The 72,089-nt window shown below is 41.9% G+C and overlaps 1 protein-coding gene across 1 annotated transcript; it reads left to right on the top strand.

Moving 5' to 3' along the window:
• The first annotated feature begins 23,914 nt into the window (after nt 1-23,914).
• Nucleotides 23,915-52,926, top strand: IRS2 (insulin receptor substrate 2). The gene is given in 3 exon segments (XM_042038470.1): nt 23,915-25,871; nt 25,873-27,841; nt 50,514-52,926. Coding segments are annotated over 3 exon segments (3,510 nt in total). The 5' UTR covers nt 23,915-24,335; the 3' UTR covers nt 50,519-52,926.
• Nucleotides 52,927-72,089: the final 19,163 nt, after the last annotated feature.

Raw genomic sequence — 72,089 nt, 5'->3', positions numbered from 1 at the left:
CTTTTGCTGTGTAGTCCAAAAATTAGGACCATGGGCCCATCTGACTTAAATCACACTTCCTTCACAGAAGGTACAGTATTTATTTTCATGGGAAAATATCATAAATACTCCACAACTTAGAATATTTAGAATTCTAGCAACTTTTGGAAAATAGTATAAGCTCTGTAACTGTTGTATTATAAAGCATAGAAGTTATAAAAAGCAACTTGACTACACCAAGTCTTTTCTTAAAAAGTGTTCAGAAGAACTTTTAGCCACAGGCAGATCAGATTTCTTTGAAGACAAAGTCACTAATCAGTCATTGTGTAGGGGAGGTGATCTAAGACTGCACTGCTCAAAAAAGTGGTGATTTTGTCCTGACAATGCTTTCACATCTCCTCCTCTGATCCAGGTGAAACACAAACTTTATGTTTGGTAAGATCAGCATTTAGTGATATCAGAAAACTGATCCATGTCACCTTGTGTGCCAACATGACAGGGACAGCAGCACATGTGGCCACAGACGAGGCAGAAGAACTAGCTCCATCAGTGGCCAGACTTTTCAAACTGGCTTAAACTGTTTCTGTTACCTTATGCTTTTGATGTGGTAACAGAACTTTCTCTAATCATGTGAGGAATCGAATTTTGATGCATCAGTGAGCCTTTCTCCTGCAGGTAGTAGGACGTCTGCAAGAAGAGTCTTTTATTTACTTCCTAGGGTGCCAATCCATTGAACCGAATTGAAAAGAATTAGTTGATTGAAACCGAACTGATAGTTTTGGAGAAGGTTTCTGATTTCTCTGGAGCAACACCTGGCTAAAAATTCTCCCCTTTCCTAAATGTGAATAGAAAAAAATATGTGATGTTCCTATCCAGTGAACTGGGAGAGAGCACTCAATCTTCAAATTGAAGAGGGAGAAAACACCTGAAACACGTTAAATACACCAGCTCAGAGGTGGCCACTATCTAGGCAACACAGTAATTACAGATGGCCTACAGAAACCTGGTGTTTTCCCAGTGTTTCTCAGTCAAAACATACTGTGTAATTGACACAGGGCTTGCACTTCACCTTATATCAACTGACTCCTAGGGAAAAAGATATTAACATACCTTCTGCTGTGTCTCAGATGCACAGCTTCTCATTGCTATGGTTACACTGGGAGCGGAGCACCAGACCCACGTTCTGGCTTGGGTATGGCTGCACCAACTGCAATAGCAGTCATTATGTTTACACAGTATCACTTGGGAAAAGTTAGTGATATCAGCTGAAAATGCAAAATAGCAGCAAATAAAAGAAAAGCTGTTCTTTAAAAAGAGCACAGTTGGGGCAACCTAGAATAGTTTATAGCTCCTGTTGGCTGCTCTGCTCTTCTGGAAGAAATTTTTAGCCCTTTGTAAACTCGAGAGAACAGGCACTGCATCTGATCTTCAGCTGCCATTGCCTCAAACTTGGAAGACTGGCTTAAATGGCCATCAGTCCTAGTTAAACCTAATGTGCTGGATCATGGGCTGATGTGGCTGGGAAGCAAATACACTGGTTTCACTTTGGGCATGATGATGTCCACAGAGAGGTGCAGCACAGCCTGGGGGCACTACATGCTCAATTATTCCAGCATGAACCAACACAGGTTTTCTGGTGTCACCCTACTTTAAGGCACCCTTATGCAGTTGGCTTCCTCTTGTTCATGAAGAAAAGAACCTTTTGCTTAACTCTTTTCTAAGGATTAAGTCAGCATTAAAGAGCCTGAGGCTTGGTCTCCAGCATTTCATGTAGCACATGGTGTGTGTGGTGACCTGGACAAAGAGCTCACCTTCAGACAGTGATCACATTTATTTTCTTACCCCCTCTGTCTTTCTCCTTCAGGGCCAGCAGCTCTAAAGCCTCTTCCTGAGAAGGTTGCTATCTTCTCATAAGAAGAACAGTCCTGTAAAAAGTCTATTTCTTAGTAAATTGATGAAAAATAAGACACAGAAAAAAATTATAACTAATATTTTCTAGAGGCTATCATCTGGTTCATCTTCCCTGGCAGTTTAATCCATCCTGTTCACATATTACCTTTTCCAATAAGAAGTGCTACCTGACTTGCCAGTTTACTCTTAAATCTAGACTGTTCAAATCCATTCTGACTTGTCTAAGGTTACACTTAGAACCAAAATGTATACTTATTAAATTTGGCAAAAAAAATCTCATTTTTTCAGTGGGTCTCAGCTCTTAGGCCACGATAATTCAAAAAAATTATTTTCATCAGTATAACTATGTCCTACATACATGTTCCACTCTCCATTCAAAGCAGAGGGTGGATCTTGCACACTGACTGTGCTGTTAGGACCTCTACACAGTCATGTGATGTCCATTTGATCCTGTTCTTGCTATTGAAAATTTAGAAAGATGACAAGTGAATCCTAGCATCTAAAGGGATTGTCACCTGCAGCTATTTGGTTCTCTACCCCGCTTTTCTCCCTGGCCAAGGTTACAACTGCCTCAGGCAAATGGCAATACACAACAGCGAGTGATCCTCAGCCAGTTTACAGCAGAGGCAGTGAGCTCAGCATAAACTTTTCATACAGGTGAACATAAACGGTCAGATTTTGGACCAAAATGGTTACACCTGGACTTGTGTTTGATCCGCCTGATTTCTGGCTGGGAGGTGATTTTCTGGCTGAACACGTGCTGCACAAGTCCTGACACTGTTTATAAGGGACTGTTTGGAAACAGCAGCACACTCTGATAATGTTTTAATATCCTAGATTCCCAGTATCCTCTCAGGACAGACACCTCCCTCTTTTCCCCCACTGCCCCTTTTAATCTTTCTTGGGTAAAACTGGCTCAGTTAACACAACCTGCCACCGACTGTTGTGTTAGCCATCTATGGATGGCAGTAATTTCAGACACCATGGAAACCCTTGAAGAGGATGCATGTCCACAAGCTAATGTCTTAAAATGGTCACCAATACTGGGCAAGAGAGAGCATTTCCCAGGTGCAGTTCTCCATCCCACCTTTACTGCAGAGTGACTAAGTCATGCACGAAGCTGCTAATGGCCGTGAATTAAAGAACCACATATCAGTGCTGGTTTATTTTGACAAGCCTAAAATCTTTGGGGTTATGGCTGCTGCCCAAAGAGCCTAGCCCATCTTGCAGAGGAGTGAGTAAACTCAAAAAGAAGGGAGAAAGGTAGACCAAAATAGATGACTGTGAGCAGGAAATATTACAGCCACACCAGCATAAGCCATTCTAGCTCCTGAGTCAGAGTCCTGTGTGAGCATGAGTCAAGTCCCTTAATTGTGTCAGCACAACCACAAGAGGTTTCTAGCCGTGGCACCTTATTGGGGCTCCTAAGCCAAGCCTATCATAGGAAAAAGCCCTATGTTTTAAAATTAAATGGCTAACAGAACTAAACCTTTTTAAACAGGATTAAACCCAGGTTAACATCTAGAAAAACTGTTACCTGACAAGTATGCTTTAGTGAGGAAAGGTATCAAAAAACGTTTGTTTAAAAACAGTCACACTCCTGTATGCAAATTTTTTTTACTTTGCCATACTTTGTGCTGCTGGAAAGTTCCTAAAGTTCCTGGCTTGTCCGTCAGCAATAGCAGTCATTTCAGACATACGCACATGCAGTGAATTGCATATGTAAAATCTACTCAATACTCAAGCTAGTATGACGCGCAGAAAGCAAAAAAAAGAATGGTGCGGAAAAAAAGGGATGGAAGAAACACAGTAATTTTACTAGGCGTGCACTGACTGTATTTTCTGTAAAATATGAGGGATAAGCACCCAGGGGTGGTTTTTTGTGGCTGTGGGTCACCTAAACTTAAGTGAGTTTTTCATATTCTTGTGATTGTCTTTTCCATATGCAAACCTGACAGTTCTTAAAACGTATGTAAATAAGTGTTATTTACAAAGGCAGTCCAGTCATAGATGCAATGAATCCAAATAGAGTTAGCCTTAGCTCAGTTCACTGCTATTTTCCAAGCTCCTCTCTTTACATGCAAGAGTCTTACATTTAGAACAGGCTGCCTGAGGTCACAGACAGGATTTAACGAGTGCAAGCCTGCTTAAGGAGGCCGATTTGAACTGAGTGGATACAGAGCCTTATTTATGACACAAACATAATCTGAATGAAATGAGTTTATGTCTTGTTCACATTTAAGAGTACTGTGCTACCCTTATGCAATATTTGCATTGGAAAATAAGAGATTTGCATGGGAGTGAATCACTAACATTATTCACAAGGCATTACAGGATTTTACAGCAGATTTTTCAGAAGGAAATCAGGATGGATACTGTGGCACTGATTTCAAAATAAAATTTGGATGCAACGTGTGAAATTCTGCTGATTTCTTTTAGTACAAAAGACTGTCTCACTTCCAATTTAAAATGCAAAACCTTTTAAATAATACCTTTTGCTCCAGAACACCTGCAACCTATCTATCTGCATCATGGTGTTAGTGCAGGCATGTTGAACATGGAGAAGTGACTTAGTCAGAATGAGAAAGCAGTGTTCGGAGCACATAAGGTCATCTCTTGAATAGGAGGATTTTCTGCTAGCAGCTGCCACTGCTGAATCTGACCAGTGACTGCAAGGCATCATGCCAGAAGCTAGGACATGAAAAGATCTTTAGGCTGGGGAGAACAAAAATGAAATGGAGAGGATCTGATCAGCTCTTTTTTCTAGTTTTAAAGATAGGTCAGGAAGGTGAGTGAGGCAATGACTGATGGGGTTGGCACTTGTGGGTTTGTCTATGGGGGAAGATACACTAAGATAAATTTAATTAGCTTTGAAGCCAGCATAGTTACTGTAGTGCCTGTACCTGATATGCACCTTCTTGGTATAGGAGAGCATTTTTCATTTTCAACCTGTCATTAATGGATTCAAAATAAATGAGAAAAATCATGCTTATTCTGTCATAAAAATGTACACATGAAAGTTTGCTCTGATACAAAAGTAGAGCCAAATCCATCTCTGGAAAATTTGTCAGAATAGTCTTCCCAGAAAGCTCTCTTAAGACAGGGGGATCCTGTAGGAGCAACAAAAGCTCTTTACCTGTGTAACACACACCAGTGCCAAAAGTGCCAAAAGAGCTGCACACTTCTGTGGAATGATAAGTGGGTTTCCCCTTGGGACTTTACCAGTATAAAAAGGATGCAAGACAAAGCACCTCACTGGCCATTTGTATGGCTACCAAGGTTACTTGCTATAGCAACCTCTTTGCCTGTTTAAACTCACATCTACCTTATTTTATCCCACATTTTACATCATTCTCGAGACTAGTTCTGCATAAAGACACCACCAGACAGACTATTGTTGTATCCATACCATGGTTGCCAACCAAGTTTTAATGCAATAGTGAGTACATTGAAGAACATATCTAACACCTGATAACATGTAACACATAGGTAACACAGAGGTTTTGCAGTGATACACATTGAAGATGACTCTATTGATTTGGACTTTACTGCTGAAAAGATTAGCTAATTTTTTTTTTTAACCTTCGAGAAACCAACATGTGTCAGCTCTCCTGTGCCAAAAGCATAGTCAAGATAAGGTGCTTTAATTTTGGACTGAGGGGAATTTTCCAAGGTCAGTTGCAGCCTAAGAAGACTGGGCAGACCTTGCAAATATAACCTTGCAGTAAAGTATCCAGCACTTGGCTGTGTTTCCAGTTTGGCATATCTGATATATCCAAGTGATTTTTGTGGAAAAATATTGTACTTTTTTTTAGCAGCAAAGAACCAGTCTTTGTAATCTGCTGTTGTGTTACTTCAGAAGCATTTCAGCAGTTAACTCTCCACATAGCACAAAGCTTATAAAAGACACCTAAATTCTACATGCAACTGAAATTTGCTGTGGACATCTGTATCTATGACAAGTCTCTGAAACAGGCAGCAGTATGTCCAGGGTGTTTCATTATCCCTGGTGATGCAATTTGTATTTGGAATAATCATGTCTACACAGAGTGCTCTGGAATCACTATGCCTACACAGCTGTTACAACACTGCTGCTTTGCATTCTTGGGAGATTCCATGGTTTATTGCCTTACCCCTCCGTTTTTTTCCATGCTGCTTGCTCACTGTGAATACTCCAGTACAGAAAGTAGTGAAGTACTTTCTATGATTTCTCTCATTTCATCACAACATTCAAAGTGAGCTCTGTTTCTAAAGGACTTTTGATCATCAGGCAAGATGCATTGAAGACCACTGGGGCTATTTGCATATCTTTAGGGACAGGGACTCATGCACAGCTGAAACTGAGCAGGGAACTGACTAAGGACTCATTCATGAAATGGTGAGGCTCAGTAGTGATGCAGAACAGACAGCCAGCAATTTCAAAAGGTTTGGGAATATTAACTTTCAAGAGCCTTAAATGGAGAAATTGCCCTGCAACTGTAAGAATGGAACATGTCATAAGAGTTTATCTTGGCTTGGTGAAATATACTCACTGTTCTCATTTACTAACATTTCTACAGAGAGAAATCCACAATAAAAATGGTCAGGTTTATTGTGAATGGGTTATGTGCAACAACTGAAAAACTAGTTCGCATGTGTGAGTTGGCAACACACAGGAATTTATTGATGAGATTAAGTATTTGAAATTAGTTAATTTTGTTTAGGTCATTAGGTAATGATATGATTCCACAATTAATGTGACAGATAAGGTTATTCTCGCTTCAGGTTGTACCTAACGGAAGGAGGCCTTGTCCTATGATATAGCAGATGATCACTATGGGAAACTTACGAATACTAGAGTGACATGATGAGTCATCTGGGTCCAAGAAACCTACATTTTTAGAAATGCTGGACTATTTAATGCTATTTTTTTTCATTAAGGGCAAACATAGAAAACAATAATGCTATGATTAGTCTTGTCTGTTCAAAAGACTCAGCATACCCACATACCCATGCTTCCCCTGTTTTTGGAGACTTTCACTGGATGCTTAAGTGAAGAAAAGCTCATTTATACTCAGCAAAGTAGGGTGATTTTAGATTATGCATTAATAATACTCAAAAGCTGGATGCTTGACTGGAGATATCAGCCTCATGGAAATTATTTTCTCTGTAGAAAGAATCTCTGTAGATTTTTTTTCACAGCAAAGTAAACAGAAACACTGAGGAATTTTGAGAAGTAAATAAAGCAGTGATGGTGCACTCCTTCATCTGATCACAAAGACTACTGTCAGGGATGCCCTACAATTAAGTTGTGAAATGAGTGCAGATTTGTGAACAAAATGCCTGCCCTCTTGGGGCAGGAGTAGGGAAATTTGTATACATGAAAGTTTTTAATATATCACAAAACAGGGATTTTATTGAATTCTGCAAAATTTTTAATATACTCAAGCAAGGTTAGGAAAATCACTTCAGAAAGTGTAAGTCAGTTAGGGCAAGAGAGCAGCAGAAAATATTCTTTGGAAACTGCAGAAACACACTCCCCCTTCAGGCAGATGAATAAGTTTATGGGGTCCCAAACTATGCACATTTTATTTGCTGCTTTGCAATGTGGAATGTGGAAGAACAAACCCGTACCTGCAAACTGCTGTGAAAAGGTTCTACCTCAGTCGACACACCATTAGCGAACGGGTTTCATCTTTGAAAAAAGAGTATATTTAGATTTACCTGCTGTCTGTCTCCTGTAAAAGCTTGGTTCTAAAGGATCATGACCATTCTCCTCTACTCTCTCTCCACTTCATCATGCTAAATTTAACTTTTTTTCCATTTTTCCATCATTTTATCACTTTGCTGTGTACAGAGAAGCAGTAAATATGCTTCCCCTCGATTTCCTGTAGACTGGACAGGTGTTCATCCAGTGTAGGCACCTGTGGCCATGGTTGCAGCAATGTAGCATGGATGAGAAAGATAAAAAGGAACAGGCAGTCATTACCAAAGAAATGGCCTCTGTGCCAAAAATAATAAAATATAGCTCTTCCCTTAATTGCACAAGATCCTTGCCAAAATAGAGAACTATCTCTGCCTGAAGATTTCTTTTTTAATACCTGTGGGTCAGTATAAAGTCATCTGTTAAATAAATAGGATAAAGATATAAAATACTGAGAATCTCTGTTATTAAAATTTTTGTGTAGTCAGAGTTGGGTGATTTGTAACAACTCAATCCAAAGCTGAAGGTATAACAAAAACAAGCCACAATATTTATTCTATCCTCTTTTTTCCTATCCTGTATCTACTGTTACAATTAACTTACCTTCTACTCGTTAGGTCACACAATGTTGTTCCGTTAGACATGCACGTCTCTGATGGAAATGGTAAAATGGGAGGGGAAGGTAACAATGATGAAGGGCTGTTCAGCAGACTTCATCTGAAAGTTGTTTTACACAAGTGGGACTGAGGTCTTGTACATTGAGGCACTTCAGTATTCAACTCCAAAGTTTGTATAGAAAATTAATAGTTTAAAATAATTTATGCATCTTGAAGATTCTGAGGCTCAGCTGCCTCTTTTCCTCATGATTATACAACAAACTTTCTTTTTTTCCCTCAGTGAGAAAAGAAAAATGCTGCATGGATGTCCAGATGTAGAAGTCTGCTGTGCAAAAGAACTGGATCAGGACTAATCACCACGGGCTCCTTTTATTGTCTGTGGGGGGAAAAACTGAGAAAGAAAAAGCATTTTAAGGCATGATTCATACCATCCTAATGCAGGCATCTAAAATAGGTCAGGTTCATTGAGCTCTAAAATGTCTGTTTTTCTCTATGGACAGAGGCATGGTCACCCTGGGGAATCACTAGCTTAGATGTGGATATCTATGTTATCAAGCAAGGTGAGATGATTTCCACCCCATGTAACTTTTGTCACCAAGAATAAATATCTATAAAGAAAGAAACATTGCCTCTATTAAAAAGGGCTTCTAATAGAATGATATGTGCTAAAGCTCTTGTTCCACATTCCCTACAATGACCTAGATCCTATAAAACTTAGACCGAAATCTCTATCCCAGACAAAAGCCTGTTATAACATTGCATTATCCTTCACTCTGACTTGTGAAAGTGATTGCTTACTAAACGTAAAACACATGCCAAGAAGTACACAGCAATGATCTAATTAAAGATGTGCACACAGAATTCAGTGCTGATTAGTATGTGTATTATAATTACTGCATACAGCAGTACATCAGTATATTAGCATATATACACATATACATGTGTATATACATGCTAACAGAACACTTAAAAGACAATTATAGATAATGGTTGCAATTTCATACATTAATAAATGCAGTATATTGGTATGCAAACTAAATATATCTATGAAAATGTAAGGATAAAGGCAGCAAGAACATGTCCTTACATTATTCTGAATTTCTGAAAGACTATTTAGCACAATAGAAATCTTAGTGCTGACATAGTTCCATCACTAATCAGGGAAAAGAAAAAGCGTTCATTGAATATTTCTGCTTTGCATTTAGAAAGAAAAACAGTGTCTGCACTGCCAAACTATCATCTATTCTGACATTCTCCAAAGCAGATGGTAAAGAACATCTATTAATTTTTTTTAATTGGCAGGACCAGACAACTTGATTAAAAGGTTTTAAAAAGAATTTGTACTGCTGTGCATTGGCAAAAAGCTTTGGCATACTGGAGAAGTCCAAGAGAGGCCTGGAAAAATCTAATGCCATGTTGATATTTCAAGAACGTAAACAGGATGACCATGGTAACTGTAGATGAGTTAACTTGACCTTGGTTCCGTGTGAAAGAATGGAACAGCTGATACGGGACTCTGTCCATAAGGAAATAGAAAATGGTAACGTAATTACTGCCAGTCAACATGACTTTATGCAAAACAGGTTAAGTTAAACAAACGGCATCGTACTTCTATGAGATAAGAATTTTGATTATTTGATTGGTTTAATAAAGGTAACTATGTTGACAAAACAATGCCTTTCAGACTTCTGTTAAGCATTGATACCACATGACACTGACTAAATGTTACACCAGAAAAAACCAACACAACATATAATAAATGAGACTAAACTGTGGAACTCAGAAATTTAATGTGTGATTGTTAACTAAAATTTACCAAGTATCACCAGCATGCTGCTACAAAGATTCTTTCATGCCTTAAGAACACCTATGGCATGACAAAAAAAAAAGCCATAAACTTTAATAATATCTCTATATTCTGAAAATGGCAAAAGGAGAGAATTTATGAGGACGGATTACAAACAGGAAGTGATTTAGACAACTGTAGATAAGTAGAAATTATATGGGTATAAATAGTGCCAATTGAAAGCTGTTTTGGGAGGAAAACATAGAGATTACACTTGCAGGACTGAGTGTAGTGGGTCTAAAAAAATGGGTAGGCAATGGTTGATGGCTATGTTTTTAGCGTAAAATAGCACTACGTTGGTTAATGCGATCCATAGTTTTACTCTGGAAGGGGTGAGAACTGGTCTTCTTATGGCTGTTGTAGTCAGACCAAATTAAGCTCTCCACAGAGAAAGGCAGAAGCAATGAAAGCTACCACGCTACAAACATATATTACTCTGTTTTGGACTATACAAACCAAGCAGTTTCCCTGGGATATATTACAAACACAGCAGATGAAGAAATAGTTAGCAGGGGTTATGTACATCTGCATAAATAAGGCACAAGAAAAACAGCAGGGAGTTTTTCCTTGTTGTGTTTGGGGAAACCAGACTTTGGCTACATTATTTGTAAATAAGATTGCACAACTTTGCTAGCCCTTGTGGTGTTTTTGTTTTGGGTTTTTTGATTTCAGTAAGTACAAAACAAGTCTCAGAGTGAATCAAGAAGCTTGAGGCCATGATGAAATTTTCAAGATTTTTTAATGGGAAACCTATTCTGACAGTGTCCTGCTTATTTTCCTGTATTCTGGTCCCCAGTGACTTGCTGTGTAAGAGCTGGAATTCTTTCCTGGTCTCTCCCTGGGCAGTCATCACTGGCACGGAAGGACAGAGCTGTCTGTGGCACACACATTCACACACCGTCCACAGTTACCCCTCTTCCTCCAGTCTCTTTTCCAGGAACACCAGAGAAAGACACTAATTTTCCACTCCTTGTTTTCCTTCTCGGCATGGTTTTAAAGGGAAAGATGATAAAGACAGACTCGCTGCAGGTCTCACCTCATGTTGTACTTCGGAGAGGAGAAAGCGTATATAGAAGTTTGATTCAGATTTGAGAAGCTGTATGAGATTGCATGCAGCCAGCCAAGGGATCCTGATCTCTTAGTCCTCAATCTCCAGAGCCAGGATTTCAGATGGAAACCATGGAGTAGGAAAAGGGGAAACTCAGTGTTTAGGTCTCTGGATGGAGTCAAACGTGAAGTTTGAAGAAACTGCTTGGGATTTGGTAACCTGGTAGAGCTCAGTAGGCTGCTGAAGGGAAGCAGAGGTGAAGCTGAAGAGAAAAAAAATGGGGAGATGCATATCTCTTGGTATTAGTCAGTGTCTGTGGATAAGACAAATAATGGCTGATAATGTGATGGGGAATCAGACTGGGGCATCAGGTCATGTTGTGAGGGAGCAGCCCTCACGCTGCCCTGCAACACAGGCATATACCTCACACACCTAAGGGTGCAGAGTACCTTTGGTGACTCACTACCTTACAGTCCTGCAGCCTTTTCTCTCTGATCTGACACATAACCCTTTAATGTATCAGTTCGTGGAGCAGAAGAGCCTGCAGCAAAAGTAAGTACAATGTGGCCAAATGGAGAGAAGTCAGGCAGGGGCAAGTGTAAAAATCTCATTGTTAATGCATGAGATTTGACAGACTGGGAACCGAGAGGCAAATGTGGGGCAGGACAGATATTGGTGCTGGGAGAACACAGGATTCAAAAAATCACCTTATCTAATATAATTGTTGCTGATATTCATATGGAATGTGAAGATCAATAAAGATGAAAAGGGATAAAATGGATAGGTTATAAATGAAGTAGTGATGAACAACATACCTGCCCCTCAGCATCTTCACCATCAAGGATATTTTAGGCTTTCCATCCCTCTTCTAAATAGCCTGTAATTCTACCCTTTCTAAAACAATGACCCAACAGCTGGTGTCTTCCTTCTTTCTCTACCATCATCAACAAACCATCTGTGAGAAGGGAGAAAGAAAAAAATGCAATGTCTGTATTTTGCTCTCCCTGGCTTTCCTCGCTGGCTAAGCATCTGTCCCACAGCTGTCACACAGCACTTGAAGAGCAATGAGTAACCTTAAAGTCCAAATGTCTTCCAGTTTCCTGATTTTCAGGAAAATCATCTGTGTTTTGCTCCATAATGCCTAAAATGTTTCCTGAAAATTTCCAATAAATTCCAAAGTGGTCCCATTGTATCCAGGCAGGCAAGCAATCAAATATATTCATCCTGGCATTGTAAAAGAGAGGGGGCAAGGGTTAGCTAGTTCTCTAGAGTCCCTTTACAGCAAATGGAGGAAAGTTATTTTCTAATGGAAATACGTCACACTTTTTTTAATGCATTGTTTTGTGATTGTTGACACCAAAACTGTATACAAATAAATATAAGAGTCTTTCAAATTAAGCTGAATGCTTTTGTTAAGTGAGCAGAGCACACAACGTTGAGTTAGATTTCATGCTACAGAAGCTCCAAAAATGCCCTAAGTGGCAAGAAGATGAAGTGTGGCATACTGAGAGGGGATGACATCTGTCCGGACATAAACTTCCTGGTACAAAGTTAATGCCTTAATTCTTTGTAAAAAAAAAATTTAGTAGTAGCAATTGTAGAAATCAACACCTCTGTAATATGGCAACACCTTATCTCCTCCATTATTAAAAGACACACTAACCAGATACACTACGCTTAATGTCAAACTTCAGAACTTCCTGAAGAAAGGATTAATAACCCTCCCTTCATTACTTTGGAGGAACGCAAATGCATCAGTCATAGAAATTTTAGATAGCTGTGGCTAGTTGAGATGAACACCACCTCACCAAACATGCAGGGACAGTCAATCTAGGCAAGTTTACAGCATCTCTTCATTTATCCCATCACTTATGGATATAACCTAACGGGCCCCCAAGGCCGGTACAGGAACACTTAAATATCATAACTGAGTTTGATCACAAGTTGTTTGTGCTGCAGAAGACATCAGATCTGGAACCTCCGTAGCTGGCTTTAAAATTCAGGCTACTATAACAAACACAAATTGTGAATATTTATTCTTAAGTGACTTGTTAAGCCTGCAAAAAAGTATAAAATTTATCCAAGAAAAACAATAAAGTAGAATGAGGTTGTTGAGAGAAAATACGTCTTGTGGATTGTGATGGTTTTCTTCAGCTAAAACATCTCTTCCGGAAATGAAGAGTACAGCTGCTGCATTTCTGCGCTATACCCCGGTCTACCGTGGTGGTTTAAAACCAGGCAGGAATCGAACTCCAAATAAGCTGCTCCCTTTCCCCCTGCCTCCTCTCCAGTGAGAGAGGAACAGACTATGGGCTGAGATAACAATTTACCGAAAACAAACAGCCACAGGATAAGAAATGCACAATAACAACAACAGCATCAATAACAGAAGTATACAAAGGACAAGGTGCTTCACACACAGAGGTGTTCACCACCTCGACTCAGCTCTGCACGGCGGCGGAGACAAAGACAAGATGGCAGGCACTCTCCATGGCTGGCATTCCCTGTCCCGGAGCACGGGACAACGAAAACCAGTGATGGACAAACACCAGAAGAGCCGGATCGTCTGCACTGTGCCGCCCACTTCTTGGGCTGCTGGGCTCGGTTGTGGTCGGCAGTCTTCAGCTCGGCCCCTCTCCACTCGGCTTGGGACCCGCTGGGCTTGGCTCGCCTCCGCTGCTCTGTTCCCTGCGGCTGCTCCCTGCACCGGGGCTGCAGCGTGTGCGCTCCGCTGTGCTTGCTGCCTGGAGCTGCACTCTTCCCGACGGATGGGAAGGGATGGGAGGCGACGACAGAGGGACAAAGTCCTCAGGAATGGTCCTGGCAACTTCCCCGAGGAAGAAATGGAACAAAATGGTCCCGCTTCCAGCGTGTGTTCCCTTTTTCTTCCCCCGCAAGCCACTCTCCCCAGACATGATGTGCATGGTTTAGAATAGCAACCTAGCTCCACCCCCTCCTCAGCACCTGCGAGAAAAACTAGGACATCTATTCAGCACTTAAAGTTTCTAATGAGGGACGGAATTTAATTTACTGAAACTAATGAACTTGAGACAAAATATTGTCAGTTTTGTGAGGTCAAGGGAGCCTTGTCAATTGATGTACGCTCTTCAGTCTTGCTGAAACAATTCAGAGGGACCTGAAACACAGGAATCCTGAAACGCAGGAAGTTCCACCTGAAGATAGGCAAGAACTTCTTTACTGTGTGGGTGACAAAGTACTGGAACAGGTTGCCCAGAGAGTCTCCTTTCGAGCAGATATTCACGAGACATCTGGACACAATCTTGAGCAACATTCTCTAAGGGACCCTGTTTGAACAGGGAGGTTGGTCTAGATGACCTCAAGTGATCCCTTCCAACCTTACATTGTGATTCTGTGAGTTAGTGACTGATTTGTAAGATTTTCAGGTTTTTCAGAATATTAAAATCCAAGTGGAGGCAATGTTTAAAGTAATATATTAATTTGATGCGTGTGTGCAGTGTGGTTACAAAATTGAACCTGCACTTGGAAAAAGAAAATAAAAATTAATTAATTACAGAGAGTCTTCAAAAGTGAGAAACAGGAAAACCCACTATTTTTTTCCCCATCTGAAATTAAAAATGCGACTAAATCCACAAGTCGTTAAATTGTGTTGTAAAATTATTTCAGTATTACCTGCCCAAAGGATTGGTAATGTAAGGATGTCTCCAACTGTGAATGCTTTGGGGACTGTGATTTTTAACTTGTAGGTATTTCTTTAAATATAGCCAACAACTGTTGTTTTTAAACTTGATTATCCTGCAAGAATAACAAGATCACTTCCCCAATGGGCATTTTTCAGCAAATGTTCATTAACAGCTTTACAGCCAACCACTGACTTTAAAGCTATATGATCTTTCCACAATCTATAAATTGTATCTGTGTAACTTATACTGGTGTGATAGTTATATATTTAGAACATTGGCTGTGTTTATCCATTCCTAAACAAAGCGAAAAGGTCATTTTATTACAAAGAAGGACACCTTCTCAGGAAATAGTTGCAGAGGAAACTTCTGTAAATAAATGCTGGCAAGGGTAACCCAAAGGCCAAATTGCAGTGCAGTCCAGGGATCTCTCACCAGGTCCAATTTAGTTGGGAGAGAGGTTTTTGTCAGCAATCAAGCTCAGAACACTTTGTACCAGAAATAAAAGGTCCTTTCAGCTCACTGGAGGGTGTAAGAAGAAGATAACCCAAGGAGGCTTCATTTCTGAGGCATCTTTCAGGTCCTTATACAACACCAGCATAAGAAAGGGTTTGCTTTGATTTGGTCACTGCAAGGTAGTGAACTGAGTCTTAGCTCACTGATCCACTTCCATACCAGCTGCATTCAAGAGGCGACAGCAGCTCCTGCAATGTCTAATTTGGAGTTATTAATCTTTAAAAAATCTACTTCTGTAACCTTGAAAGTTTTTACAAGTCAGCAAAGAGTCTCTCAAAAAAGAAGTGTGTAGGAATGAAGTGAGGCACCCAGAAACACTCCCTTATTGTATGATTAAATGCAACAGATGAAATTAAAAACATGTTCATGTGCCATGATTACCTCATTCTCTTCTGTTACATATGCTGTTCCTTTGCTTAATCAGCAGCTTAGCTGGAAGCACACTCTTCACTTGTATTTCATTTTGTGGTCTCACACTTTAGTACTGAACATGTCATGTTCACATGAATATTTAAAAAGCATTAAGTGACCATTTCATTTTGCGTCCATGAGCACTCAGCACAACAGGCATGAATCTTTCCTTTTTCCTTTTTGTGGAATCTACTTGACAGCAATTTTTTAATCAAGTTGTTAGTATTATTAGATATGCAGATTGCCTCCAACCATGGTAGTGCTTGATACAACAAGTATCTTGGAGATGCCCACTCCTCCTTCTTATGCCCCAGAATCCATGAGAAAGTCTCTACCATGGGTGGGGTGTTTGAGCCATAATGCCCAAAACCTGGGAGGAGGTTTTATTCAACCTCTTTCATAGGCACATGAAATTGCATATATTTCTGGTGCCAAGAGTTTTGTACTCATCTTATTGTGATGCTTAACTTTCCTGAAATTAATAGTTGCACTTATTCTGCATATCTGAAAAAACATGCTTCCAAAAATATATTTAAAGAAAAGATCCTCCACCTCTTCCCTCAGGACATGTGTTGCCTTTGTGCTTCCCCCATGCATCCCCCATCAAAATATGGAAAGCTGACACTTTTTAGTTCTTTAGTTCTTGCTGAGCATGCCTGCAGTGTCCATTAGCTAGGAAATGGGCGAGCCAAAGCCGCTGATCGTCAGCCACACCGTTCACGGGACTGCAGAATTGCATTTGACTCCCCACATTGACAATCTCCCTCGAGTCATTGCATATGTACAATATGTACATTAAACAAAACAGGAGGCCCACCATTAATTACCTATCTACACAATGTCTAGCACTATGGAAGCCTGAGGCTCCAGTGAGTTTCCCAGACGTTGTCTAAATAATGCAGATAGATGATAATTTTCCTTGAAAGCAGTCGACCTACTCCGAGGGCAAGCTTTCCCAACCTTATTCACATAAAACTTCCACTGAAGGGGTACATTGAGAAAAGGAGGAAAGATTTTCCTCTGTAGTGTCTCTATTTCCCTAAATGTCTCTTCATATTCCTGGTGGTCTTGTGCACCCACAAATGAGATCAGCAAATGTTCTGCACGAGCAAGAATTGCACCAAAAGCATATCCCAAACAGTAAGAGTAAGCGATGATTCATAATCACAGTTTTACACTCTTTATTTTGCACAGTTAAATAAGCAGACAGAAAAAGAAAAGGAAAAAAAAATAGAGACAGAGAAAGAGAAGATTGGTTTTTTTCACTTTCAACAGTAATAATCCTGGAGCTATTTATAGGTGTATATATCACAGAAATCCAACAAAATAGGACTGGAGGTAAACATGAGATCATCTAGACTATCACACTGCCCTGAGTCAGGACAACTGTACTTGTGTCATTCCCGAGAAACATTTGCACAGCTTAAAATGCTCCAGTAGGGACTCTATAAAAATCCCTTGATAGCCTACTCCAGAACTGAATTACCCTTGCTGCTAGGAAAATGATCCTGATGTCAAGATAAATGATGGAGGAAGTTAGGCTACCTTCTGAAGTTTTGGGGTTTTTTTTTAAGGCTAGAGGAAAAAGAGCTACTACCTAAAGTAGATGCAAAGGCCATGTGAAACAAAGGCAAATAGCCAAATGAATTGTAAGGTGGGGGGAAAGCTGAATGCCTGGAATGATTTTGCTGGGGAGCAGCCTTCAAAAAGCATTTAGAAAAGAACAGAAAGAGTGGCTGGAGTAACCTGCCCAGGGGAAAAAAAAGTAAACAAATAGATTTTCAAGCAGAATGCTCCCTAGTAAGAAACAGAGTTGAAAAAAAGCAGGAAACGGACAAACAAACAAACCCTCTTCTGTTCAAGTCCTGTGTTTTTTGAGCACGAGGCTTTGCAAATTTTCTGTAAATATTGCATCAAAGAAATATTGAATTCTATCATCCATTCTGTTCTTGGAGACAAAAATACCCTAAAGGACCCTAGATCTTGGCTATACATACAGATGAGAAAAGTACATTACAAAATCTCTTAAAAAAAAAAAAAAAGCAAAGAGGGCTTTGTTTTCGATTATTTTAGATATTTATATGTTCTTAAGAGGCAAGAGAGGTATTGACTTCAACTATTGCTTGAAAATATTTGGCTCTGTTGCTTCACGAACACTTTTTTTTTCCCTAGGACAGAATTGGTTATATTCTAAAAGGCTTTTTTCTTTAAATAACAATATTTGTTCAATCAGCGATCACTCCAGAAGGAATGAAAGACAGCATTTGCCCCGGGGGGAAAATTAAAAAAAAAAAAAATCCGAACGAAACAGAAACCAACAAACCAACAACAGCAGCAAACCCCCGTATTTTGGAAGCTGCGCGCTGCTGCTGCTGCAGAAGCGCGCCCGCGGTGCCCCCGCGGTGCCGCCAGGGGGGGCAGCAGCAGCGCGGTGCCCTCCGCGGCGGGGGCGGCGCGGGCGCGTCCCGAGGCTGCTCCCGCGGCCCCGCCATCGCTGCCGGCGCGGGGGGGAGGCGGGAATGGGGGCAGAGGCAGCGGGGAACAACAACAAAACCCAACGGTACAAAAACCGCGCGCACACACACACACACACACAAACCCGAACCAAAATAAAACCCGCAACCAACAAAAATAGATGTTCCAGGAAGAAAATCCTGGTGATGGCGAAGCGCTGACGCATATCGGCTCCCAGTGCGTAATTTTCGCACCGGCAGCGGAGGGGCGGGAGCGGGGCAGGAGCTGATCCACACCCCCCGCACGCCCCCAGCCCCTCCCCCAGGCTCGCCCCGGGAGATTTACCAAAAGCGGCGATTTCCGCGGGAGGCGCCGAGCGCGCGGAGCCCCCGCACGGAGCGGCGCTGCCGGCGGCGGGAGGGGCCGGGGCCGGCCCGAGGAGCCCCCGCCGGGCCCGGGGACACGCTGCTGCAGCCAGACCTGGTCCCAAACCGGCCTTTTGCGGGTTCACCTGCCACAGAAGAACTGTCTCCTTTTTCAGACCCCGGGAACTTGCTCAGGGCTTTCCCCAAACAGCACCGGCGTATCCGCCTGCCCGGGGACTCCGCGGTTCTGAACTTGCCACTTGAGATAAAAATTTTGAGGAAGGAATGATCCAAATGCAGAAAAATATTGAAGTCTTAGTAAAAACAAAAAAACCCCTGTAAATAAGGCATGTTCCAGGTTTTCCTCAGCTTATTACCCCCTCCCATATAAGAACATACAAGGTAGTGACATCAACATTATATCTGTATCTATTTCAAGTAATTAATAAAAGTATTATTTGGCTCAAGAATTACTGAATATGCACGAAGTTCCATAACTGTAACCCCTATTTATTTAACCTGGAATTCTCTGGAAAACTGTGGGTGCGATATTCACCGAAGCAAGTAACCTTTACTTAAGAAAGAAGTATTTTTAGAGTCTGTGATTTCTGAATATCTTTCTGTCTTGTACGAAGCCACCCATAGATGTTTACACAGGACCAGGGGGAAAAAAAATTGGCAGCCCCGGTTTAAGGGTAAGGTCAACTGTATCACTTAGCCTCACTCTTGCTATAAAGGAATAAAACCTGCTGTTAGGAGTTACTAAATTAGTATCAACAAAGTCTTTTGTAAACCTATCTGGAAAGATGGCCTGTCCTTCCTCCCAAGTAACACGGATTTCTCAACTAGATAGTAGCACAGTCATGGTACATTAGCACTCAAAGGAGCTGAGAAAGGTAAGACAGAAACAAGTTGATGGGAGTTCATGTCCTCTTACGTTAAGGTTATGAAATGTATAACCAGAATTACACTGTATCAGGAATATGCAAATAAATGTACCAGGGAATAAACTGACTTTACCTGTTTATGTAGAAGTTCAAGGACATCAAAATATAAATCACTGTTGTGTTGGAACAGATAACTGTACTCTTGACAGTATAAGAAAATGTTGCTGACGCACATAATCTTTCTCTGCACCTTTTTCCCATGGCTTCACTACCATCAGCTATGTGAACCTGGCAACAGGTAGAAGGCAACAGCCAAGCTAAACATCAAATACATCCCTTTCAACTGTTACTCCTTATCCTGATATTGAAAGATATTTCAAAATTATATTTAAAATAAGAACAAAGAAAAACATATTTTTAAAGGATGTCAGAAATTTTGGAATTCAACCTACTCATGCATCCAGTCTATCAGAAAGTGTTTTTTGAGTAACTGGCTGTGACCTTGGGCAGTATTTAAATATAGCTACATATTCATAGGGCCCCATGCTTCAATCCCCTTAATGGAGGTGAGGGGGAGAGGGACAGGGAGCAGACCAAAACCCCCAACTGGATCCTGTGTTAGGCTTATAGAATCAAGCTTTCAGATGTAACTAAAACTCATTGCATGTCCCTAGAAGTAATAAATTCAATCATTTAGCTATTATTCAGACAAACAGCCTTCTCAAGCAAAATTCACTGATGGCTTGAGAAGTTCATTGCTTGCAAAACTGTGTTGATGGCCACTGCTTAGCATTCATCCATATAGCTCAGTAATGAAAACACTAAGTTTAAATACATTTATATATAAATGAAATTATCACAACTTCTTTTTTAATTTTATTTTTTAAATACAGCTAAGGAACCCCAAGTATTTGAAGCATGGAAATGTGCAATCAGTAGGGCTCTGTGCCAACAAAACTGTATTTGCTGGATCTAAACTTCATGGTCATAAGCAAGGTCTATAATTTTCTAGGCATTTCATTTTAGAGTGGACAGAGGCAACATTTTATGACTGACATAACTGATGGCAAATGCCCCATACATACATAGTATATTTTGATAAACCTGACCATTACCTAACACAGTTTATTTTTCTTGGAAGAAAAAGGAGATGGCTGAAGCCTGGTATGCTGGCAAAAGCATAGTTTAGCAGGCAGGAAAGATACTAATATTAGAACTATTTGGCTGGTGTACTTAAATATTAGCAAAGCATTCCCAGTCAAGACCTCAAACTTGAAGGTGAATATGGTGAAATACAGTTGGGGCAGGATAATATGACAGAAGAAAAGGAATGGGAGGGTAAAATAGGATCACTTCTTCTTTCAGGATGATGAAACTGTTCTACAGAGATGATTTACGAAAACATCCTCTGGCAAATCTGTTGCATTACTAAAGATTCTGTCACCCGTATTTGTCCACTCCTGCGTTGTGCCTGAAATTGTTTGGTGGAAAAAGGGTGCGTGTGTTGTGCTTAACAATCCCAATTCACCGCCCTCTGTATCTCTGAAACCCCTCTTACCTCAGAAATTAAAGCTAACATGCTACACAATGCACAGGACTAGCTAAATCATAAGGCATGCCAGCCTGTAGGAGCAGTGAATTGTAGCTGAAAGGGGGGATGGATGAGTGGTATTAGTGCATTTATTGTAATTAAGTGCCCTGTAATTACACTGAAATGACGGGGAAAATTTTTCAGAAGGGTATAGTGTTGAAAAACAATTCAGAGGAGTTCAGAGGAAACTCTGAATAAGACAGGTAATCTGTGTAAACTAGGATCATTCATTCCAGCATATTGGTCATGAAATAATTTACTTTTTAACCTGCATTTTACACACGCCTGAGTCCCAATTCTTGTGTTCAGTGCACCAGTTATGCATTAAAAACCAAACCCCAAACATAACTATGGAAAAGATAATGCTTGTTATGAATCAACCCCTGCCAAAAATGAGCTGTTAAAGATATATCAATCTTTCCAGAAATAAAAACTATGAACTGCAACCTTGGATTCTAGTCTATCCTAGTGTCTTTGTCACAGAAATTGTTTGCAAACAAACCTGTGCTGCTATAGCCAGTACATTGAATGTGTATTGCCCACATGGTCAAGAATAACATATATAACAACGTCGAGTAGATGAAATAATATTTATCTTTTTTACATTTCAGACCTAAGAATGCTTACTCAAGGTCACCAATATATTTCATAAATGTCTGGAGAAAATATTTTCAAATTCCCAAGGGGTTTGCAGACAAAAGTTTGTGTTTATAGGCCCAGGCTATAGTCATATCTAAAAAATCAACTATTCCTGAGTTTTCATATGAAGCTGTCCTCAATGAGGATTGTTATGCAATCATTACATATAATCTAAGTTTACAATTACCAATTCTATGCATTTTTGCACATACAGAAATCAAAGCACATTGCCAGGGCAGTAAGGATTGTCAGCATCATTTTCTTTGAAGAGTCCCACAGGTACAGAGAGGTCACAGGTGCCTTGCCTAAGGTTACACTCTTCTTGCTTCTCAGGAGAGGTCGGTGCCTCTGATCTCAAATAACTTCTCTTACTCCATTAACCTCCCCCAAAATTTAATAAACCCGGGCAACTACTACCCTGTATGTTAATTTTAGTATTTTCCCGTAAGATGATGTGAGAGGTCTTCCTTCAGAAGATGCTTTACTGCAGCATGCCGGTATTTACAGTGAAGTGGTCTTTTCCAATCACACTCTCCCCTCCCTCCCCTCCCCCCTCCCCACCCCGTCACAGCTGTTAATTTCTAAATGAGTTGTTATGACCCAAACCACGGAGAATTTCGTGCAGGAGGGAGCTGAGCTGCGACAGCGGTATATGCGGGCTGCGGGCGGCCCCAGCGCCTTCCCCGTCGGGAACACGGGGAGAGCTCGGCCACGGCCCCGCACGGCGGCAGCTGGAGGCGCCGCATCATTTTCGTCTTTTTTTTTCCCTTGCTCATTTGTTTGCGGTGTTGTTTTTGTGGGTTTTTTCCCCTCGTCCTCACTCGCAAACCCGTTTGCTTCAGCTTCGGCGCAGGCCGACAAAGGAAAGCGTGTCCCGACGGCGCTCCGGGGGGAGACGGGAAAACACGGATGGATGATTTCGTGACCCCAGCCTCACTTCTCCTCTCGGGCATGTGCAAAGGGAGGCTTCCCCAGCCGCTCCCGAAGCGGGCGGAGATGCTGCGGTTAGGAACACGCTGGACGGTTTCAGTACAGCCTCTTCCCTTCATCCCTCGACTTTTACTATCGCTGCCCTCCCCGCACCACTCTGCGCGCTTCGTAACGCGCCGCGACCGCCCTCATCGGGGGGCGAGAGCTTGGCATAACCGCCCCGCAGCCGCCTCCTGGGCCCCTCCGCTCCCCCTTCCTTCCCCCGCTCCCGCCTCACACAGGAAAATGCGGGCTGGACAGACCGCCGCTCCTCCTGGCACCCACCCCGGCCGGGGCCCCTCTGTCGCCCCCCGCCCTTCACCTCCCTCCGGTGGAGCGGAGAGAAAGGCGCTCATTGATCCCCGGGCGCGGCCCGCCTGGTGACGAGCGCGCGGGTCCCCTGTAAACAAGCGCGACACTTCGCGCCCCCCCGCCCCCGTGGCTCCCCGCCCCGCGGAGCCCCCGCACGCCCGGTGAAGGAGCGGGAGCGGCCGCGGCGGGGGGAGCAGGGAAGCGGGGTGCCCTGAGGAGACGGGGGGCCGCTCTGACCCTGCCGCCGCTCGTTCCGTAATCGCCACGCCGCGATCCCCCAACGGGGCCGGGATCGTTTCCAGAGGAAATGCGGACGCTGCCCTTATTCACCACTAAGGCGAAGCGCGCGGATAAATTAGTGCTGTTCCATTAACACGGACTACGAGCGGCAGCCTCTGTCCCCCGGTCCTCCCTGGGTGGCATTTCCCCGCCGCACGGGGCGGGCGCAGCGCGGCCCCGCGGGGAGCGGGCGCTGCGGGCGGGGGCGGCCGCGCCGCGTGGGCGCTGTGACACACCGGGCGGAGGAGCGCGCGCGGAGCCGCCGCGCGTGTGCGGACAGGGCTGACGCACACGCGCGTGTGTGCGGGGGCGCGCGGGGGGCGCCCGGCGCTCACGCACGCCCGGAAGCTCCGCCCGGCGGGTCCGCAGCACCTGATATGGCCTCGGCGAGCTCCGCCGGCGCCCCGCCGTGTCCCGAGGGATGACGAGGGGCAGCACCGGGGCTCGCCGGACGTGCCGGGTCTTCCCGCCGGGCCCGCGTCCCCAGCACGTTCCGCGCTGTGTGCGCGGAGGGCAGGGGCGGGCTCCGCGGCGCCCGAGGGGGGCCGGAGGCGGTGGGCGGGAACGCGGAGGGGCGGGAAAGGGGTGGGGGGGAGAGGCTCCCGCTGTCCAACGGCGTCGCGCCGCCTCGCTGCGGAGAGCCCGCCCCGCAGCCCCATTGAGGGCCGCAGCCGTCCTTCGCGCGGCCCGGCGGCCAAGGCGGGGCGGTGCCGGCGGCGGCGGCGCCCCGCCCCGTCTCGGTGTGTGAGCGCCTCGGTGAGGCGGCGGTCACGTGTTGTTTTGCTCTTTAGTTGGGGCACTCGGTGCGCGATGTGTTACTTACGGCGAAACTCCCGTCGGCGCCGGCAGCACCAGCGGCAGCAGCAGCAGCGGCGGCGGTCGGGGAGCCTTAGCGGTGTCGCCGGTGCTCGAGCCGGGGAGGACGCCGGGCGGCCGCCGGCAGCACCCGCTGCCTAGAGGTGACAGCGGAGGATCCCGCTGCGGCTCTGGGCACCGCGCTCTTCTACGAAGGAATAACTTTATTTTATCTGCTTCCCTCCATCCTTCCCTTTTTTTTTTTTTTTTCCCCCTTTTTTTTTTTTCGCCCGCGGCGCTCGGGCTCCGGATCCGGTTAGCGTCGGCGACAGCAGCGAGAGAAGCCGGGCGGCGCTCCCGCCGCGGGGCTGGGGATGGCGAGCCCCGCCGTGCTGGGGCTGCTGCCCCCCCTGAGCTCCCCGCCCGGCCCTAACCTGAACAACAACAACAACAACAACCAGGGCGTGAGGAAGTGTGGGTACCTGCGCAAGCAGAAGCACGGCCACAAGCGCTTCTTCGTGCTGCGTGGCCCGGGCGGCGGCGGGGAGGAGGCGGGAGGCGCCCGGCTGGAGTACTACGAGAGCGAGAAGAAATGGAGGAACAAGTCCGGGGCGCCCAAGCGGGTGATCGCCCTGGACTCCTGCCTCAACATCAACAAGCGGGCGGACGCCAAGCACAAGTACCTCATTGCCCTCTACACCAAGGACGAGTACTTCGCTGTGGCGGCCGAGAACGAACAGGAGCAGGAGGGCTGGTACAGGGCTCTCACCGATCTGCTCAACGAGGGCAAGGCGGCCTGCCAGGGGTCCCCCCACCGTCACCTCGCCTCCCCCTTCTCCGCCTCCTGCGGCGCGGCCGCCGCCTCCCTGGCCGCCGCCGGCGAAGACCTTAACTACGGGCTGATCGCGCCGGCCACCGCTGCCTACCGAGAGGTCTGGCAGGTGACGCTGAAGCCCAAGGGCTTGGGGCAGAGTAAAAACCTCACCGGCGTCCACCGGCTCTGCCTCTCGGCCCGCACCATTGGGTTCGTGCGCCTCAATTGCGAGCTGCCCTCGGTCACGCTGCAGCTGATGAACATCCGCCGCTGCGGCCACTCCGACAGCTTCTTCTTCATCGAGGTGGGGCGCTCGGCCGCCACCGGCCCTGGCGAGCTCTGGATGCAAGCGGACGACTCGGTGGTGGCCCAGAACATCCACGAGACCATCCTGGAGGCCATGAAGGCGCTGAAGGAGCTGTCCGAGTTCCGGCCCCGCAGCAAGAGCCAGTCCTCCTCCTCCTCTTCGTCCGGGGGGGCTGGCGGGCCCGGCGGTAGCGGCGCCTCCGCCACCCACCCCATCACGGTGCCCGGTCGCCGGCACCACCACCTGGTCAACCTGCCTCCCAGCCAGACCGGCCTCCTCCGCCGTTCCCGCACCGACAGCCTCGCCGCCGGCGCCGCCACCAAGTGCACGCCGTGCCGGGTGAGAACGGCCAGCGAGGGCGACGGCTGCCGGGTGGGCTCTGCGGCCGGCAGCCCCATGAGCCCGGGCCCCGTGCGGACTCCCCTGAGCCGCTCGCACACGCTCAGCGGCGGCGGAGGGCGGCAGGCGGGGAAACTGCTCCCGGTGCTGGCCGGCGGCGGCGGGCTGCAGAGCAGCCGTTCCATGTCCATGCCCGCCTCCCACTCGCCCCCCTCCGCCACCAGCCCCATCAGCCTCTCCTCCAGTAGCGGCCTCGGCTCCGAGCCTGCCCACCCGCATCACCCGCAGCGCCCGTCCAGCGGCAGCGCCTCTGTGTCCGGCTCCCCCAGTGACGCCGGCTTTATGTCTTTCGACGAGTACGGCTCCAGCCCGGGCGGCGACCTCCGGCCCTTCTCCACCTCCTCCACTGCCAGCAACCGCAGCAACACCCCCGAGTCGGTGGCCGAGACCCCCCCCAGTGCGGGACCCGGGGGGCGGCACCGACCTCTACGGCTACATGACGATGGAGCGGCCCCCGAGTGGCCGCCTCTGCTACCGGCCCTGCCCCGATGCTGCCAGCGACAGGTGCCATCGGAAGCGGACCTACTCCCTAACCACGCCGTGCCGGCAGCGACCTGCCGCGCCGCAGGTTTCCTCCGCCTCCCTCGACGAGTACACGCTGATGCGCGCCACCTTCGCCGGCAGCGCCGGCCGCCTCTTCCCGTCCTGCCAAGCCGGGGCTTCCCCCAAAGTGACCTACACCCCCTACCCTGAGGACTACGGGGACATCGAGATCGGTTCTCACCGCAGCTCCGGCAGCAGCAGCACCAATCTGGGCCCGCCGGCAGTGGGAGGAGGAGGGGGAGATGATGACGGCTACATGCCCATGACCCCCGGTGTGGCCGCAGCCTTAGGGCAGGGAAGCCGGAGCAGCGATGATTACATGCCCATGAGCCCAACCAGCGTGTCTGCCCCCAAGCAGATCCTGCAGCCCCGGGCAGGGGTGGGTAGCGGGTCCCCGGGAAACGGGAGCAGCTACAAGACCAGCTCGCCTGGGGAGAGCTCCCCTGACGATAGCGGGTACATGCGGATGTGGTGCGGCTCCAAGCTGTCTGTGGAGAGCTCAGATGGAAGGCTGAGTAACGGCGACTATATCAATATGTCCCCTCGGGACCCCCAGAATGGGCCCCAAGTTCCCTCCCTCACTCCCCCAGACTTCTTTTTCGCCCCTTCAGGGCATGGGTCCAGTGAGCCCCCAAAGCCCAGCTGCTATTCATACAGCTCCTTACCCCGCTCCTACAAGAGCCAGGGCTTGGCGAAGGACAGCGACCAGTATGTCTTCATGAACTCCCCGGGGAGGATGATCCCGGAGGAGGCGGTGTGTGGAGCGGGCCAGTTGCCTGCAGGCACCTTCGCCCCCTCCAGCCACACGGTGCCTTCGCCCCTGCGGCACAGCCGGACCGAGAGCTTCCTGAGCCAGCGATGCCAGCGGGTGGCCCGGCCCAGCCGCCTCTCTTTGGAGACCTTGCGGACAATGCTGCCCAGCATGAATGAGCACCCTCTGCCGCCTGAGCCCAAGAGCCCTGGTGAATACATCAACATTGACTTTGGGGATGCTGCCATCTATTCTCCCCCCTCACTGCCTGCTGACAGCCCAGCCTCCTCCCTGGGCTCAGGCACGGGACAGAGGCGCTCCCCTCTCTCTGACTACATGAACATTGACTTTGGGTCACAGTCTCCCTCCCAGTCAGGCACGGTCTCGGTGGGCTCCTTGGAAGCTCTCTCACCAGGTTCTTCCTCCAGCACCAGCCAGCCCAATGGACGCTACTTGAAGGCAGCTGTGGGGGTGGCTTGTTCGTCCAGCCCATCAGATGGTGGTGATTACACTGAGATGACCTTTGGCATGGCCACTACCCCACCTCAACCCATCATTCAGAAACCAGAAAGTGCCCGTGTCACTAGCCCCACATCTGGGGTGAAGAGGCTCACCCTCTCTGGGGTGGAGGCTTTCATTCTCTCCAGCCCTCCCCCAGACCCGAATCGGGGGGCAAAAGTAATCCGGGCAGATCCCCAGGGGCGGAGGAGGCACAGCTCAGAAACTTTCTCTTCCACCACCACTGTGACCCCAGTGTCCCCCTCCTTCGCACACAACCCCAAACGACACAACTCGGCCTCGGTGGAGAACGTGTCCCTCAGGAAAAGCGAAGGCCTGGAGGAGGAGCAGGGTAGCAGTCCCATGTGCCGGGAGACCTCGGCTGGCTTCCAGAATGGCCTCAACTACATCGCCATTGACGTGGTGGATGGGTCTCTGGCAAACTGTGACAAGTCCAGGTTGAAAGCCAGGCACCTCCTGAATGGGGGCATCAATGGAGTAGAGATGAGCGCCTATGCCAGCATAGACTTTCTGCCTCACAACCTGAAAGAAGCCAGTGCTGTGAAAGGTGAGTAACTGCGTCTGACAGTGCCTGCTGTGTGTGTGCTTTGTGTTTACCATCACAAGGTTGTGTGTTGATGTGTAGAGCACTATCCCTCTTTGCTTCCTTAAAAGTCACTTTTATCCCTTTTTACACATCCTGTAATAAGCAGTCTTACTATTTATAAGGAGTAACTTGGTGGCTCTTTGTATGAGGAAAATGTTTAATTTTGGAATATTTCTTCATGTTTCAATACTACTGTGCCATTATTATGAGTATATACTTCTGGGTACCCCACTAGAAGCTGCTGTTTACACAGTTACTATGTTTGGGCTGCATTCAGAGTTTTCTTATGTAAGATTTTGGGAAGTGTTTGGAAAATGTGACCAAAATAGTTTATGTTAATGCATCTTCTAAATATTATTTAAACATGTAAAATGATTGAGTTAAAAACAGGATTGTTTGACTGAGGACCTCAGATTACAGTAACAATCCTTGGCTCTCTAGCTGAAAAACGCTGTAATATCAAAATGAGAAGGATAAATTTAATATCATGGTTTTGAAAAATCTCATCTCTTGCAAAAGTTTAACAGTAAATCATAGTGGGCATGGAATGTGAATTTAAAAACTGATAATTCTTTCCAGAAGTAAGTCCCTATATGTTTGAGCTGTTGTACACTGTATCACATATTTCACTGAAGGGCCCACCGTGTGGTGGTGTGTTCCACAGTTGATGGTTTATGGATTGCAGATGTTGGGTGTCAAACTGAAGGAATCTGAAACTTAGGGTGAGAGAGAATTTAGATTTTCAGTATGTAGCTATTCCTTTTATTAGGTGCTCCTTATGCTGGGGAAAAAAAAAAAAAACCGAAAGAAACAAATATCCTTCCTTCTTCCCCAAAATAGTAATCCACCTTCTCTCAGTGAGTGAGGGTTTGTACACAACTGGGGGCTGGTTGAGGAGGGCACAGAACAGCCAGTCTGTCAGGGAGGAAGTTAATGATGAGACACTGGAAGGATTGTCTTGGCTCTTGGATTTATGCAAGATATGGTAGTCAGACCCTTATGCCTGTATAGCTGTAATATGTGTTTATGGGTCTAGCTGGGTGAAATGACAAACCATGAAAAAGTAGCTGCTTGGAGGGGAATAGGTGTTGCTACTCTATTCACGGTGCTGATAGAGGCATCGATAACAAGTGAGCAGCAACAGCTTTTAAGAGCTACTTGCAGGGGTTTTTTTTCCTTGTGTTTCTTCAGTAGCTAGTTGATTTTGAAGAAGAAAATATTTTCTCTCTTGATAAGAAGTACAGGAAGATGGAAAAGATGAGAGATGCACCGTTTGCAGAGCAAGCTTTGAACCTAATTAAGACGAGAGGATTGTTGAATGCAATGTCAGAGTTTGAAAAGATGAAGGCTTATTTTGAATGACTGGAAGGGTTGAGGGCCGAGCCTTATTTGTCTCTTGCTTTTAGTTTTGGTGGGGTCGCTTTCAGGATCCTTCTGGCTTGCCCGAGCCCGGTGCGGATGCTGCAGCCCACCTCTTTCATTGCCCGGCCTTGGGATGGCGGTCCCGGGCGCCAGCAGACGATCACGCCCCTTTGCTTTGCAAATGGATTTTTCGCAGAAACGAGGAGCTTGTCTTGAGCCACCTACAGCCCCAATTGCAAACGAAGCCCGGTGTTGGGAAAGAGCTATTTCCACAGCATTCCCCAAACTGCTGACCCTAAGGGGGGGGTGGGGGCGGGCACCGGTTACCGGGAAAACCCGGCGCGGAGCGCGGTCGCAGCAGGCGGCACGCGGGAATGGGAGCGGCGGGCGGTCAGATAAGGAGAGGGAAACGACCGCTGTCCTTCCCATCCAGTAAACAAAAGGATAATGCCGTGAACGCCACCGTATTAATGTGGTACGCGGCTTACAGCGGAGAGGCCTCAGTGCTGCTGCTGCGTGTGTTTGTCCAAGGATGGTTATAGGCTTGCCTTATTTTAATATTTAATCTGCATGTGTGTTTGTTTTTCCTCTTTCCCGTAACCTTCTAAACGCAGATCACATGGAGGAGTGGTGCGGGGAGGCTCGTTGGAATTGACACTATCTGTAGGAGGTGGGCTGTCTTCTCCAGCACCTTGCTTCCCTGAGAAGGGTGCCAGCCTGTAGGGTGCACTCAGAGGTACGGGATGCAGGGATGGATGGATGGATGGAACCAGAGTCAGGTCAAGGTAGTAAGGAAGAACCTCACACCACCAGCATCCTCAGCCAACAGTGGGTTGGGTGCCATAATGGGGGATCAGGTTAATTGCACTTGTGGCAGCCAAACTGAGGAAGTCAAAGCATGGGGAAGGGGAAATACATCACAAAGGTCTTCATTGGTGTAAGTTTAATCAAATCATAAACTTCTGCAAATTTCCTAGATTCCCTTTTGGTTTTCATTGGGACTTCACAACCAGAGTTTGTTTATGGCAGGTCTTCTGCCAGTGCTTAAAAAGGTCACCCAGCATTTTGCTAATGTATTTGAGTTTTAAACATTGTGATTTGGGAGACTACTAAAAATTTCAGTTTTACTGAGAAACATACTCTGTTTAAATAAAACTATATTTGCTTATAGGCAAGATTATTTTAACAGTAGTAATTTGGGTAGATTTGAGAAAATGTAATTCTGTAAAAAATACTGATTTGCACAAGAGAGAGCTTATATAATCAGCATTGTTTAGTTCGCACTTTTTTCAAACTTTGTTTTTAGCTGCATGAGAAAAGTGAGAAGTTTTCTTCAAAAACCAAGGGTGGTTTCTAGTAATTTTAAAATGATGGATAATCCTCTGTTTAATATTTAGAACAGGAGACCGTGATACAGAGTATACAAACAAGCTCCTTGTAATTACCTTCTCAGTAAATTAATATTTTGATTTGTGCAAAATACATGTAAAAACCCAGTTTGAATTCTTTCTTAAGGTCTGTAGCAGTAGTTGTATTTTCATGTGGATAAATGTTTCGAGGGAAATTATTTGTATAATTTAAAGGTGGCTGGCTTTCACGTGTAGTGTGTTTCTCTGTTATCAGTAACTTGCCTCTGCTGTAGGGAGTGCTGTGCTTTTGGAGATCTCTGTCCATATTACCCTGTCATGGCAAGAGCAAGGAGTGCATCCACAACTGCTTTCAAAACAGAACAGTTAAAAGGTTGCTTGAAATTATTGCTTCATTTAGTTTTACTGTGTTCTGAAAATGTGCAACTATTTAGGAGCTGGAGAAACAATTGCCTTCATCTGATACGTAAATAAAATAATACTGTTATTGGTGGGTTAAAACTTGTTACTTGCTAATAATAAATTATGACTGCTTTTTTGCTTAAAAACATATGAACTGTGTATGGATTTCTTTATTTATGGAGATGTTTACACTCGTTTTTCTCGTATAAGTGTGAATTATTTATTCCAGTATATTTATGAGATTACACTCAATAATGATGTGAATTTTTATGGTGGATCTTAGTTCTCTTGAAGTAAAATGAGAGTTTTGTCTCTGTCTCAAAGGGGTTAAGATTTTACCCTTTGTGTGTAATCCTAGAATTCTTAAGATTACCATTAAATTTAGTGGGTGTATAATAGGGAATTTTCCTTAATCGAAATCACCAGACTCGAGTGGGTAATCTTTAATTTTGTTTTCTTTTCCACTCACAGAGTGCTCTGTAGTTCTAATTTGTAAATGTTTCTAGTAGTTGGTCTAGTTTTCTAAAACTGAACAGATATTATGTGTAATAACGCAAAATCCTTGAGGGTTCTTTCCCTCCTGTGTCAGTTTTTTTGCCTTGATTTGTTTGAAGAAATCATCATCTGTAATGCTTCTACTTAAGATCATAATAAGGTGATTTTTGGTAATAATGATCCTCCCCCTGCACTCGCCTTGTCAATTAGTTTTTAGTTTTGTGAGGGTTTTATGGCTGCACCTAAACAATAAAAAGCCTATTTTAAGAAATCTCTTCCTCTGTCTTTCTAATGACATTTTAGATTGTTGAAGATGTAAACTTTGTTTTCTTTTTCTTTGGGATTACTTTGCACAATGAATTATATTATTGTTTTTTGACCTCCTCTTCATATGCCAACTACCAAAAAGTTTTGGTTCTCAGAGTGACGTGAGAATGTTTAATTGTCTCTGTAACAAAATTAATGCTCATTTCAAAATCACTTCTTAAAAGTGTTAAAAGAACTATGTGCTGTGTTGGAAATTTATACATCTTTTAAAGTCTTTTTTGAATAAATCCATTGTAGTAGTTTCTCTTTCTGTTCTGTAAGAATATCAAACTAACAGCAGAAAGAACTGAGCTACTTTTAATAACTTAAATAGCTTGAGCTTTTAACTTAACCTCAAATTTTTAATTCTAAGTGTTTCTTTTAAACATCTCGAAATTCACTTACTGTCTTTCAGATGGCACTTTGCAGGTGACCAAACCAAAATGGTTAGATCTGAACCTAGCAGTGCCACTTGTGAAACACAAAATGTAAACTGAAATGATCTAGGATTAAATGAAGCTTTTGATATTTTAAATTATGTTGATTATATGGGTGTCAAGCTTTTTACAAGCAGATAGAATATCATGACATCTATTAAACTTTTTTTTTTGCTTTATACTTTATGTTTAGCTGTACTTCTCGTAGAAAGAATGTCATGGTTACTTTGAGTCGTTGAAGATAAATTGTTATAGACGAAGTTGAATGGTGGGTTTGTTCTAAAATGAACCAGTACAGTCATTGCTCAAGGCAGAGGAAATGCTTAGGTTGATGATTGCTTTTGATTACTTGATTTCTTTCAAGATAGCTACAGAGACTAATGTTCGTTTGTAAGTAAAAAGAATAAAGGAGTATTTGAACAGAAAGGGTATTAGGACATGTTTTATATGGTGGGGTTTGTTGGTTTTTTTGTTTGTTTTGGTTTTTTTTATAAAGGAGAGACTAACATGGGTTTCTTTACACTTGATTTACTCTTATTTTTAAATAGCGTTAATTACACTGGAGTGGTTTATAAACTGAAACACAGCAAGCATCCACTGAAAAATTTAGCCAGTTACTGTATGTAATCTAACTTCCCTCCCTATTCTGCAGTTAAATGGCAGCATAATTACATCCAGGTATTTTCTGTCTATATCAGTTTTTCTCCAAAAGCACCATTAATGTTTCTTTTTAAAGTAATAAACATCTTAAAAAATGGTTATATCTGTGGCTTTTTTTCTTCCGAATTTGTTGAAATACAGTACACTTTTTATACTGGTTATCCATATGTTTTTTTCTTTGTGTCTGTGTTCATTGTGTTAGTCATGATACAGCAAATTTTGTGGAAGTTTTAACATTAAGTTGACACAGTACGTGTAATAGCAATTTAAAGTGTATATGTTGACTGATTTGATAAATTAGGATGTGTAATTATGAGAGGTTCACAACTCTCTGGGTTTTTTGTACTTTCTTCTGTGTATGCATGGAAATCAGTATTATCCCCTGAGTTTTCAGAAGATGGTGTAGTGACCTCCAAAGTTCAGATATGGTTTTTTGTGTCTGTTGTCTGGCATATAATTATTTTTAAAGTTTTGTGCATATGTATGTAGGGGGTCGAGTTGTAGCTTTGAAAAGCCAAGTTCAGCTCAATAGTCCCCTTGCTGCTGGTTGTTGAAAAGGCTGGCTCTCCTGCAGCTGAGTTTTCAAAGGAAAACTTGTTTGTTTGTTTGTTTGTTTTTGTTGTTGTTTGGGGTTTTTTTTTATGCTTGTGTTTGTGTCAACTGCCTTTAGCTATCCAGCATGTGCGCTTCTTGGATTAGTCAGTCTCCCAGGGCTCTGGAGAAGCACCAACAGTAAACAGAACCAGCAAAGGTGACTGGTCCCATTCTTTTAAATGCGAGTTATAAAGTAGCATGCATTCTCCTCCCTTGCATCTTTGTCAGCTTTGGAGGAAGCCAGAATTACTGGTTTAGATTGTATTTGCAGTTTCCACGCTAATGCAGATAGAATGGATCCCTCAGCTGCAGGGTTGGTGTTTGTAGTTAACGCAAGCTTTTAAGACTTAGGTATTTCAAGCCTGATGCAAACCACAGAAAAATCAATGCGAAGATTGCTTACATCTTTACAGAGGGTCACCTAAAAGTACATTTCATGGAGTGTTAAAAGTGCTAACACATGTCTAGTAACATTTGAGGCTCACTTAAAGACAGCAGTAGTTTGCAATCTCTGTGTCGCCAGTTAAACAATAATGAGTAACTTTCCTGAAGAATAGGTAAATTCCTGCTTATTTCCATGGAGTTGTGCTATTGCTTGGTAGCTCTGGTGACAAATTGGCTACTAAACTGGGACTGTTTAGGAAAGATTTTTCAATCTGATGATGAGAAATCCCTTTAGAAATTGATTTAAAAGGCCAAGGACAATACTTGGAGTTCTGTTACTATTTTTGCTTTAAAAAAATATTTCAAAACATTCTCAGTGTTTTTATCAGTGATGATGACCCCAAACTGTGTATAGCTGTATCAAAAACAGTAATTAAAAAAAATCAAGTTCTTGCTCACAGTGCAGGACAAATACACTCTGGAAAGAGGCTTGTTACAAGTGAACAGTGGGGAGATACTTTCCAGAATAAACATCTTTGATGCTAGGGTGGGTTTTTTTGTTTGTTTTCAAATCCAGAATTGCCCATCTCAGTTAAATAAAAGTTATTTCAGAGTGTGTTTTTTCTCAGTAAATCAATCACAAAAATAGGAAAAAAACAACCCAAGCCACAAACCTAAGCCCCCACCTCTGATGGTAACATCTACACTGCACAAGAGTAATGTAATAGCTTTATTGCGTAGATTAGGAATGATTCAGTGTTTTGTTTGCATTATTTGTCAATCTCTTCAGCATCCTAGAGGAGAACACTTCCTTCCTGGCAGATGGCAGCCCCAGGGCCATGCACCTGCCATTACAAGCACTACACAGTAGTAATCCACCCCAGCATTGCTGTTGACAAGAGGCTAATGATTGGAGACTGTCTGCCTGACAGCCTAAGCAAAATAGGAACATACTTGTCCTTCAGCAAGGGTCTGAGAGATCTTAGGTAGGACAGTCAGGACAGTATGCTGAAAAATTATAATGGGACTTAGTTTAGACCCCTTTGGTGGTGTTTGCAGTATGAGCCACTTGCAAGATAATGATGCTTCAAAAAGCAAACAGTGTCTCAAAGCAGGGATTTTCTGTTTCTCTGGCAGAGCCATAGCTGACGGGTATTAATAGCTCAGTGTTGATGGGAGGAAGGCTTGCGTGATTCCGCTGGCTGTGCCGCTGTCCTCTGCGACGCAGTCTGCCCTCGCTGGGAGCAGGGAGTTGGATGCACTTGTGCTGGTAAATGGGGCCCTGAGTGCTGTTAGAAAGTCAGAATGTGTCTTTAATTGTTTGAGTGGTATGTTTGGTGTTTGCATAATGCATTCCTATTTCAGTAATTTGATTTGTAATTTTATATGTTTTTATTATGACATTGGACCACAATCTCTTACTTTGTTTTTTCGTTAATTTCTCTTATGCATATATGTGAATTTGCTGTTCTTATTTGAAACTAGTGTGGGCGATGTTTCTAGGGGACACTACCCAAGGCAAGGGTATCTTTGAACTAGGCCAGGATGTTCTTTGCTAAATTTAAAAACTACCCAAATATTACCCAGAGTTTGTAGGGTATTAAGCAGGATTACATGACGCACGGATTAGACATTGTTGAGCAGCTTGTTTTTGTTTGATGGGGTCAGAAATGGAGGCACTGGGGCTCTAGTGTAATGCCAAAACAGCAAACTTGCTGATAATCACAAACAGCAGAAGTTTCTTAGAAAAAGTAGAGCACTTTGGAGAATTTTCCAAGCTTTCTCCAAGTGATGCTTTTGTAAATTTGTTTGATATGTGCTGTGATGTTGAATGTGAGGTATAAAACTCATTGTTCCATTGAGTTTCAGTTACTTTAAAGTAGATTAAAAACACCACTCTAAGTGCAACTTGAGCCAGAGGACTTTGATTCTCTTCAGTCAAAGACAAATCAATAAATCATTCCAGTAACAGTGGGAAAATCATGTCAATGAAATAAGATCTAAGCTGGTTTAGATTTGTCTCTTACGTTGTGTCCTCTGAGGCAGTATATTATTTTAAAAAGTGTTTAAGACAGTCATGATGTCTACCTCCTTAGATTGAGTGGCATTGTCAAGGTAATGTATGGAATTGGAATTATGAAGACCTTTTTTTATTTTGGGTTTGTTTGTTGATTTTTCTTCCTGTTTGTGTCTTTTTGTTTGTTTGGTTTGGTTTTGCTTTGAATCTAGGCTTTTTCTCACCAGAAGTCACAATATTGATTGAATGAGACATGTAACAGTCTTTTGGGGCTGGGTTAGGCTTAAGTAGAAGGCAGTGGTGTTGAATAGTTGATCAAGAACAAGAAAACAGTGGTGTTCTTGCTTTGGTCTGACCTCAGTGATGGAGGTAATTGAAGCTACAGAAATTTACTTGCAATAACTGGTAATGTTACCTTTCAGCATTATTTAAAAGAGTAAGAGTGGAGTTGACAAATGGATGCAAACCTCATCGGTTTTCTAGTTAATGCAAAACTTTTACATCACCAAATTGACTGCTTCAAATACTGTGGTCTCTCCCATGCTTGAATAACTGAGATGTTGTGGAGTGAATTTCTTATGTATTCTTTTTACTGGTTTGTCTGGTACTGATTTTTTTCAAAAACTCCAGTGAGTGCTTTTTAGTTTACTTCAAAAGGCAAACCAAAGTCAGGTAATGTGTCTAGCCAAAATTTTCACTTACACCTAAAAAAGACTTCTCGTGATGGAATAATGAGATCTGGAACTGAAAGGTGGAGGTAAAGTTCTGAAAGTCAGTTGCACTCAGTTGTGTTGTAACATCATTCAGTTTACATCATAAACATTTGGTAAAGTTTATAGGAGGGTGGACTTGCATCTTCTACAACATCTTTCAGTCCTGAGCAATTAGTTCTGCCAAAATTTATGATATATAACTAATAATACTGTCTCTTTAACATAACAAAAAGAAAAGTTACACTTTCATTGTAAAAATCCTGTACAGAAATGGTAAAGATTTGTCTTGTTGATTACCATGAAAGTTGTTTGTGAACTATGAAAAGTCACTTTGTATAAAATTATTTACAATTAATTAGTTTTAATCTAGCATAAAACTTCAAACATTTGTGTTTGGATTTGGAGTCAATCTGGTATAACAATACAAGGTTACAGAATTTTCTGAATGTTGAAGTTACAGAATTAGTGCTCATGACTTCAACAATAGTTATAGAAAATTAACTTTGTGGAGGAGCATTAGGAGTATATATATATATATATATATTTTTTTTTTACCCTGATGCACAGAATACTTGAAAAAATTGGCCATAAACTTAAAACTGTTAATACTTACTGTTTCATTATCCTAATAGTCTAGCAGTTACTCTCACAAATACCAGCGAGACTCTAACATGCTCTAGTGAGTGCTAGGATAATACTACTTTCTTATGGATATCTACAGAAAGGTGACTTCTTATACTGTTCTGTTTTAATCTTCAAATGTCAAATGAAAGTTAAGTAAAAATAAGCTTTTAACTTTAACCTTAAGTGATGTATTTTTAAATAAATGGTAGATTGTGTGGGCTCTAAATAAATAAATAAATTGATGATACTTGGATGTTGAATGTTAGCCAATAGGATGATTTCCAGATACAAATGCACTGATGTATTTCAGCACTGTAAGTGATTTCTAGAGTAGGTCTTCTTCCCCAACTTCTACTCCCCCCTGCCTCCCTGCCCCCCTGTTAGTGTGAATATTCAAGGAACAGTAAACTGAAAAGTTTGTAACATATGGTAACATGAGATAGTATATCTGTTATTAAAAAAAAAAAAAATCAGAACTTGATAGTAGTGAAATATTATTGATTTTTAGTAGAACATGGATTCAGCCCCCAGGAAATAAATTGATGGACATTTATTTTAGTGCATGTACACTTGACTGTGCGAGGAAGTTGAAACAACAGCTTAGATCTTGCAGCTTGAGTGAGCATAGTGGAACTGGTGTGCCTGAATGCAGAGAGCAGGACTGCGGTGTGAATGAGCTGTGTAGGATGTTTGGATGCCAGGCTGCTGTTTGATGGAGTCATTGTGAGGGGTCATTTAGAGGTCTTTGGAGTCTGAAATTATTCCTTAAGTCTTGAGCCTTCTTCATCAGTCACAAACATGGCAAACTTTGTCATACTGGTCGTGTGGATGCTATGTTGTCATACTAAGAGAAAATGCTGCAATATTTTCTATTCCTCTCACTCCTCAGTAGATGTTTTCTATTTTCTGTGTTTTCATAGATTGGCTGTTGTCACTTTTACAGGGTGACAACGTTTCAACCATACTGTTTTAAAAAACCATACTGGGAGTAATGTCCATGATATTTTGTGTCATGTAGACTTGGGCTGGTATTCCACTTACTTTGCTAAAGTATGCTACTCTACTGTGCTGAAAAATAGTGTTGATTTAGTGCAGCTTATGCTGCTTCCTTAATAAGGCATAGGAAAAAGAGAATGAAGAGTTTATAATAACACAAAAGAAAAAAAGAAAAGGTGCTGGGACTTTAGAACATGTTCATAGGAAACTGAGCTCTTTTGAGAAGTGATGCATAGGAAACAACTTTTAACTCTCCACCCCTAGTGGAATGAAGTGTGTGCATTCTGTCTTTGGTCAGGTGTCTTAACCCCTTTATCAGGCACTCATTTTTTGCCTGTCTTCTTGAGGGATTTTCCAATTTGTTTTCTATGGGTTACCTGAGCAGCTGACACTTCATTCTGTTCTGAAGACAAAGTTCTATTAAGTTCTATTAAGAAACAGTGGACAAAGAAGTCTTTTATTGAATCTATATGTTAAATTTCTTTGCAATCTTTTATTTTTTCTACCATGTAAACCCATTGTTTTATTGGGCTGTGAAGTGGCTTTATCTTATTCATTAGTATAGCTGTGTTTTTCTGTGTGTGTGTACCTGAGTAAGATCTTGATTTTGAGTCTGTATTAAAACATTTTACTATGTCTCAAAATATATTACCTCATTATTTGCATCAGATGCACGTTATTTTCTTACTCCAGGTAAGAATTAGCCTTGTTTGTATTTGATACAGAAATGATGTTGTCTCATCAGTTAAGAAAAGCACTATGCTAAAAATAATTATATTTGGTAATTGTAAATTAATTCAGGAGCAGGAGGAACTTCTGTAAATTCTGTGATTTAGTTTAGGAAAAACGTTGAGAATAAGTGGTACAGGATATAGTGTACAGTGGTTATGACTATAATGGTTGGAATGAACAGCCTTACCATCTGTCTTTTAAGTTTGGAATTCTGTTTCTTCACTGAATCATGTGCTACTGGAGGTTTTTTCCTAGTAGGTGTATTTTTCTTGGTGTATATGGTGACAGTATTCTTTAACTTCTCTGTTTCTGGAATGTGGTAACTTTTAATTTGACAAAGATTTCCAAGATTTTTTGTAGTAGTGATGAGATTTTAATAGGGAAGCTCAGAACCATTTCTCTTCTTTGTCGTGGATTGTCTTAGGTCCTTTTTTTGGCCATTTGTAACCACATAATATCTTTCTGGAATAGTAGTGATTAATTGCTTCAAATAATTTTTCAAGGTACTTTATCTAAAAATAGCTACTGGAAATAAGGACCTCTAATACAGTCCACAGACTATTTTGTACTGTAATTTGAAAAGCTTTGATACAGAGAAACCAGTCATTTACAGCCTGTTCATGCTGGGTTTATTTTATGTGTCTTTTATGGATATGGTTAGATGATTTTGTCCAAGACTTATTCCTGCTCTATGGGAAAGTGTATCTGTGGTCTCTTATCTCAAACATAGATTGAATCTGAATTTTTTATCTTTTTTTGATGATAGTTGGAGAGGCATCAAAGTGAAAAACACTCAGAATTGCTGTACCTTTTATTAGTGCCTCAGGTTGCTTGGTTGCTTGATTTTTTTCCTCCTTGTAAACAAGCTTGTGTTTGCTGTGGAAATGTTTTGGTAGGATTGTTTAGCCCAGACAGCATGGGATTATTTGCAAGATGAGGGAGGCTATTCCAGAGGAGGCAATTTCTCTGTGTTTTTCTTAATAGGCTTTGTGAAATTCAGCTGTGCTGGGGTCCTGTTTTGGTCTGATGGACATGACTATAATTAAAAGGCAGAGGCTATAGATTAACCGCAGGATGTGAGAATCTAAAGGGACCTTCATGTATGTGTCCTGAGTGAAGCTGCTTAATGTCTTCTGTGTTGCAGATTGCAATCAAGTGTCTCCAGTATGTCCTAAGGGTCCATGTTCCTGGTTTAGATTTCTAGGTATATAGTGGGGTTTTTTTTCATCTAGCTAGTGTCCTTGCACTTTATGCAGAGCTGAGAGGTTTGGTTCAGCCTGTAATCCTTGCATTTGCTCCTTAGGAGCCTACCAAAAGACTCCTCTTCAAAGAAGGATCTGTCTTCTGTAAGTGGTCATTAGAAGGATACAGGTGCCTTTTAAGTATTGAAGAGGCTGGTCAAAGCCAGACTTGGAGATTGGCACAAAACCACCTTCCTTGACCATAGAGGGAGCCTATATGCTGTGCATAAATGGAACATCTAACTTCCAGAGATCTGCAGCTTGTGAGAACAACTTTGCTGTGTAGAGTCTTATTTTAAGCAGAAGGACTTGAAATAAGACTGATATTTGTATGTGGATCAGCTAGCATAGCTAAGTATTCCTGGCTGACCTGGACTGTACTTTAGTTAGTTGATGATGCATTGTACTTGTTCAGTAAATGTGAAATTGAAAGGGATTTGTGTTCTCTCTAGCTCTGCAGCTGCTGCACTGTTGGCTGAACACTTTTCAGTGTTATTTCCTGGTCAATCACAGTATGTGAAATATACAACAGTATCGGGGCCTTGGCACTTGCAAGCAAACTTGGGCTTTAAAGGTGCAGATGCCTTGGGGGAAGTGCTGGTGTTTTGCAAAGCATTTCTTCATGGCATTGCCTGTGATCTTTCTGTTCTTCTAGAACAGCGTCATAGCTTTATCAAGTCTTTGCTACTGCATTGTATCCTGCAGGAAGTCATAGTGCCTTAATATGATATCCTGGGGTGTTCATCACACCTATTTGCGATGTCCTAAGCAGCTTTTAAGAGCTGGGATGCTGGCAGTAGGGGAAAATGCATGCAGGTCTTGATGTACTGGAAAGCCTCCCTGAAGTTTAGGGGAATTCTCTGCTAAGCATTGTGAGACTAGAGCCGAATTCTAAAGCATTCCATCTTAAGTGACAAAGATGGGCTTTAATCTGTTTTATAAAAACAGTCCTGGCAACATAATACAATTTCAGAACGATGACAGTGTCAGTTATATAGTTGTGTGGTCAGACATATTGCTATAAGTAAAATGTATTTTTAAAAAATGCTGTATTGGTACTGGTGAGCATTTTTTAGAAAATTAGGTATAATTGGTTGCTTATAAACATATTTGCTGGCAACAAATATGGGGAGCCATAAAACAAAACAAAGACACCTATGTAAGAGCACTTGGGAGAGGAGGAAAAAAACTGGTAAAACAGTACAACTCTGTTTCTGTAAATATTTACTGAGAGCTCTTACAATTACGGAAGAAAGTGCATCTTGCTCTGGAGCTAGTGATGTTGCATGTAATTCGCACTATTTTTTTGGGTCTTTTTAAAGAAATCCCTTTGAAGCTTTGAGAAAAGTGCTGTGAAAGTGCACTGTGCTCTGGCAGCACAGTATTTTTCATATCTTAACAGGTTGGGGTCTTTTTGTTTGCTCGTCTGTTTTTCTTGAGGAAGGTAGCATTTTGTACTGCAGTCTCATGGCTGAAAAAACAACGAAATAAGTGCTGTTTTCTAAACTGAGATTGACTGCATGTCTCAGATATTCTTGTTCTTGAGGGTGGGTAAAACTCGGTGCTTTGCATTTACCTTTACCTTTACCTTTCTTAAAAAAACATGGTCTTAGTGTCTGCTTCGTCTTGCAGAGCAAATCATTCTGGGCTTGCTTCACTTTCTCTGCAGTAAACTGGGGAGGATTCAAGGTGCATCCAGTGGACCTGGCAGCAATCGCATTCAGTATAATCAGTGTTTCTTGCTTGAAAAAGAAAGTAAAATAAGAGTAAGAAAGAGGAGATAATTATATTCTTTCTGCTATCACAAATTGTTTTATGACCAGCTTTCAGTTTTGAAACTGGTGTTCTCAGAAGATAAATTTTAACCACCTAAATTACTTCTCTAAACAGTTCACTAAGCTTTTTGCCTCTGCTTTCCAACTGAGTATCAGTTAGCCTCTGGGAGTGATACGTAGATGGTATTTATCATGCCCATGTGACAAAAATACATCTTTTCCTTTCATATCTTAATAGACTACCAACTTCTGTATGTAATAAAATCAATATCAGCTTCAGAAAGGAATGCTAATTCATCTCTAGATTAAAATCAGAGTAAGAAGTTACAGATGGCCCTGTTTGCTTTGAAAATGCAACATAAAATATTTTAAAATTTTTTCTAGCATTTCTCAGCAAAATATTTGATGCAAGGGAGAATAGAAGGAAATTTGTCAATACTTAATCTACAAGTATCGTTCTTTGAGACATCATTTTGGTTTGAATTCTGGGACGTTTGTTTATTGAAGGAGTAGTGGGAAATGTCTGCTGGGGGATTGTGTTAGAGTGGCTGTTTTTGAAGAGACTTAGTGGGCTTCTGTAGAGTGATAAATATTAAGGTGAAGTTGTTGAAATCAACAGAGATGGGGCACCTTGCTAAATTTGTGAATCTGGCTTTTGGAAAGTATCCACTGTGCCAAGGGCTGCTGTGTGTTGCTAGTCTACAGTACCAAGGAAATTAAGAAGAGCTTCCCTCATGGTCTTTAACAAGCTGGCTTGTCCTTACAGGTAAATCATTAGAAAGTAAGTGAGTACTTTGGGTAGTATCTCCATTTGCGTGTCTTGGATTTTGTATGCAGCTGCTTTTGACCCACTCTCAGAGAGAGGAAAGTGGATTGATGCTTCAGTGCAGCGCTTCTGTTCTGTATCGCTCACTTCACTAAATGGTTTCAGGGAGGATGGGAGTGGTGATGCATTTTCATCATAGAACATGATGAAACTTCCTGACTGGGTTCATCTTTTCCCCACTTCTGTTACTGACAGATTCACATTTACAAAGGTGAGACCACAAAAGGTTTTCTAGAAACCATTGATAAAATTGGAAAATAATCTTTTAAAATCTTCATCCTACTTCTGGATGCTCAAGAGTTTTAAGTGAGAATGTGGCAACAAGAGAAAGCTGTAGGGAAAAGGTTGCCCTCCTGTGCATGCCAGGTTGTTCCTCTTACCCCTTCCCTGCTTTCTTTTTATCTCACTTCTCTCCCTGTGTATCTCTTTTACAAAAAGATGGATTTCTCTGGACTTGTCTCCTAACCTGAAAGTCCAAAAGCTGTAGCAGCCAGTTAACATTTAGTGTGTGACCATCCAGTGTGTTTAGGTGGCAGGTGAGATGCCTAAGTGAATGTATGTCATGCCAGGGCTGTCTGTCTGCTTGGTAAGATGTCTGAAGGTCAGTTTACAAAACAGGAGGGTGGTTGACTGTGAAAGTTGAGGAGAGCCTTGTGTTCTAAAACATGCTGCTCTCTGGAAGATAAATATCTTCCTCTAGGATGCTCTTATAAATGTGAAGCCTCTTTTGATACTAGGTGCCTAAGCCCATTTGGCAGTGACGGAGGCAGGGATTAGTCTTTGAAACAGAGTGCCTGGATGAAGTGTTTCTGTTCCCCTCTCCACAACATTTATGAAGCAAGAGCACCTACCTGGCACTGACCAGTGTCCAGTACCTTTCTTGCTGAAAAAAGATCTCAGTTGTCTTTTCCCCTCACCAGTTTATAGCATGTCTTAGCCATATATTCTTTGGTAGAGTGCTCTTGTTCTTTCTTACTGAAGCTGTTTTCACGGAATGATTAGATATCCACTGTAATGGAAGGGGAGACTGAACATGACTTCCCACAACTTACATGAGTCCTTATCCCTGTCCCTATGAGTATTTAAATTTTTAATGTGAATATTTCTTCAGTTTAACCAGTTGAAAAGATTGCTTTTTGTCCCAAGTGAGAGAGGGAAAAAGCATATTTTTAAGCTCTTTGAGAACATTCTAATACTGTGTTTTCAGGCATGTGTTTTCAGCCTTGTGGCTCAGGAACAGCTCTTGAACTTTGGTATTGTCCATTGATACCCAGAATGGCAGTCAAGCTGTCACTTGTGGATCTGAACCAGTAGTGTGAATGTACTTTGTTTGGTTTTTTGTTTTTTTTTTCCACCTCACTGTTACCTGCTGGAAATAGGACAACTAACTTTGATGACATTTCAGTTGGCAGTTGTGTGAGAATATCAAGTTCTGCTTCACAAGAGCTCTTCCTTGTCAAAACTTGTTGACCTTGTTAATGACTACTGATATAAATTAGAAGAGGCGCAAATATGCCTTTGACATCCCAGCTGAGCAAACTTCCCAGCAATTGTAAAGGTGTGTAAAAGGATATCATCTCTGTTCCTAAAATGAATACCAAGTTTATACCTCACAGAGTTTGAGATCTTTCAGAACTCTTACTTATCAGAGCACAGTATGAAATAGGGCAGAAGAATTGTTGCTTAGACGTTGCTGGTTTTAGCCCTTGACTCTAAGGAATAGGAATGGCTGGCTGCTCATAGGATGTGTAGGTCAGAAAAGCAGAGGTACCCACAGAGTTTGGTAGAATTTAGCTGAGTGTAGCCTGGTATGTGCTTTTGGGGCAGGCATGCTAATTCAGTTGTTGTTGTGTCTCCAGAGATGGGGTTGGTAGGTAGTTCAGTGTGTTAGTCACCGATCCCTTCCACCCTCACCCTTCATCACTTGGAAGGTGAAAATGTTTTGCAAAAATTCTGTCTCTTAAGAAACTTCAGCCTCACTTTGTGTGCAAAGTGGTATTGCTGGAGTTCCCACATTGCTGGCAGACTGCACATAGGAAAAGCTGTTCCCTCTCCCTGGTGTAGTGAACAGAGCTGTAAAATCGAGCCAGCAGCCACATTGAGGCCGTGTTTGTGGTGTTGGGTCTTGAATCTACACTGGTATGGGAATAGAGTGATGGTTGTAAGGTGGGAGGCAATTTCACATGTATGATAATGGTCATCAACCAAGAACATGACTTCTTGTTCCATGATGGTTAAGTGCTGTGTGTGTGTATTGTAGAGTGGATCTTTGGCTGGCTGCCACAGACAAATCTCTCCAGTGGCAAATTTTCTAAGTATCTTCCACATCTGCTTCTGCATATTTGTTTCTGTCCGTTTTACAAACTCCCAATGGAAGGGCAAAAGAACTAAACATTTGTATTTACTAGCATTTTGTTTGTATGGAGAAAGCTGCTTGATTTTGTTTCATTTCAAGTAATGCTTTTGAGTGGTTGTACACCCAGCTTGCAAGGGAGAGGATAATTGAACATATTTCAGACAGTTCTATATTGGGGGGTTTCTGTCTAATTTATTTTATTCCTAATCATGGGATTAAATCACGTCTATACAAACTTGTTTAATAGTACACAGTGGCTGTAGCTCTGAAATTAAGAGATATAATAGCAGCTGTATTAAATTAATCCTGGGAAAAATGAGCATGTCTAGTTTCTTAATTTTAAATTAGAAGTGCCTGTATTTATTATAATTGATATGGAAAATGTATTTCTGGACCAGCACTATAAATTCATTGTAATTACATTTGTAAGTTTAATCCTTTATTTTCCACATAATTACATTTTAATATTTAGTTATTAGTACTACAAAATCTATAAAAACCTTGACAAAATTATATGAAACACAAATTATATCAAATTCTGAAGTCAGCTAAGCATAGCACACATCCTCATCTGTACTTCTGCTATAGACTCAACTGCTTAAACTCTGATGCAAGACTATAGGTAAAATAAGCATTAGTCATGTAAATATATGGCATCAAATACAAATAATTTTGTTTTTTAGTACCTTTGATTAAAAGTTGATGGTCATTACAAATTTTGGGGGATTTGCCCATGATGTCAGATGAACATTTTAACCTCTTGACAGTATGCTTGGGCATACAAACCTGAAAGGTGTTTACATGGAACATCTTTTTCCAGATAATCTAGCAGTTTGTTTCCCACTTTAAAAGTTAATCTTTCCCCATGGTTATATTAATGAAGTTCGAGGTGATACCATTTCTAACCATTTGACACAAGAGTTAAAAGTACTGTGAAGCTCATTTTAATATAGATTACTGTGGATGCAAAATCCCTACTTTACTACTTTAAAGAAATTTAGGGATTTTTTTATTATTTGCCATGAAGAATCTATGTTGACCAGATGCTTGTTTTTTAAAATTCATAAAACAACAGAGACATATCTGAACAACATTATGTACTGTTTCTTAGTGGAATAACATATCAAAAGAGCCTAGTGACTTGGTGCAGCATGTTTCCAATTATGATCAACCATGACTTGTTTAAAAAATAAAAATAACGTGGCTTTTTCATTTCATGGTTTAAATTGTTTTTCTCATCAAATGTGGAAACATTTTACTTTGGGTGGATATTATTCATGAGCTTTGTAAAGTTTTAAGAGCGTAGTACTTCATGTTTTCCTGCAAAGTGTTGGTAAAGTGAATGTTTAAGCTCTGATTGAAACCTGTTCCTCTGACAGTGTCTGTGCTCAGCTTTTTTTGATAAGAGTAGTCCTCCTGAGTGGAGCTCAGGTTCCCTGGAAGTACTTGTGGAGAGCCGTAGCTCAGCACATGAGTTGTTCTGTTATCTTTAGCAGGGTTACCTATGATGTTAAGTACAGTATTCATTGCATTGCTTCATGAGAGTTGGAGCCAGGTCAGGATTTGGTTCCCACTGTGCACTTCCCAGTAGTGTCCTGGGTAGCAGTCAGGCTCCATCTGCATTCGGATGCTTGGCCAAGTTTGTGACCGTATGATGTGTGTGCATCCTGTGATCCCTCCAATAAGGAAGCCCTTGGAGACTGTGGTTCAGACCACCTCTGGTTGCTGTCAGTGCCCTGTCAGCAGGAGTTTATTACCATCAGACCCTGTGCTGTTCCTTCCCACCCTCAGCCTCCCTCTCTGCTCCCCTTGCTTGCAGACACAGACTGCTGTAGGCATGGGGACGGTGCTGCCAAGGCTCAAGGCTCCAACCTGCGTGGGTACCTTTGACCCATCTCCTGCGGGGAGCTCAGCCAGTGCGTTGCCTGGTGCTGGAGAAAGCTGCAGGGCTGGGCGGGCAGTGTAACCTGCTGATGGAGGGTGCACTGGCCTTTTATAGGTGGCCAGCTGCCTTGCCCAGGGTCATACATCTCCTCTCAGGTGTCTGGCGTACCAAATCCTCCCTGTGAGAGGGGTTCAGTTCCTTGGGTTGTGCTGTTTAATGGCCTGGCCTGATGCCCACAGACGCATGTGTTGTTAACCTCCAGGTTCAGTTGTATCAATAGGGTTGCTCTTCCAGGAAAAGTTAGTTAGCAGAATCACAGCCTTAATCAATTTGGCAGACGGCATGTGGAGGAGAAACAAAGGGATAAAGCCACTGAGTGATTTGCCTGGAGTCAGGGCAGAACCCTGTAGCAGAGCTGGCGGTGCTGTGTCCAATGCCTGCTGTACTCTGGCAGTCACACTGCCAGTGGAATAAATTTACTGATTATGAATAACCAGCAATGTGTTTTGCCATGAACCACATGAATAACTGTTTCTGCCTGCGTGCTTGTTAGCAGATGAGAATTATTTTTAGAAATTTAAAAAAAATTGTATTTGCTGCTTACTGACTTTGAAAATTAATTAGCAGAGTAGATCTTTAATTGACTAACCATTGTATACTCGTCACAGTATATTTAGCAAGTCTATGAATATTTGGTAGTTTTATAGCAGTTTGTGTGTGTGTTTATTTTCTGATTTATTCCCCAAGAAGCACTGGCAGAATCAGATGACTTAAGTAGTTTCGGAAATCAGCAATGATCATGGATGCTTTTCTTAATAAAGCCCAAAACCAAGAGGAAACCTCAGTATTGAGACAATGCTGGACTTTGTATTTTGATTAGTGCATGCCCATGGGGAATAAGCTAGCAAAGAATATATTTGTGTCCTGTAGGAATTTTGAGTTCCTGGGTAGAGACGGTGTATGCTGGTGTGACTTGCTGTGTGAGCAGAATGTTGACCTGAGGCTTGAAATAAATAGAAATACTAATCACTGAGGTAAAAATTAACATGATATTGATTTTTTTTTTGTTTGGTTAGTTTTTGTTTATACTTCAGCATGGAACTTGAAAATTTTTTTTCTTCCAAGTGGGCTCCCTCTGAAGCTGACATTGCTATTGCATGGGTCAAGTGGTTAACAGTAGTTATTTTTCCTTTATTGATTCAAAGCTTATTCAAAATGTGATTCAAAGCTTATTGAAGTCAGAGGAAATTGTTTTATTATTGAAGACTATGTTTGGGGTGGTTTTTTGAGTTATAGGTCATCATTATAGACTCTTTGGATGATGTGTTTATTGTATCGTAGGCTCTTAGGCTTGTGCTCACAGTCCTATCATCCACCTACAAAACCAAGCAAGCTAAGTTTGGAAGTGCTTTGAAGCATCTGCCACTTTACCTCCTCCAGTTTAATTCTGACTGTACAGTATCTGTTGTACTGTAAGAACAGCATCAGATTTACTCAGTTGCTAATAATCTTCCCTCATGTCTGCCCTAGGCTGGCATACTTCTGGAAACATACTTGTTTGTGTCCTTTGCATTTTCCACCAGTTTCCCTATCTGAAGATGAGGATTTAAAAAAATTTTTTTGTAATACTTTATTTGGCTTTCACTCTGAAGTGGCCACTTTGGGGAATGTAAATTTAGTTGTCGTGTTGGTTTCCATGTGAAGGAGGAAAGCAATAACATAGAATTAGCACATACCTTTGAACACTCACTTGTTTGCCTACATGATGCATCTATGCTGCTTCCCTAAACAAAAATGGGAACAAAGTGGTTTGTGAAGTGTTTCTTCCTCAAATGAGGAATTTCTGCTCCCATCTGAGAGCTGTCTGTCCTGCCCCATTGTTCCCCCATGCAGCCCTTTGGGATGGTATTGGCAGATTTGGAGCTCCCCCATGGACACATCATAAGCCAGTTAAAGGTCTTAATCTGCAATACCCTTCCAGAACAAACAGTGAAAACTTGTTTACTGAAGATTGACTGGATTGATTTGACTTAGTTTCTGACCAGAAACGTGGCAGTGAATAAATGGCTGGCAGTGGGTGGGGGCAATGAGGTGCTTTCCTTTTGGCAAGCTATTAATTCATCTCAAAAAAAATGAAATAAAATCCCAAGTAATATCCTAAGTATTTGATCATGTAGTGGCTCCAATTGACTCCAGCAGGACTAATGCCTTAGGTAAACCTTATCTCTCAGAGATTCAAAGCAATTCAGCAAGTCTTACATATAAGCCAAGATACATCAGCCTTTGTTTCTGTGTAAACTTGTGGGAAAAGACCACGTATTTTTGTCAGAGGCTTACATGGATTTGAAACTTGCACAGATAAGCACTGGACTTACTTTGACATCCATGTTTTGTATTTAATTTGTTTTGGTTTTATGGTCCCAAAGGAATTAAAAGATATAGAAATAGTGACTTCTTGTATCAATACAGTCAAAACTATAGACTTTTCTAAGTAACAGTGTTTGTTCCCAAAATGTTCCAAATAACTTCAGTTTTTATAAAAACCTGTGTAATACAGCATCTAGTAAAATTTTCATTTACCTTGTAAACTTGAGAGCAACATACAACAAAGAAAATTTATATAACTATTACATTTTGATTTTTAATGGCCACATTATCAAATCATTTTAATGTTGTGGGTTAATCAATGTAATAATGTCCCTTTGTGGGGTAGGCACATACTATCCATTAATTCTTTGCAATGAAGAAACACTAAAGGAGTCAGCTGCATTCTTTAAAATAGAATGGGTCTCATTGTAATCAGTTTCTATTTTACTCCATAATTCACATTGACTGTTTAAAGCAGCTTTGTAGACAGTAGTTGGGAGAAGATTCTTTCCTTTTGCATACCTACTCATTTTTTTACTTCTGGAGTAATAGTTGTTTAGTAAATCAAATAACTAAATTAAAAGAAGGTTCTTTCTATACGTTGCTTATGTCTTTAGTAGACTCGTCCCTAAAGACAAAGTAGTCTCAAACTTGTTTTTAATGTCTGGAAATGGAAAGCTTTTTGTAACATCCAGCTGACAAAAAAGGAAAGAGTTAAGCGTGTACCTATTTTCTCCAACCCCTTTTCCTTTCCACTGATGAAAAAATTGTGATGGTCATGACTTGAGTTGGGGGGATTTTGTGTCAGGTTTTCTAACCCATTCTGTGTCCTGCAGTTTGTTGATGTGAAGAGCCTTAGCTGAAAGGTTCTGAAAAAAGGGAGTGGTGTTGGATTGGGAAATACTCCCTTTATTGCCTTTGCAATACCTTATGGTGTATACACATATGAAAGCAATTACTGCACAGCTGCTTTTTTTCCCCACGTGAAAACCCATTCTGAATAAGCTCTTTATGGTATTTTTTGTGTTGTCTGTATCATAGATATGAAAAAAATTTTGCAGCTTTTATTGACTTTCTTTCATTTTTCTTTTCAGAGTGAAGGAGTTAGTTTTCTCATCATGACCTCAAACAACAGAGTACAACATTCAAAGAAGCTGCTCGGCATATACCTTTTTGTTTATTTGGTTTTGGGTTTTTGTTTTTGGTAACTGAAGCTGCTTAACGTTTACTTTTTATTGTTGTTATTGTTGGTCCTAACAGTTGCTTAACTGTTGTGGGCTAAACTGTACAACAAATCTGGGAGGAAGGGAAAGCAACCTGCCTAACTCATTACTTGTCCATGGCATCTGTTATCATTTTGCTGCTGTTTTGACAGAAGCTGGAGATGCTCTTTAAACCATAGGAACTTTTCTGCTGGCCTCTTTAATTAATGGCCAATGCCTTCATTTTCTTTTTCTTCAAAGACAAACTGTATTTATTCTCTGGCATATTAGGGGATTCTGTAACACCTGCTGAAGCAGCAAGATCTGGTATTTACTGGCATAATTTCAAGCCTACGACAGTACTACCTCAGTTCAAAGTAAAGCCGGATTTGCCGTGTTGGTGTATGACAGGAACTCCTGTATCTCTGTGCTGAGTCTCTCAAGAACAGTCGCCAGCCTTACTGAACTTGCAACTTGTACAGCTGCTGGTGCTGCTGGGTTTTGAATCACTAGCTGCAGGGTTTACTTCTCAGACAAAGCCGAAGTAGGGCACTGAAAAGTCTAAAATGGGATGAAACTCTGTGAATCAGACTTAGACAGAGGATTCAGAGTAGTTAAAAAGTATAAAATGTGTAACTGAAGCAACGTAAGTTAAAAACATCAATCTATATTAGGGGTATCTCTGTACCTTTGACACACTTGTTTAATCCTCTCTATGTAGGTGTTTATGTAGGTACTTCAGATTGCAAAAGCCTTTTCTTCTATTTACAAGCTCACTTTTGTCAGCTAACTGTTCTTAGCTGCATTTCTTGTAACCAAAAAAATCCACATAGGCATGCTAGGAATGCAGGGATGATAATGGGTATCGGGCAGATTCAAGAGCTATGTTAACACAGTATTATCTTGCCATTTATAAAGTCCTGATATTTGCCTTTTACCAGGAAAGCACCATTGTAGCTGCAGGCACTATTACAGGGAAGAAGAACCATTGCAGTCACTTATCCTGAGTTCTTTTCAAGGCTAACTGTGCATCACATTTCCAGTGGCCTGAAAATCTGAGTGGTGTGGCAGCTACTGTCATGAAAGTCACATACAACTGTTGCACCAGACTAGCAGAATGTCATGCCACCTTGCTTCTCCTTTGATTGAAGTGTTTGTGTACATTTTAAGGGTACCCCGCCAGTGCCTGCTCTGATAGACATGTAAGTATTACTAAGTTATGAGTTATGTGAGACTTTTTTCTTTTCTTTCTTTTTTTAAATCATTGTGCTTGGTGGAACCTGTACTTCACTGTTAACAATGCATCATCATCTTTTGGGTTTTTTTTTTTTTCTGAGGAAGACAAGAGTCAATGTCTTAAAAATACAATGAATGGCAATGCAGTCTTCCTGCTTACATGCTGAATTTTTAGAACTGAGGATTGTATTACAAGACAAAGATGAATGTAAACTAATTCCTTCCCTACTTCATGGCACACTTTATTTTTCAGTGTAGTTTTTTGGATCTTAAATCACAGCAATGCATAGGCTAATACAATATTGGATCTAAAATCAATTTAAATATCTGATCTGATTGAGTTTTTCTCTAATACTAATGCTATAAATGGTTCTAAGACATTCTGAAATGCTGCTTGTTCAAGTCTGGAACTAAAAAACCCGCATACCTTTGGCATTTTCTGTCTGACCCCCTCCTGCCCCCGCCAGCACTGAGTGTGGTACCTGCTGAATTCAATGTTTTGAATGTCTCTATTTTGAAGAATCCCTCTGTATCAATAAAGAAATTATGCCACTAAAACAAATGGCTAAACAGCATAGAGCAACTTAAAAAACAAAACCAAACTTGACTAAATAATCAATTATTCTCTATCCTGTATATTTCACAAAGGCATATGCAATACTTACATTCTTAATTTAGTTTACAGAATGGAACCAAAATGTATAAACGTTATGTTTGCTAAAACTTCACAATGTATATTGGGTCTTTGTACATTTTGCCTGACTTACCTTAAATTTAAAATATTTTTTGCTATATAACCTTAACAGTTATTAAGCAGTGTTTTCTTTTTGGGTACGTATTGTTTCTGGATATCAAGATGTTAAATATATTTCTTGCTATTGTGATATGACAAGAGACTTAACTTATCTTGCTGTGTCTTCCAATGTACACGCTGTATATAAGGATAAATGTGATGCTGCTGGAGACCAGAATAAATGGAACTAAAGTAGTGTATTGTATTTAGTCTGTATTGATTATGGATGCTCTCCTTAATAGCCATATGCAATAAAATACGTTATTTATGAAAGGAGTAAAGCATTTGTGTGCCTATTTTCTCTAGGGGTGAAGTGGATTTTTCTGGCTGTTTACATAAAATCAGTTTATTCTCTCTTTTGAATGGAAACATGCTTTCTGTGAACAAATGTTACTGCACTGCACGTACTTGCTTTCCTTTTAACTCCTCAAACATCATGAAATAATTTTAAGTCTTGTTTAAGGATAAAACTATTGGTTTTATAAAGTGAAGTTTGTGTATTTGAGGAAATAAGTAGGAGCAGAAATCATCTTAATTTTTAATTCCAGTTTTAAAAGTGAGTGGAAGACTATGGGAGTCCTTCTGGCAGCCTATTTAGTGAGAACAGACTTGCCCTATAGAAGCTGTATAGTCTCTTACACTGGTACAAGGTGAGTGGGAACCTAATGCTATTTGTAGTTATGTCCTGCTGCTGGTTTGCATGCAGGGACCGTGGCCTGCAGTCAGAGACACCACAAGGTCGCTGTAGCCTGATTTGGTCAGCAGGAATGTCTCTTACACCTGACAGTAGACCCTTTTTCAATTTTCCTTGCATCCAGGAAAGTGATGTATGGGGGTCATGGGCTCATGTCAGGGAATGTGGTGATGAGGAGCAGGGGACAACAACAGTAGCTTTGTAAAAAGCTTGATGTCTTTTTTGCAGCAGTCTTGGTGAGTACTCCTTTGCTTAAGCTCAAGAGTGACATATGTTTGCTCAGATGCAAGGCCTGCTGGTGCAAGGAAGAGACATGATCTCACTGTCTTTCATGTTTAAACTCATTTGAGGTGAAGTCCTGCCTTGGGATGTGTATTCTTCTGGTCACATCTCCTACTAAGTGGCTGGTATTTTCATGGTTACCTGATGTTTTGGGGATGGTTGAAGGACCATACTTGTACAACTTGGCCTTTAAAGGACAAAACCTGGCTCACTGTGGTATGATCCTTTCTCTGAGAGTGGCTTGAATAGAAAAGAGCAGTTCTCTTCCTTGCAGCAGTAGGATCATCCTGTGGCTGCTGGAGTGTCCATATAAGCCACAAAGTGCAGAAATGAATGTGTATGTTCCCTAAGAGAGAACATTCAGTTCCTTCTCTCATCTGCCCTGACCTTCTTATCTGTAGGCTTTTCTAGGGGAGAGAAAATGGGACACTGTGAGTTTTGTGGTGCCTACATCCTTGGCAAAGAAAAACAATTGTTTTAGTCTTTGAAGTTGCCCTGGAGAATACAGCTATCCAAAAGAACCTCCTCATGTTTTTGCTGTCAGCAGGGTATGAGAGTGGTACCTTACAATACCATAGAAGAAGAATGTCTTTGATAAGACATCTGGAAATCCAGTATCAGATTCTCTGGAAGGTACAATTTCTGATAATCAGAAAATAAAGAAAACCTTTGCGTCCTCCACATCCCTGCAGCAATTTAATGTGGTGTAGGATGCTTTCAAACAGAGCAACATTTGCACTGACTGGAAGTGGTGCTCTTCAGTCGTTTCCCAGTGTCTGTACTTCTCGAGGATAAGGAGTCCATGGCTTCCAGCCTCCTTGGGAAACCTGCATTTACTCTGGTTACATGGTTCAGAGAACGGTTGATACGTGTCCAGATGTCACCCCAGCTTGCTTTCCATTCTCAAAGACCGTGGGAATAGGAAAGGGTTTAGGTCCTTGCTGCACTAATTCTGCAGTAATTGTGAGTGTTCTGGTGTTTGCTCTTGGGAGAGTCATTGCTGAATAGTGTAAAGGGAACAAATTAGGCTGGAGGTGCAAGCCTTAATACTCTATGGGAGGCAAATCACCCACCAAATCTTTCAGTATATTACTACAGCTTCAGTCTTTTATGGATGGCTTTTCCAGCTTGAGAAACTTCAGCTTCAGCCAGCTCTTGCAGAGAGCAAAAAAGTAATAGGGACAGAAAATGTCATTATTTACTTTTGAAAACATAGATCCCAGTTAGGCTTTTTTTTCTTTTCAACTTTTCTATTTATCATTGTGATGTGTCCTGTCTATCTGTAAGAGTAAACATATATTTTATAATATTCAGTGTAGGGATGGCCTTTGGGATGGATATGGCACATAATATTGCTTCAAATGAGCTATGGCCTCATTTTTTTTCATTTTATCAGGCAACATAGTGTCATGTGTTGAATGCATGGCAGCCAAAAGTTTTTGAAAAGTCCACTTGATCCTCAGTATTTCTTTACAAGTCCTCCTTGTGTTTTCTCTTTTCATGTTCTCTTTTCCCGTTTGCATAAAGTGAGTAATAAATACAATCATAAAAATGCATTTTAAGTGCTAAACTGAATGTAGAAGGTGTATCTGGGAGATGAGGAGCACTACTGCTAAAATACGAGCTCCTATGTAGGAAGAGGATGTAAACATCGGGCTATGTTTACATGTCTCAAATGGAGGAGGCAGAAGGTGGAATTAAGCACACCTTGAAACATCTGTTAATGTGAATACGAGGAGGGACAAGATAAAGGAACAGGATTCCCTTAGCTGGAAACATGCTTTCTGCAGATGGACCAGTTAAATTGAACTCCCACATTTGACAGCAGTTAAGCATTAGTATATTATTCTGTCTCAACCTTTAAAATTTCTGCTACTGCTCATAAAAGTAGTTTTCCTTCTCATTAAATAATGATCCTGTCTGAAAACGTGGGTGCGCCGAACAATTCATTCATAGTGAGTAAGCTATATTGCAGAGCTGAACATCCAGGCCTACCATTCTGCCTCAGACAAACTTCAACATGGAAATTTGCTCAGCCAAAAGGGTCCAGACTTAGATCTTGTAATATGACTCTCACCCCAAAAGGTGAGCTGAAGGGTACACTTAGTTCAAAATATTAGATCAGCTGATAAAACTTGTGTATAAGGGATGAATTAACTACATCTCCACTAGAATATTGTTGTGTAAAAGTCTGACCTTAAAAGAGTAGAGTTAATACGCTCCTAATTAGTTAAAAAAAAGATTCACCAAGGCATAGTGACTTTTTGAACAAATTGATACACTCAATGACTGTGGAATGGTGTTCTGGTACCCCCTATAAGGTCTCCACAGCATAGTCTAAATATCTGATCCTACAATACATTACAGCTGTATTCGACAGACCAGTTACTCCTGGAGGAAAAAGGAAAAAAATTTCTGTATCACTGGCCCTTTACTGGTAATTTAGCTGATTTAGATGCAGATGTTGAAGAGAGTGGACTATCCTACAAAAGGACAAGAAAGTGCAGGGACAGGGGGTGTATTATGCCATTACTTGAGCTGTGTGATAAACATCGGTGAAGGTGTCATGGTTCATGTACATGAGTATACACTTAAACAAGCTACCTAGATAAAGGAGAAATAAGGGATACAAGGCAACAACATTGCCTTATCTGTTATTTTACTTAATCCAGTCCAGAGGTAACCTTGAGGTGTTTACCCCTTCCCTATGGAACAGTGATTGCCTCAAATTATCTCACACTTGGGATCAGGTATTGTGACAACACAAACACTGGGGACTAAGTTTACACTGGTCACCTACAACATGGCCACCAGTTGCCCTTCCACTGCTGCCAGTTTGTCGTCTAAATAGCACAAACTATTGCGCAAAGATAAACTCTGGAGCCCTGGTCCCAGTGGCCACAGGTCAGGAATGTGCCACCATTGCATTCATGGTGATTTGCTGCAGCTCTGATTCAGAGTCATTTGGGAGGTTGTTTATGTATTTCTGATACGTTTTTTTTTTCAAAACTTATGTCCTCTAAAGGCTGTTCTGTGTTGTGGTGTAAGATTGCCTTTGGGCAGTACTTCAGGAAATGTAATTATAGTCAGTTATTTATCATGTCTATCAAGCTGTTCCATATAAATATCTTGGTTCTTAAGTGGCATACATGAAGGATTTTTTTTTTCTAGAAGGCCAAATCTCACAATGATTGCCCATTTTCTCAAGGCTAAACTGCTTTTAAATGACTTTTTTTTTTTTTTTATTCTAGTTCAATGTGTCAATGGAAGTAGAGTGGAATTTTCACAACTAGTCTATGGTTTTAGCCAATGAATCAATAAAGAAATCCAGCATTAATTTCAACTGCAGATAAATGAATGTTTCTGTAAAGGTTTCATAAGAGTAAAGGTTAAATTTTAATTTTATTTATCTAAAGAACAAGTATTAAAATGTTTCTACTTTTAGTAGAGCCTTTTCTTAGTAACAGACTTGACAGAAGAGGAATAATGTTTTCCTTTGCCTGTGATGCATCATGTTTAATATCCCAGTGCTGGATTCTATATTATTTTAATCAAATAATGGTTTTACTATTTCACAGGAAAGACTTTCACTGTAGAAACATTTCATTTTTTTTATTGACTATGCCTGTATTTCTCAGATGGTAGCAGGATTTTTTCTGCCCTAAGGGAATAAAAAACAAAGGAAGTTTCTAATTTAGTATCTGTAGTCCATTGCCTTCAAAACCAGAGAAGAAGCACCACAAAGAAATTCAAGACAGCATAATTTTCATTTTGGAAACTTGCTCTTTTGTTTTTGGACAATCACACTTACGTGATGTACCTGGAATACACCATTGCCAGGTTATTTCCGTGATCTTTGCTCTTCATTTACAGACATGCAGATTAGGAGAAACATCCAGGGCCCGTGGACAGAAGAACCTCATTTATGTTTGGACTTACCTTTACACTTTCCAGCCATTGAACTCCCTGTCCTGTGACAAATTATACGTTCCAGAAATTCTGTCACTGTACACTGTGATTGTCCTCAATTTGATGTGTAAAGCAGTGATATACCATCTCAGTTTGAGGTGCATCATCCCTCTATGTGTGAAGTTCTGAAAAATGCTCTGGTTCTCCTCTTATGCAGCAGCAGGACAAGGATATCAATGGGTACTCTTGACAAAGGCCTAATTATACTTGTTACTACACAAGAAATCTGGTGCTTTGTGTGCATTCAGATAGTTTGTCAGATGTCAGTGTACCATTGACATGTATCTGGAGGATGTTGGTTGGTTGGTTGTCCTGTTTTGCTAATGAGAGGGTGGCTATTTAACTTGTCCTCAAGCACAGAAGATCCACAAGGTGAAATCTCTGAATGTTCCCTCAATGATAATTCAAACGACTGTCCAACTTATGTCAGCCACCAGACTTCATCTTCCTGCCTCAGAGCCTGAAACACCGGCTGTGCCCCTCTCTTAGTGTGTCTATGTAAATCATCACATTGATCTGTGGGACAGAGATGTAAATGAGGGTGAAGCTCTTTTTGAACCCCTGTCTCACTACATTAATCTACAGGGAGGCTTTGAGAGATGTGTGACTTGAGCAAAAGTGGGATTTTTTGTATTTCCTTTTGCATTTCAGGTTTTTCAGGAGCCTTACAGGAGAAGAAATAACCCCTCCAGCTAAGCATAGAGCTGAGTGCATCATTGCACAGGAAACCTTTATGGTGGTGGGTATGGAAGCAGTGTACTACTGTATGCAACTTCCCCGGCCACTGGGGCTGGGAGAACTGATGGGATGGATGCCTCATCTGCCAGCTCCGCTCCAGCTGCTCCCGCTCCAACCAGCCACACCACTCGGGAATGTCACAAAACATCAAACTCAGCCTCGGCGGTTCCGCTGTCTGCTCTCCCCCGTGAGAGGGCACGAGTGGGACCCTGGAGGTGTTTTAGCCCCTTCCTCGCAGGCGGCTGCGGAGGGAGGTGGCCCCGGCAGCCTCCCTGGCTGGCTGCGCTCGCAGCTTCGCGCTCGCCGCTCCGCTGCGTGTGTGGCACGGCCATCTCTCACATTGTGTCTGCCTCATTGACAGCACTAAAGAGGCTTTGTCAGCTGCTTTGCTGTGCTTTCAGGGATCCCCTGCTTATTTCCATGCATGCCTTCTTGGCGAGAAGCCAGCATTTTGTTTACCTCTTAAAAGGAGATTCATTAATATGTTTTTCCTGTTCAAATTTATTTGTGTGTCATTTACCCTGCATAGACAATTTTGCTTGCCTAGTACTGTTTTTTTTTTTTTCTTCTGTTGGCTGGGGAATAGGGGAGGTTTGTTTTTATTAGTAATATATTGGTGAGTTAAGTAATTGTTTGCAAAATGAGCCACATACTGCTTGTAGTTAAAGGATTTTTTTATTATTATTTTTTTAAGTTTCTGAACCAAGTTTGGCTAGCAATTATTTTTATGCAGCCCCACTTAAGTCAATAGAATTCCTTAGTTATAACTGAGCATTGTATTCAGCCTGCTGTAGTTTTCTCTCAAGCCTTGTATAAAGGGTGTATTTATGTGACATATCCAGGATTGCCAGACCCAATGGCCCTGGAAACGGGCTAGATGCAATGTGAATGTTAGCAAATGAAGCCCCATATCTCTAAACTGCCAGGGTAAGATAACCTGACAAATTTAAAGAAGCAATGCTGAAGATTTTGATCTGCATTAATATTACACTACTGCCAAAAGTGGTGGTGCTATTTTAGCAGAGAAATCAGATTCAGGGTTTTTGATGGTGTAGATAGGCTCATCAAAATGGTGAGAAACTAGTAATTTCACAACTTTCACTGCACTATTCTACAGAATGTGTAACTTTTTTTTGTATTTTTAAATGATGACACAACAATGAAGCTAGTGGAGTCCCTTCCCTTCTTCTTACATGCATCAAATGATTTTTCAAGGTTTCTATGATCAGTTTGTGTATTCTTGATGGGCTGTGAAACGAGAAGATGCTAAAGAGACTCTGCTCACAGTGCACTCTGCTCCCTTCACTCTGCTTTTAGGGAAAGGAGCTGTGTCTGAGGCAGTGAGACAGGCAGGGAGCAGTAACCTATGGCTGCTGGGGCTTGGAGAGCCTGCTAGGTAGAGGGGAATCAGGGAGGCCAGATGTCCAACATATTTCAGGGGATTACAATGGTCCTCATGTGTTTATTTAAGCATAGGAGTTCATACAAAGTAGGAAGCATAGCACAAGCTTTTCCATTCTTCAGTCCTGGAGCTTAATTAACTTTGTCCTACAAACTGTCATTTTGGGATGAAATTCTTTTAATCATTTAATCAAATGCATTCAAGGTCAGATTGAGAGAAGAAGCTAATGAATATATTCTGGAAAAAAGAGACTTTCTGTTCAGTGCCACTCTGTCAGGGAATAGCTGAGATCAATTTCCTCTTCCTATAAAGCCATAGCACTGAGGCTTAAAAGATTTATGTTAAAAAAAAAATAAATCTCCTCCTTTCAGGATGGAAAAAATGTGATTGATTGGGTCCCTCAAAGAAAGGAAGTCCTTGTCTAATTAACACCCCCATTTGCTTTCTTTTAAGGTAAAGCATTAGGAGATGATGCGGAATGATCTTTTGTTCCATATTCTGTTTCCAGTTCTGCTAGACCAGTGAGTCAGGGTCAGCAATGCAACATTTTCCACTGGCCTCATGACCACAGTGAGGAGGATTTTGAAAGCCAGCTTGCACATTCACTCCTCAGAGAGACATGTTCCAAAAAAGTGTAAGATCTCTGTTGTCATGAATACCTATGTTTCATGTTTAAAAACCCGTTTCCTTGGTAACTGGACTTGTTAGGCTGGTCTGCTCATACCATGCATGCAGAGGCCACCAAATACTGTACAAAGCTTATTGAGCCATTTAGCAAAAACATTTAATGCATTAGACTTTTTGTATTAATTGTAAAGAACTCCTGAGAGACAAAAGATAAACTTTCTCTGCTGCTTACCTCGTGCTGTATAAAGTCTTTTCCTGTGATGCCAGAAGGTATCATGATGGAGGATGGCAACAGTGACTTCGTGAAAGGAAAGTCATTTTTCTCTGGACTTGCCTTTCCATTGCAATTCCTTCCTGAGTGCGTCCCAGGCATGGTCAGCTGTGACACCCATTTACTGGATTTTTTCTGTCTATGAATGCTGCTGTTACGGAAGACATTTTAAACTTGGCTATTCATGGCATATCTCTGTGCTGTCGTCACATAGCTGTGTGATGGGCATTAACTTGGATATCCCTGAGTGGCAATTTGACTCTCCACACCCAGACAATGTACATTCATAGCATCTTGGTTTCCTGCCATTTAGCCCATCTGTTGGATTGACTCTTTGCCCATTTAAAAGTCAGTCAGACAGGGGTGTAGGTGCCAAGAAATGTGAATTGAGAAGGGGAGTCTGCATAACGCTGCTGGCAGAGCATCTTCAGTAAGAGCCTCCTCCTTTGTGGCAGCCATCACTGCCAGATGCCTCCCTACAGTAGGTTACAACTGCTGACATTTGCGTACCAAGAAAAGGATACACGAAGCAGGGAAAAGGAGGGAAGAGTTTCAGGGTAGCCTTGGCAACTTGCAAGATAAGCTGTGCTCTTGCAGGTACTCAGTTCACAGCACAAGTAAGAGATGCATGGAGATTGCAGGGTATTAAAAAGTTACTCAGTAGGGAGAGCACATTGTTAGTGTGCTAAGGTGAACCTGAGGTAGCTCATTACACTTAAGGAGAGAGCCAATGACCCAGCAGAGGTAGCTGCAGGAGCCCAGTAAAGGTATTTCTCCTCTTCTTCCATGTAGTAGACCTATACAAGAGTGTTAGTCCTGCCTGGAGAGCGTTTCTGAATGTGGAGTAGAGATCCAAAGATAACATCCCTTAAGGTCATCTCTCTCTTAGCTGCAGTTGGGTTGTGCAGTGAATTAACTCATCTGTGTGTAAAATTTATAATCCAAATCTCGAGAGTGTTGGGCACATGCATGCTTGCAATAATGTCCATAAATGCATGTTTCACTTCAAGTTTGGCTCACCAGAATTACTTTATCTGTGAGACTAGCTTGTGTATCTGTCTTTGTCTGGACAGCCCTTCATTTCTGCTGAATAGGCATTATTGCTGCTGCCCTTCATACCAGAAGCACAGGTAGCCTCTTTCCATCATCATTATTATACTTGAATATAGCAGAGAAATATTTCCAGTCTGTCAGTGGCTGTGGTTCAGCAGTGCATTGCAACCTAACTAGTATTTAATGGATAATTTTCTTTTCCAATTAAACTTAAAATATAAATAGATGTGAGAGGCCAGTCTGAACTTAAGATTGTTTTAGGTAATTCTTTATGAACTGACGAAAAGTATCATCCCAAGCCAGGTGAACAGCTCTCTTTGATTTCAATTACTTTATTATGTTTCCAGACTTTTTTCAGTTTGTTGTTTGGGTATTTTGTTTCTTTTTCTGTCAAACAAAGATGTGGCTTTCCCAGTTTCCTCATGAAATACAGTATGGCACAAGGAGCCCATAACTAGTGCAGAGATGGTGTCTATGTTCTCATGAACCTGAGGAAGAAGTTTGTGGAAGGAACTGAAAGCAAAGAATTGCCCAGTGTTTTTTATTTGAGGGCCTGCTTTTTTATTTGAGGGAGCTTTCAGGCACCAGAAAAGATTGTTTTTGTGATCATCCAACTCCTTTTCCATCGTCTGTTATTTTCTCTTTCTGATGTCTTTTGCCCAATGTCTAATCCCAAGCAGGGAACCCCAGCTTCCACGAGCCTGGGCTAATGTACTGAAGAAGTAGCACACCAAAAGTGATGTCTGATGCTGTGCTCCACTTTCCCTGATGTCAGCAAGTAACACTGAGGAATCTGGTATTCAACATTTTGTCTTTGAGCCAAGAACTAGGGACCACTGCCTGAGGGGACAAGAAGCAGATTTAGTGTGCCTACTTGTCACTTAATAGTCAGCCTTATGCTGTACAGTAACCACTCTACTTGCTCACTACAAGGGAAGATAAAAACCTGTTAGAATACAGGACAAATTCCAAACAAGAGCAACAATTGTCCCCCCATCCCCTATTTACATCACTGTTAGGCAGCTTGCCACAATTCTAAACACACATGGTATCAAGTAGTACCAAAATTATTGGGTGCTGATGCATGTGTAGCCTTTGTAACACCAGTCTTCTGTTCTGTGGTGTGCTAGCCATGTGGTCACCTTCTGTGCCTCTTTCCCTACCCTCATCCCCTCTGATCTTACACCCTTGATCTGTAAGATGCAGCCTGCACAGTCCTCTGCCTGCATGGTGTAGATGCATAATGGGGATAGATAAGAAATGAGTGCCCTTGCTTGTCCCCAGCCATGTAACTGATCCATACTCCAGGAGGGTGTTGTGGGGGGGCTAGAATGAGTCTGCAAAAGGACCAGAGCTTTAGGGATAGAGGGACTAATGGGGATAAGGTAGGCCATGTTTCCAGAAAAAGGAGAAAAGCAGAAAGACAGGTTGGAAGGGAGGATTTCAGTAAGCCATGGGCTGAGAGAGAGAAAAAGAGAGTTCTAGGGATAAAAGAGGAGGAGGCTGGAAGAAGAAGAGAAGGCACTGGAGGTGCATGTCTCATGGTGCTACTTTCCTGGGGTAGTCCCAGAGTGGTCTGCTGGGAAAATCCCATTGTCAGGAAAACAGAGGTGTTAATTATTTAGTGCAAGGTGCTGCACCTGGGTTGGGGCAATCACAGACATAAGCACAGACTGGGAGAAGTAGTTGAAAAAAGCCCTATGAAAGAAGGACTTAGGGGTTCAGATGGGTGAAAAGCTGGACATGAGCCAAAAATATGCTCTCACAGCCCAGAAAGCCAATTGCATCCTGGGCTGCACCCAAAGCAGCGTGGCCACTGGGTTGAGGGAGGTGATTCAAATGGCAGTGTGTAAATCCAAGCAGTCAAATCCAGGTAGTTGCTTGTCAATAGATCAATCCATCCTGGGAAAAGAATGCACAGAAGAATGATCAGCATCACATAGGAAATACTTAATATTCAGTCTACCTGGTACTAGGAAATAGGAAAGTTCTAAGAACTGAAAAAGAGTAAAATACCCTCCTAGTGTTAAAGTGCTGCAGTCCAATAATAGTTCCAGTCAATGAAAGAAGCCTTTTAAAATAGCACAGCCTAATTCCTCACTCTTCTTCCGTGTACTCTACAGGCAATCTTGCCAGCCGTTGAACTGCTGCTTTTCGGTCCCAGAAAAATATTGGGTTTGTTTCCCCTTACTAAAAACTATCCAGAACTCAGCTGAGAAAAATATTGTTTATTTAAACTGTTTGTTAAAATCAGATTAATTCTTTAGGCATTTATTTTTCACTAGCTCTTTTTCAAAAGCTCTGTTGTATCTATTGGTAGCCATAGATTGTGAAGAGTCCTAACCTAGGTCCCTTCCCATTTTGGATCACTTGTTGTTACGCCAGTGTTTGTAAAATGCATCCTTTTGAGTTCTAGATATGGATACTCAGCATTAACATAGTTAAAACCATTTATAAACCTCTGTAATAAATGTATGCTGCATGTTCCGTGTATTTCCTTTGTGTAAGCTTTATGCTGTCACTTTTATAAATATCCTGTATAAGTAACATCCTCTTAACACGTTTACAGCATGTCGCTGTGGAGGATGTACTTCCAAAACAGGTCAGTGAATTTGGAGGCTGCAGCAAGAAGGAATGACTCTGATGCCACAGTCATTCCTAGCCAAGTTTAACTAGCAGACAGCACTGCCACTGGAATAGGCAGTCCTGCATTCTCCTTGCCCCTGTGCATATTTAGAATCATAGAGTGGTTTGGGTTGGAAGGAACATTACAGATCATCTTGTTTCAACACCCTGCTGTGGGTTTGCCCCTCGAACTTACACAATCCCTGGTGCCTCCTGAGGTTTCATGCAGCTGCACAGCACGCTAGGCAGGGAAACCCACCCAGGAGAAAGCTGTGTCAGGAAAAGGGGCTTGGATAGCTCAAACGTGGGTCTGGTCTCCACTCTGGTCCACTGCAGCAACATTCACCTTCTGAATGCCAGAACAAGGGAGAGGGCAATGTTGAATCAGAAAAAAATGGAATTGCTTCTTTTGGCCCCAATGTTGGACCAAAGTGTTTGTGGAATTAAAGTCTCTGAGTGGTTAAACCATGAATTAAATCCTATTTTGGCTGAGAATTTTCTCTGGTCAATGGTAACCAGCATCCATTCCATCAGGCTCCTGGAATACAGGCAATAAATCTATTTATTTTTTATTGGTTTTTTGTGTAACTTTGTGTATTATGCTTGACTGCAGCAAGTCTTTTCCAGTCTGAGGCTGCTTTCCCTTTGCTTGCACTCCAAACTGAGATATTAGGGACTGACACATTTTTGCATTTCTTGGGGGGCCTTCATTGTCTCCATGACAACAGTGCCCTTCAGCAGTCACTGATGGGGTCTTGGGTACTTCCTGGCCCAAAGCCCATGCCGTGGTGTTCTTGCATGTGTGTAGTTAGCAGGAGACAACCAGAGAGCAGTAGGAATGACGACTGCCCTTTGGAAAGTTGATCTGGCTGATGTCTTCCAACCCAAAAGGCAGATGAGGTTAATATAACAGTCTGCAATAAAAGACACTTTTTAATGTAATCACATGGGGATGTCTCAGGCACTTGCTGGCTTTACCAGTGGCATTTACGTGTGTAAGCACAGCTTTTACCCCACACTTAGTCTACAGCTGTTTGCACAATGTGTCTGAGTGAGGTAACCATGTATGAAGCAAGGTCCATCATGACCAGCAGTCCTCAATGAAAATATGTGCAGTTCAGCACAAAAATTGAAGTCTTCCAAACATTGCACAATCTCTCGATCAGGAATCCCAATTAAAAAAAAAATCAATCCAGGTACCCTACATTTAGGGAGGAGCTATGGGTTTTATGGCCTGTGTAAGGGGTTAAGAGAGTAGCAACGGGAGTCTCCATTCACAAGAGTGCCAAGGGTAGGTGGCAGACAGCCCCCAACAAAACCAGGCTGGGTGATGGGTAAGAGAGTGGCCTGGTGCAGCTCAGCTGAAGCACAGGCATCTCAGGTGTTTGGAGGAGATACCTTAGAAGGCAAATGATCTTGGGATTCTGTAGACAGCTCAAGGTGGACTGTACAGCAATGGGAGACTGTTTTTGTCCTCTATCCTTGTTAAATCAGACCAACATATGGATATCTGAGGTTGGAGGAAAACACTTCTATTGATATGCAAAAATAATGGCACCATAATAAGTAAATAGATCAAAATACAAGTTCTTTTATCAAACACACTGTCAATATTACGGTTGTGAAGTGCTGAGAATATATAAGTAACACTGAAACAGCAGGATATAAAAGTGCTTTCCCATCTTTACAGACTTTTCCATCCCTTAAAAAACCTGTATTTATTTTCTTTTATAGGGTAATGCATTTCTTCCTTCCCCCTTCTCCTCTGCTCCCCCAACCTTTTGTTTTACTATATTTATGTTGGGAAACATCTCCTTTAGTGTCAGTGTTGCTTTTGTTTGTAGTTCTACTTTGTTTTGCAAAATAATTCAGGAATTCTTGATCCAAAGGCATTTGTTCAAAAGCATTTCAATAAAGTCCGTAAGAAGAAAGACATCTATTCTTCCACTGTTCACTTTCCTGTAATTTTTCTTCTCTCCTTGTCTTTGCTAATGAGTACTGATTTATCCATTTAGAATCCATGAAAAAACCCACTTTTACGTTTTTCCGAAAAAGCCAGTGTTATTTTCTGTCCTTTGCAAGATGCCACATGTGCAATTTCCTTCCTGCCTGGAGGTCTGAAATCACCACAACAATGCCTTCTGCATCAAGGGCTCAGGGGCTCCTCTGCAGCAAAACACTTGAACAAACCCTCAAAGTTAAGCCTCTGCATAGCTTCATTGAAGGAGGTGAAGAAGTCTGAATGTACCTTGAAATGCACTGAGTTCTTGAATAACCATTTGGAAGATTTGCATTCAAAAGGGAACTGATGAAATTTTTACACTAAAGGTTGCTTTTCACTTGAAATGTCTTTTCCATTGATAGCAAAATCATTTGACTTTCCACAAGAAGAAAAATGACAAACTCCTCAAAGCCAAGCCTCCAACGGGAATAATTATTGTTTTTTTAATTCTCACAAAACATGAAAAATTACGCATATTTTAGCTGGACTCTTTTTTTACTCAGGAAGACGAAAACCTAAGACCATTGGCCCTAGGTCTGAACTAAAAAATGACATGAAGAGAAAAAAATATGTGGAGTTTTATTTGTTTGTTTCTCCTGCTTTGTGGTATATAAACCAGCCTGAAAGTTTTGAAGATTAGATATGGTGACTCCTGAGTCATAGTCCACTTCCCCATGTTCAGCATGGCTGAATTTGACATTCAGGTTTGTTCAGACTGTTCTCTTCTTTGGAAGGGGAGTCTGCAATCCCTGCTTTCTGGGGCAGTAAATGACTGCATAAGCTGTAAAGTACTGGAAAGCTCACCTGAAAAAACTCTTCCTTTTTACTTAGCACAGTCAGATATGTGTCAGGGGTTGCTGTACATCCCTAGACGTGCTTCTGAGATCACCATGCGGATTAGGGTATCTTGAAATCTGATAGGATGTCCAAGGAATGGAGCTGCCTAATAAAGAACTGTAAATATTTGCATCAGACAAATGCACTTGAAAATAGATGAATAACCTGTTTCTGATGCAGAGAATTAATCAGGCAGTCTTCACACAAAGAGTCTGAAAGATCAGGCCCCATGTCATTTGGATTAAGATGTTGCTATGTTGTTATCTGGGATGAAGTGTAGGATTTATATAAACATCATCTTCCCCTTGCTGAGGATCAGCCAATTCAAACAACTTGTGTAAGTGGTTTCCATGCTAAAGAAGACTATGTTTACATTAGTAAACACAGCAGCTGTTGCTGTGGTTTGGTCCTGTACAAACCCAAACCAAACTGCTGTTTAATTTCACATTTGTTACCATGTTTCCAGTCTTCTTGGACATGTTGGTAGTTTTGTTCATCTGTCAGCATAAAGCCCAGGCAACTTGGCCAGGGAAGGAATATTCCTGCCTAGTGGGACCACCAGGTTTTGGGAAGGGCTGTTGTGCTTCCTCTGCCACCTTCCAGAAGTGAGAAAAGAAGGGAGAAAGAAGGGGAAGTGATTTCTTTTCCTTCTAGTTGTCTTTGTGTGAGCTGGGTAGAGACATCCTCTACTGACATCTAACGTAGCCATTGCAGCTCATTTTCTGTCTCTTTCTGAGATATAGGGCATGAGGTGGTATGGGGCAGCCTCAAATAGCAGGACTCTGGATGGACAATCACTCTTTTGATATTAAATACTGAGTGGCCATCACAGCTTCATTTGGCACCTGCAGTGGGGTGACTTGCAGAGTGCCTTCAAGATCAGGGACTCGGGATTAGGCATTCGTAATCAGTAATTTCAAGCCTGTTTCTGACCACCCTCATCAATTACACTAAGTTTCCTGAGAGAACATCAGGGTCCTTATTTCTCCCTGAAGTATGAAATATTAAATTTCATTCTTTGGTGTTTTTTTGCTTCTGTATACAAATCCCTCCTTGGGTAACTGTGATAGCTTTAGTGCTTTAAACAAATGCAAACATAAGGAAGAACACAGCTCTTTATAGCTTACTCATTTTGCAATTCATATGGCCCTGATGAGAATGTTTTTGCTTTAAAATTTGGAACCTGCATATATTAATGCGCTTTATCTTGCCTAGCTAGTTCAAGCCAGGTCTGATGAATGCCACCTTTGACTTGATTTTTTGTTTGCATTAAATGCCTTTTTGAACTTTGGTGTGGATGGCTGACCTTTAGAATCAAAAGCTATACTGGTGCAATGCAGGTAGAAGCATTAAAACATGTGTCCTGACAGTTAAATAAGAAGTGACTGGCTGGGCTGAGGTACACCTGTCACATTAATGCTGCCAGGGAAACTTGGTGCTCACATGATTGTTTTGTTGTTATTTTTCTTTTTTCCCCTGTAAATCTCAGTTATATAAATTTGCTAGGGGGATTTATATCTACAGCTCTGGCTTCAGAGGCACCTCGCATGATATTTAAAAGAAGTCTAGTTCCTTTTCTCTGGAATGCAGGATCAAGAGAGGGCTTAGACATTAAAAATGAAAAACTAAATCAAACAGCAGTAGTTTATTCTTTAAAGTAAACAGAGCAAAGGCTATCAGTGTCAGCCACAGCAGCAGTCAGGTGCGTGCTGACAAAAGAGACTGAAGACATTTTTCCTAGCAGAGGAAATTATTGGGTTTTATTTACTTTTTCCAGGGAGAAAAAGATCATTTTAAAGGATGCAGGATATTACTACTACTACTAAATCAGAAGGCAGGCTTGTTTGCAGCAAAACCCCTGAAATGATCCTGCTTTTGGCCCTTTTTGGAAAACTATTGATCACTCCAAGTGCAAAGAGGTCAGTAGAAAATTAGGTAATGCTCTCAGAATCCAGCCCAATGGCGGGATGAGGCAGTGCTTTGGGGAATAACTCCCTGATTTATCATTGATAAGCTGTAGGCAAGGAACTCCAGACTCATGCATAATTTTGCCAATAGGTAAAGCTTTTTTGCACAGTCATGTTAAACCAATTTTCTGGCAGTGCTGCTGTTTACCTTGCTTCTACATGAAAACAAAACTGGTTTGTTCCTTAGACTGCCTGGATTCTGTAATCTATTTTGGATTTCCTAATGCCATGCTGAATTACTGTGGGCTTGACTACTGTTTGCTCCATCAAGAGTTAACTCCAATGCAAAGGAGTACAAAAATTGAGCATGCCAATGAAAATCAAAGTCTCCTCTATGAAAGTGGCAAAAATCAGAAAGAACTGTATTTTCATATAATGGCGAGTATGTAACAGACAGATTTTAGTAACTTATCAACTTATCAACTTGTCACTGGAGTCACTGATTTCAGGGTTTTTACTCCTTTTTCCTTTGCAAGTCTGTTACTCTTGAAAAGAGACTGGTCTATCCTTATTTTGAGTCATGTAGTTATTGCAAAGAGGACAAAACCTGCCTCAACAGCAGCACTGCAGTGACTTTTGGCAATGGCATCCTGCTGTTTGTTCTTGCTTTGGAGTCATGTGCAACAAGTATTGCTGGATTAAATGAAGTTTAGGAGGAGTTGAAGGAAGTGCAGGTTGTATGCTGGGATGTTGTGGAAGGAAGAGTCCCTGAAAGATGGTTCAATTTCATAAAGTTGCCTCTCAGTTTTAAAAATTATGTCAGACAATGCACATGTTTACAACTTTGTTGCACTCCCTGCTCCGAAGTCCAGCCTGGCAAGGTTGGGGTGCAGCCCCTTGTCTCCACCTCTGGAAGTGCCAGTAGAATAGACACACATCTGTGAAAATAGTATCACACAGAGGAGTTTGGCTTACTAATGATGATCCATTTCTGTCTTGTATACAAGAAGCCTGACTGCAAGGGAATAACCGTTATTGGTTGCAATGGTTACCTTCCTATTAGTGCTGCTTTTTTTTTAAGGAATAATGGCAAATTTTCCTGACATAGCTGAGCCAAACTGATAACTGCTACCCTTGAAGGGAGAGATTCCATCCTTGTCCTTCTCCACTTTTATTTTCCCACCCTGATTCTTGCACACATCTCATTTCTTTTCCCACTCACAAGCATAAGTCCCTTCCCCTTTAAGCTAACTCCCTCATTTGGGGAAAAAACCCCTAACTCAACAACCCATGTTTTTGGTTCCACTGAATATTTGTATCATTTTGATGAATGGAATTCACTAAACTTCTTGGTTGTCCCTCTGTGCTGCCAGACAACCAGCACAGCTGGCACAAGGTAAGCGACAGACATATGTGTCCAGTGCGCCATGGCAAAGGTGTGTAGGCTCTTTTCCTGTAGCAAAACAATTATTTGGCTCAACCTGCTGAACAAAGCCATACTCCAACAACTTCATCCTAGTGACATTCTCCAGTAATAGTTTTCCTATCATCAAAACCAGCTTAAGAGGTTTTAATTTTCCTATTCCTCTGTCTGTTCCCACTGTCAGCAATGTTTTTCCTACTAGTTTCTCAGCTGTGCTGATGCAACTATTTGTAGAGATGTGTTGCAAACTGGATCACTGAAATTATCAAAATCCCTTTTCAAAAGTAGTTTTAAAAAACATAAAAGAAACCTTACCTCTGATCCTGCTGGTGATTGTGATCAGAGTGCAGCCCAAAGAGCCCAAGGCAGCCCTGCAGCCCTTCCAGTCAGCAGAGCTGGGAGGGCACTGAGCTGCAGCTGTGAACCAGGTGGATTTGCAAAGTAGGGAACCAAATGTCCAGGAACAGGGAAGCAATAAGCTATTTTACAGTGCTTTGCCATTAGAGAAAACAAATGTCTAAGTTATGTGGATTTAGGTTTTTTTTTCCATTAAAGGCTGTAAGGAACATGACCAGGTAATGTTGAGCAGCAGATGAAGCAGAACTTCTAACCACTGATGTAAGTATAAATTTTTACACTGAAAACAAAAGGCTAAGGACATCAAGGTGACACCTGTGTTTTCAGCTTTGATCATATAAATTGAGAACTGGTGCCAGCTGGGAACAGTTCAGCCTTTCCTGGGATCCAGCTTTAACAAAGAAGCAATTTTACTGTGTGAGCTTGTGGGCCTTATTTGTCACACCTGACTGACCGATACCTAAAAATACATATAATAAAAAACAGTTTCTCGGTTTGGAATGAAAGAAATGCTCATCATCATTGCTGTGGTTGCTTGGCATAGGAGCATGTGAAGTGCAGTATAATATTCTGCTAAGTCCAGGTTAAGGAAACCTACTATTTCCTGATAGATCTTTGTCTAGTGTTATGTCTAACCTCAATCAACAGTGTGTAATGAGCACCTCATGCTGTAATTTATAGGCTTGTATAAAATGCAATTGTCATCTTAGATGTTTACATGGGATACAGATTTTTGGTTTTAAAGAATATATACACTGAGAGCTGAGTTCTTTGACCACCATGTATGAGGGAAAATTGTCTCCCTAGGGTGTTGATGACTTGTTTATATTAAATACATAGTCCCTAGCAAGTTTTTGTTTATGGGGAGAGGACTTCACCTGAAAGAGACCTTAGTAAATCCCCAAGTTAAATGGGGAGAGCAAATAACCCCTCAGAAGAAGTGTCACAATTATCAGTCTGATTAAATTATGGATCACAGGTGTCTGTGATAGGGTAAAGGTTTGAACTTGAATATGAACTCAACAGTAGCCTACCTTCAACAATATTTTCTTCTGAGAACAAAAGACAATAGTTTCATCCTAAGAAGAGTGTGCATGCGAGCATTTTAGCAGTACTTGAAACAAAGAAGTAAAATGTCATTGAGTGGATCTAAAGTACAGACACATATAACCATTATTCCCTATTTTATTTCTTGAAATTTGAATTTAAACCAAGTAATCAGTGTGCCACTATTTGAACCACATGAAACAGT

This window comes from Corvus kubaryi, unplaced genomic scaffold, assembly GCF_017639235.1.
Source record: "Corvus kubaryi isolate FWS band 111438036 unplaced genomic scaffold, C.kubaryi_AGA036_p1.0 133, whole genome shotgun sequence".
In the NCBI taxonomy this organism is placed as follows: domain Eukaryota; kingdom Metazoa; phylum Chordata; class Aves; order Passeriformes; family Corvidae; genus Corvus; species Corvus kubaryi.
Note: the sequence above shows the minus strand (reverse complement) of the source record. Positions and strands in the feature narration are given on the sequence as shown.